We start from the raw sequence: 72089 nt of genomic DNA, 5'->3' as shown, positions 1-72089 counted from the left end.
CTGGCTGTGGATATGGCCTTGAGGTTGCCTCCGAGCTTTGCAGGTGCAAGGTTGTTTTTCTTGCCCTGGTCCCTTTATCTTCTGTTGTTGAGTCTGTTTGGCTTTGAGCCGTTGGGTACGGTTTGTGTGCACATACTCCCTATCTTTCCCACGCTCCCCACGGTAGTTAAACAGTAGTATTAATAGAGGTAATAGTAATGATAGTAGCAGTAGATGTTATGGAGGTAGTGGCATTAAATGTAACAGGTATAATGTTAATGGTAGTTATAGCAGAGGTAGCAGTATTAGTAGACGTAGTAATAATAGAGTGGCTGATGTAACAGAGGTAGTAGTAATAGAAGCAGTAATAATAATTGTAATTCATAGGTACTGTACAATGTGTTTATGAAAGAACCAAAGAGTCAAAAGGCACATTTCCTGCTCACGAGGAGTTTATACTCTGGGAGGTGGGGCAGTTATTAACATACTAACAAGAAAGTAGACTACCTGGGTTGTCTGCCTCCTAGCAGAATTCCTACCCCTTCCTCTTCCTGGAATGACCAAAGTTCAGGGAGGATGTATCCAGTAAGTAGTGGAAGGGGTGACTGTGGGCAAGTGACTTATCTTCACTGTGCCTCAGTTCCCTCATCTGTAAAAAGGGGATTAAGACTGTGAGCCCCACATGAGACAACCTGATCACCTTGTATCCTCCCCAGCGCATAGAACAGGCTTTGCACATAGTAAGCACTTAACAAATGCCATTAGTATTATTATTACTATTATTTGGACTGTGTCCAACCTAATTAGCTTGTATTTACTCCGGAGGTAGTACAGTGGCTGGCACATAGTAAGTGCTTAACAAATAGCATTTAAAAAGGCCCTGAATATAGAGGCAACTCCAACCTGCTCATGTGATTCCTCCTCCACACCTTAAAAATCAACCCAGAGAGGGTCTAGCGGTACTTACTAAGTGCCAGGAACTGTACTAAATGCTGGGGTAGATATACGAAAATTGGGTTGGACATAGTCCCTGTTTACATGGGGCTCACAGTCTTAATGCCCATTTTACAGATGAGGAAAGTGAGGCATAGAGAAGTTAAATGACTCGACCAAGTACACACAGTAGACAGGTGGAGGAGTGGTATTAGTTCTGACTCCCAAATTCGTGTTATATCCACTACATCATGCTGCTTCCTGGTAGACACACAAAGATGAGGGCAGTAAAGGAATGTCAGGAATTCTTTAGCACATCAGAAGCAGGAAGGATCAAAACTGTGCAAGTGTACATGGGAGCCGGAATGGTTCCCCCTGATCTTCCAATTCTCTACCATTCTTCTCATTTTCCTATTGTCCTTTAACTCACACAGGCTGGAAAACATCTCTCCCCTATGAAAGGCCAATAGCATGGCGGGGATGGAATTCGTCCTCCTGGGATTCTTAGGAGTCTGGGAGCTGCAGCGGGTCCATGCCATTCTGTTCTTCCTGGTCTACCCGGCCGTCCTGATGGAGAATCTCCTCATCGTCACCGTCACCACTCTTGACTGGCGCCTCCACACCCCCATGTACTTCTTCTTCAGGCACCTGTCCAACCTCGACCTCTGCTACATCTAGGTCACTGTCCCCAAATCCATCCTCAACTCTCTGACTGACAGCAGCTACATCTCGTTTCTGGGCTGCGCTTTCCAAGTGTTTGCATTCATACTGTGTTCCTATGCAGAGACACCCCTGCTGACAGCGATGTTCTTTGACCATTTCGTGGCCATCTGCTGCCCCCTGTACTATGAGGTTATCGTGGACGATGGGACCTGTGTAAAATGGCGACCACCTCGTGTCTCTTTGGCAAGAAGAGCGCCATGACACATACTGCTGCCACCTTATCCATCCCCATCTGGTGATCTAACGTCCTGCCTCGTTTTTTTTTTGTGATATCCCCCAGCTCATCAGACTCCTGGGACCCTATGGAAATCTTCAGGAATTGGTGGCTAAAACTTCCTCTGTCGGCCTCATCTTCGGTTATTTCTTTGCCATCACGTCACGTATGTGTGCATCTCTGGGCCATACTGAAGATGTCGGCCACTGAGGGCCGGGCCAAAGCCTTCTCCACCGGCCTGCCCTACCTCGCCATTGTGACTTGATTCATAGTGAACAGCCCCTTTCCCCACCTCAGGCCTGTGGCCCTGGACCTGCTGATGTTCATGTTATACACCGAGCTGCCTGCCACCTGGAACCCTCTCATCTACAGTCTGAGGAAACAGGACATGAAGGCCACCCTGAGGAGAATGATAATGGCTAAATGCCTCTAAAATGGCGGTAGAACCTCCTTCTCCATGATGTCATGGACATTTTTAGCCAGGAGATGTTGAGTCCCCGCTCCTTGGCATCAGTCACACGAGAATCGCTGGTGTCCATGGAGTCTCCAACAGAGAAAAATGGATGGGATGGCACAGTTGCTCAGGCCTCAAGATCAAGGATCACCATGCCTGAATGGATTATAACGCTAACCTCTGCTCAGTGCACACTTGCCCTCTTTGTCCCTGCAGTCTTATTTCCTCTGGGGTATGGAGTACATTGAGTGCTTGGGTGGTCAGGGGTGAAGTACATTATATAGGGCCAGCATACATTATTTTACCCATCAATTCATGGTCAGAGTGGCCAGAACTTTGTATCATTGCAAAGTCTTTGGGTCGTGATTGAGCAACCTCAGTAGCCACTGCTGGCTGCTATGTTAGCCAACTATTTTGGCTGTGTGCCCCTTAAGAACTTTCATTCGCACCATGGCTCCGAAGCAAACACATACAAATTCTTACACTCCACGATTTTTCCTATCCTTAATCTATTTTAATGCCTGTCTCCATCTGAAGCAGCATGGCTTAGTGGATAGAGCACAGGCCTGGGAGTCAAAAGGTCATAGGTTCTAATCATGGCTCTGCCACATGTCTGCTTTGTGACTTTGGGGAAGTCACTTCACTTCTCTGGGCCTCAGTTACCTCATCTGTAAAATGGGGTTTAAAAATGCGAGCCCTACATGGGACAGGGACTGTGTCCAACCTGACTGACTAACTTGTATCTACGCCAGTGCTTGGAACAGTGCTTGGCACGTAGTAAATGCTTAGCAAGTAGGCTCCTTGTGGTCAGGGGTCATGTCTATCAATTCCGTTGTACTGTACTCTCCCAAGTGCTTAGTGCAGTTCTCTACACCCAGTAAGGCTTCAATAAATATCATCAATTTTTCCATTAATTGTATCCATCGACTTCTGTATTGTACTTTCCTGACTGCTTACTGCAGTGCTTAGCATATAGTAAACTTTCAATAAATGCCATTAGTTGATTGATTGATTGGGTCTCCCAACTCCTTTGTATCATACTTTTGCAACTGCTTATTACAGTCCCCAGTGCACATCAGTCTATCAAACAGTTAATGATATTAATGGAACATTTACTGTGTGCAGAGTACTGCCTTACGCTCTTGGAAGAGTACAAGACTCAAACGTTGGTAGACACAATAGGCTCAAACGTTGGTAGACACAATCCCTGCTTACCAGATGCTCAATAAAGACTATGTTCAGAAGCAGTGTTGCCTAGTGGAAAGAACACAGTCCTGAGAGTCAGAGAACTTTGGTTCTAATCCTGGCTCTGCCAATTGTTTGCCGCGTGACCTTGGGCTAGTCAACGACTCTCTGTGCCTCAGTTACCTCATCTGTACAGTGGGAATTAAGACTGAGCCCTATGTGGGGCATGTGCTCTGTCAAACCTTGAGTTTACCCCAGGACTTAGAACAGTGCCTGGCACATAGTGAGTGCTTAACGAGTGCCATTAAAAAAATCACTGTTACCCCTTTTACTTAGACTGTAAGCCCAAAGTGGGAAAGGGACTGTGTCCTTCCTGATCAACATATGTTGACCTTGGTGCTTAACCTTGGTGCTTAAAACAGTGATTTACACATAGTGAACACTTAAAAATGCAATCACAATAGTTCTTACTTTGTGCCAAGCACTGTTCTAAGCACTGGGGTAATCAGGTTGGTCATAGTCCCTGTACCACGTGGGGCTCACAGTCTTAAAATCTCCATTTTACAGATGAGTTTAAAGAGGCACAGAGAAGTTAAGTGACTTGCCTAAGGTCACAAAGCAGACATGTGGCATAGCCGGGATTAGGATCCACGTTCTTTGACTCATTCATTCATTCAATCGTACTTATTGAGCGCTTACTGTGTGCAGAGCACTGTACTAAGCGCTTGGGAAGTACAAGTTGGCAACATATAGAGACGGTCCCTACCCAACAGTGGGCTCACAGTCTAGAAGGGGGAGACAGAGAACAAAACAAAAGCTATTAACAAAAATAAAATAAATAGAATAAATATGTACAAATAAAATAGAGTGATAAATATGTACAAATAAAATAGAGTAATAAATATATACAAACATATATACATACATACAGGTGCGTGGGGAGGGGAAGGAGGTAAGGCGGGGGGAATGGGGAGGGGGAGGAGAGGGGGAGGAAGGAGGGCGCTCAGTCTGGGAAGGCCTCCTGGAGGAGGTGAGCTCTCAGTAGGGCTTTGAAGGGAGGAAGAGAGCTAGCTTGGCGGATACGCGGAGGGAGGACATTCCAGGCCAGGGGGATGACGTGGGCCGGGGGTCCATGGCGGGACAGGCGAGAACGAGGCACGGTGAGGAGATAAGCGGCAGAGGAGCTGAGGGTGTGGGCTGGGCTGTAGAAGGAAGGAAGGGAGGTGGGGTAGGAGGGGGCGAGGTGATGGAGAGCACTGAATCCGGGGGTGAGGAGTTTTTTCCTGATGTGAGGAGTTTTTGCCTGATGTGAGGAATTTTTGACTCCCAGGCCCGTGCTCTTTCTACTAGACCATGCTATGACCATTGATGTAAATAGTGGAATAGATTATTGGATTATTATTAGTGGAACAGTGGAATAGATTATTCCACTGAAACTGCTCTCTTTAAGATCCTGACTGGCCAGACATTCTATGGGAGTGACTCCACGCTGCTCACAAGATTCCACCCAACACGTTGAAAACCATCATCATCATTGCTGTTTATTGCTATCTGTGGGCAGAGCACTGGGCTAAGTGCGTGGGAGAGTACGATACAACAGAGTTGGTAGACACATTCCCAGCCCATGAGCTACAGTCTAGATCTGGGGAAATGGGTATTAATCTGTCAACAGTATTTACTGAGCGCTTACTATGTGCAGAGCAATGTATTAAACGCTTGGGAGAGTGTATTGCACAGAGTTGTTAGACAAATTTATTGCCCACAACGAGTTTAACATTCTCCAGAGGAAGGATAAACATTAAAATAAATAAATTAGAGATATACACACAAGGACAGTGGGACTGAAAGTGGGGTGAATAAAGGACGCAAATCAAATCCAAGTGTGAAGGTGGGAAGAGTGAAGTGGGAGAAGAGGAACTGAGGACAATTTAGTGACATGCACTTTGCAGGCTGGGGTGACCTATCTGCGGATGAGTTCGTGTTGAGTCACTTTGTGTGGTATACAGACAAACGATTGTATCGTAGTGCAGGTGTCCCAGGATTGAGGAGACACAGAGGCTTAGTGTAGCCAGCTTTGCAACAAGTCCAGTCAGGAAGCTGAGGGTCTGAGACTTGTTTCTGCCCCGTTGACCTGTAACCATGTGAAAATTAATCTAGCAGTGATATTTACTGAACACTTACTGTGTGCAGAACACTTTCTTGGGAGAGTACAATAGAACAGAGTTGGTAGGCATGTTTCCTGCCCACAATGAACATACACTCTCACCCATCTTCAAAACCCTCTTATATAGACCAATGATATTTATTAAACACTTTCTGTGTGCAGACCACTCAACTAAACACTTTGGAGAGTCCAATACACAGAGTTCGTAGACACATTTTCGGCCCCAACGAGCTTACAGTCTAGAGTCAGTTGGTCAGTCATATTTATTGAGCGCTTACTGTGTGCCCAGCACTGTAGGAAGCACTTGGGAGAGTACACTATAACAATAATACTTCCCAAGCGCTTAGTACAGTGCTCTGCACACAGTAAGTGCTCAATAAATAAGATTGAATGAAAGAATAAACAGACACATTCCCTGCCCATGACGACGTTACAATCTAGAGGGGAAGACAGAAAGTAATGTAAATAAAAAATTACACAAATGTACATAAGTGCCATGGGGCTGGGAAGAGGGATGAATAAAGGGAGCAAGACATGGTGATGCAGAAGGGAGTGGGAGAAGAGGAAAGGAGGGCTTAATCAGGTAAGGCCTCTTGGAATAGATGTACCTTTAATAAGGCTTTGAATGTGGGCAGAGGTGGGGAAAGAGATCATCATCATCATCAATCGTATTTATTGAGCGCTTACTATGTGCAGAGCACCGTACTAAGCGCTTGGGAAGTACAAATTGGCAACATATAGAGACAGTCCCTACTCAACAGTGGGCTCACAGTCTAAAAGGGGGAGACAGAGAACAAAACCAAACATACTAACAAAATAAAATAGAATAGATATGTACAAGTAAAATAAATAAATAAATAAATAGAGTAATAAATATATGTAAACATATATACATATATACAGGTGCTGTGGGGACGGGAAGGAGGTAAGATGGGGGATGGAGAGGGGGACGAGGGGGAGAGGAAGGAAGGGGCTCAGTCTGGGAAGGCCTCCTGGAGGAGGTGAGCTCTCAGTAGGGCCTTGAAGGGAGGAAGAGAGCTAGCTTGGCGGATGGGAAGAGGGAGGGCATTCCAGGCCCAGGGGATGACGTGGGCCGGGGGTCGATGGCGGGACAGGCGAGAACGAGGTAAGGTGAGGAGATTAGCGGCGGAGGAGCAAAGGGTGCGGGCTGGGCTGTAGAAGGAGAGAAGGGAGGTGAGGTAGGAGGGGGCAAGGTGATGCAGAGCCTTGAAGCCCAGGGTGAGGAGTTTCTGCCTGATGCGCAGATTGATTGGTAGCCACTGGATAACATCTAAAGAGATGTTAGGTATGAGGGGGGAGGAGATTCTAGGCCAGGGGCCAGATGTAGGCGAGAGGTTGGTGGCAAGATGGATGAGACTGAGGTACTGTGAGAAGGTGGGCATTAAAGGAGTGAAGTGTGCAGGTTGAATTGTAGTATGAGAGTAGTGACGTGAGGTAGGAGGGGACAAAGTGATTGAGTGCATTAAAGCTAATAGTAAGGAGTTTCTGTTGATGAGGAGGTGGGTGATCAACCATTGGAGTTCCTTGAAGAGAGAGAAAACATGGTCTGAATATTTTTGTAGAAAAATGATGCAGGCAGCAGAGTGAAGTATGGACTGGAGTTGGGAGAGACAGGAGACATGTACATTCATATAAATGAATAATTCATAATATATCATATATATGTATATATAATATCATTTATATATAAATATCTTATGAATTATATAATTCATATGCTATATGAATTATATATAGATATATATATATATTTAGATATATAGATATATATAATTGCTGTGAGGTTGAAGGTGGGTGAATAACAATTGTCCAAAAGTCAATGACTCAAGTTCAGAGACTAAGCAGAAGGGAGAGGGAGTAGAGGAAACAAGGGTTTAATCAGGGAATACCTCTTGGAATAGATGTGACCTCAATAATGCTTTGAGGGTGGGGAGAGAGGTAGTCTGGTATATATAAGTGTGTGGTCGAGGGGACAGAAGTTCCAGGACAGAGGCAGGATGTGGGCAAGAGTTTGGCCATAAGATACGCGAAATTGGGGTTCAGTGAGTCGGATGGCATTAGAGGAGTGAGGTGTGTAGGCTGAGCTGTTGTAGGAGATCAGTGTGGTGAAGGGAGGAGGGAATGAGATGACTGAATGTTTTAAAGCCAGTAGGAAGGATCTGTTTCCTCTGCCGGTGGATGGACAGCCAATGGAAGTTCTTAAGGACTGAACTCTTTTGTAGAAAAATGAATTGAAGTTTGGACTGAAATGGGGAGAGACAGAGAGGAATGACTGCACCAAGATCTCATTTGGGATTGTCCAGGCCTTTCCACGGGGTCGTGCAGTGAACCATCCCAATGGAGGTGGGAGAATGGTGCAGAGACGACGAAGGGACCAGCTGGGCTCTGGGACCCACTGGTCCCCGCCCTCCACCAAGGCCCGAAATGATTATTATTCAGGAGCCTGCATTGGCAGCAACATCACCTCTGGGGGTGTTCTATGGCTTGTGGGTGCCCCGGGAAGTAAGAGAAATGGGGAGAGATTCTGTGCGATCAGGAGAAAACCTCCCATACTCTTGATGGACCAGCAGGCAGAAAGAGGAGGGCCGTGAAGAAGCCAGCTGCCCCAGACCCTTCCAGTTGAGTGTGGAAGTGGATGGAAGTGTTGTGAGCTCTCAGGAATGGTCATGATATTATAATAAGGATAATAATAATGATAACAATAATTGTGGTATTTGTTAAACTCTTACTAGGTGCCTGGCACCATACTTAGTGCTGGGTTGGATTCAAGCAAATAAGGTTGAACTCAATCCCTGTCCCAAGTAGGGCTCAGAGTCTTAGTCCCCATTTTACAGATGAGGGAATTGAGGTACAGAGAAGTAAAGTGACTAGCCCAAGTTCACCCAGTGCTCTGCACACAGTAAGTGCTCAATAAATACGATTGAATGAATGAAGTAGCAGAGCCAGTATTATAATCCAGGTACTTTAAAACAAGCCTGTGTTCTATCCACTAGGCCATGCTGCTTCTCTCGTCCAGCCCATTCCCATATTGAGTCTCAGCCCTTCACTCTGCTCTCACCCCGTCTCCCTAACTCTGGCAGGAAGGCTTGAACCACCGATCTCCAAAACATGAAGTCCGCAAAGACCAGAGAGTGTCGGGATGACCTAATGGAAAGAGACTGGGCCTGGGAGTCAGAGGACCTAGGCTCTAATTCTGGCTCTGCCACTTGTCTTCTGTGTGGCCTTGGGGAAGTCACTTCACCTCTCTGTGCCTCAGTTTCTTTATCTGTAAAATGGTGGATTTAATCCTCCTCCCTCTTACAAGATTGAGAGCTCCATGTAGACAGGGACTAAGTCCAACCTGATTGTCTTTTATCTACCTTAGTCCTTAGTACAGTAGTTGAAGCATCAATCAATCATTCAGCCATATTAATTGAGCACTTACTATGTGCAGAGCACTGTACTAAGCGCATGGGGCAGTACAATACAACAGAATTAGCAGAAACGTTCCCTGCTCACAATGGGTTTACACTCTAGGGATGAGCTTACAGTCTAATAGTGTTTGACACGTACGACAATTATTATAATTATTATAATCATTCTTTCAGGTTGGGTATAATCTGAAGTTCTAAGAACTCGGGGTTGAGAAAGGGCAGCCCCCATTCACTTTTTTATGGTATTTTCATTGATTCATTCAATCATATTTATTGAGCACTTACTGTGTGCAGAGCACTGTAGTAAGCTCTTGGGAAATACAAATTGTCAACATATAGGGACGGTCCCTACCCAACAATGGGCTGACAGTCTGGATGGGGGAGACAGACAACAAAACAAAATGATTAGACAGGCGTCAATGCCATCGGAATAAATGGTATTATAGCTATACACACATCATTAATAAACTAGAGCAATAAATATGTACAAAAAATAGAGTAATAAATATGTACAAATATATAGAAGTGCTGTGGGGAAGGAGAATGGGGTAGGGCAGAGGGAGGGAGGGGAGCCATGTGGAGGAGAGGAGGAGTAGCAGAGGAAAAAGATCAGTCTGGGAAAGCCTTCTGGAGGAGGTGAGTTCTCAGTAGGACTTTGAAGGGAGGAAGAGTTTGGTGGATGTATTGAGGGAGGGCATTCCAGGTCAGAGGTAGGACGTGAGTCAGGAGTCGACGGAGGGACAGGCAAGAACGAGGCATAGTGAAGAGGTTAGTGGCAGAGGAGCGGAGTGCATGGGCTGGGCTGTAGAAGGAGAGAAGGGAGGTGAGGTGGGAGGGAGCGAGGTGAGGGAAGCCTTGAAGTCGAGACTGAGGAGTTTTTGCTTCATGCGAAGGTTGATAGGCAACCACTGGAGATTTTTGAGGAGGGGGGGTGACATGCCCAGAGCGTTTCTGTACAAAAATAATCCGGGCAGCAGAGTGAAGTTTAGACTGAAGCTGGGAGAGACAGGAGGATGGGAGAGTAGAAAGGAGGCTGATGCAGCAATCCAGTCGGGATAGGATGAGAGACTGAACCAGCAAGGTAGTGGTTTGGATGGATGTATATGTTAAGCACTTATTATATACCAGGCACTTTCCTAAATACTGAGGGTGATACAAGCTAATCGGATTGGGCACAGTCCATGTCCCTCATGAGGCTCACAGTCTTACCCCCATTTTATAGATGAGGCAACTGAAGCACAGGTAATTTAAACGACTTGTCCAAGGTCATGTAGCAGAAAATTGGTGGAGCAGGATTAGAACCCAAGTCCTTCTAGGGAAAGAAGGACTGGGGTTGCTGAGCTCAGATAAGGGAAGGCTGAGAGGGTCATGGAGTCAGGGAAAGTCTAGGAGACAAGGAATGGGGATTAGCAGGAGATGAGGGGAGGGAAGATGGAAAAATTCCTGAGCTATGAGGATGAGGGAATAATAACGATGTGTATTAAGTTTACAAAATAATCGTATTGGACACAGTTCCAGTCACACATGGGGTTCACAGTCTGAGAGAGGGAGAACAGAAATGTTCTCCCTATTTTATGGAAGAGGAAACTGAGGCCCAGAGAAGGTAAGTGACTTTCCCAAGGTCACAAAGGTCACCAAACACATAGAGAGAGGAGCAGGAGCTGTAATCCTAGCTGTGGGGCTTCTAGTCCTAGGCTCTTTCCCCTGGGCAGGCATGAGGGGTAGTTTTATATCTAGATAAGACACCTGAAGGAGACAGATATCCGGGGGCTAGGGAACTAAAGGTCAGAAATGGGAGGAGCGTTCTGCTGCAATTCTTGGAAACGTGTCTTGTTAGATGTGAATGAATTCATAGCAAGGAGATAGCAAAATACTTTGAGACATTTCTCCCTCATCTTTTTATATGGTGTTTTTAAGTGCTTACTATGAGCCAGGTACTGTACTATGTGCTGGGGAAGATACAAGCCACTCAGATTGGACACAGTCCATGGCCCACATTCATTCATTCAGTCATATTTATTCAGAGCGTACTGTATGTAAAGCATTGTACTAAGTGCTTGGGAGAGTACAATATAACAAAAAACACACATTCCCTGCCCACAGCGAGCTTGGGGCTCATAGACCTAATCTCCATTTTACATGTGAGGTAACTGAGGCACAGCGGCCTTGCTGCTCCCGGAAGGATCCTCTCTTCAGAGCGCCGCCATAGACGCCCGGGACTCCGTTCCCGAGAGGCCCGCCCGCCCGCCATCACAGCGCGCGGCCTTGCTGCTCCCGGAAGGAGCCTCTCCTCAGAGCGCCGCCATAGACACCCGGGACTCCGCTCCCGAGAGGCCCGCCCGCCCGCCCGCCATCACACCGCGTGGCCCCCGCTGCTCCCGGAAGGCTCCCCTCCTCAGAGCGCCCCCATAGACACCCCCTGCCACCCCCCACCCTTAATCAGTGCCCCTCATCCCCCCCTTCCCGGTACGGTCCTGACTTACTCTCCCCCCCGCCCCCCACCCCGGGAAAAAGGCCCTTGTTAGCACCATGTTACATTAATGACAACCTCATTCGCATCTACTCAGCCCTCCCATGCTAGTTGGCTGTTCGCTCCTCTCCCCAGGTATCTCTGCTCCCTGACCCCCCTTAACAGGCCCACCCTACTCCAGCACATAATAGTTTGTATCTGCTCTCTGTGACATCATTATCTGCCAATTTTATTATTGTCATAGCATATTGATTGTTTAACTACACCCTGTGATGCCATCGACTACTTATATCATTGCTACTGTTTTATTGCTTCTGCATCTCAATTGTTAACCTCCCGCTGTACTGTCACTCGCCCTGCTGACCTCACCATGAACTTTCAATTCCCTTGCTCCCAACTGACATTCCCATTCCTCACCTTCCCCTTCCCCTCTCCCACCCAGCTTTTCCCCTCCCTCTCCCCCACCAAGACCACTCCCCCTCACTCCTTACCAAGGATCCCTCTGTATCAGCGCCAGTCCTCCACTCCTCACTCACTGCCCCCTCCCTCCCCTTCTCCCCGCCCCCAACCCATCCCAGTTCTCCTTTCCCATCGCCACCCCTCTTCCCACTCTCCCCGCCCAGGCCCCCGCCAACTCATCCCAATCCAAACCCTCCCCACCCCTCGCACCCTTCCCTCTCCCTCCCCTCCCTCGACAGCTGCTGCCAGGTGCGGCCTCTGGAACCCCCGCTCCGTTTTAAGTAAGATCCCCTTCATCCTGGACCTATTCCTTTCCAGCTCTCTACTCCTCCTCGCCCTAACTGAAACATGGCTGTCTCCAGACGACACGGTCTCTTCTGAAGCTCTCTCCAGTGGCGGCCTCTTCTTCTCCCACTCCCCCAGACTCACCGGAAAAGGAGGAGGTGTTGGTTTCCTTCTCGCCCCCCAATGTCGCTTTCGCACTATCCCTCCTCCCCCTTCCCTTTCCTTCCCTTCCTTTGAAGCCCACATTATTCGCCTTTACCGCCCCCTCCAGATTCTTGTAGCTGTCATCTACCGCCCTCCCGGCCCCACTTCCAAATTCTTTAACGACTTTGACCCCTTCCTCACCTTCCTTCTTTCCTTCTCCATGCCCACTCTGATCCTCGGAGACTTCAACATCCACATGGATTTCCCTGATGACTCCTCTGCCGCCTGCCTCCTATCTCTCATCGACGCTGCCAACCTCTTCCTCCACCCCACCTCACCCACTCACCAACTTGGTCATACCCTTGACCTCATCATCTCCTATCGCTGCACTGAGTCCACCCTCACCAACTCTGAAATCCCTCTTTCTGATCATAATCTTCTCACCTGCCTCCTCACTCACAATCCTTTCCCCCTGTAAATCCATATTACTCACTCACAGAGATCTCCGCTCTCTTGACCCCCTCCATCTTTCGGAGATCCTCAAACCCCACCTCGCCGCCCTCTCCTCTCTACCCAGTCTTGATAATCAGATTACTGCTCTCAACCCTACTCTTTCTACTCAGCTAGACTCACTCGCTCCCCTTTCCCTTCGCCGCCTTCGTACCACTAACCCACAGCCCTGGATCACTGCCACTGTCCGCCTCCTTCGTTCTTATGCTCGAGCTGCCGAACACTGCTGGCGAAAGTCCAAACACCATGCCAACCTCGTTCACTTCAAGTTTATCCTTTCCTGCCTTAACTCAACCCTCTCTTCTGCCAGAGAAAACTATTTCTCCTCCTTTATGGATACCCATGCCCATCACCGCCGCCAGCTCTTCCATACATTCAACTCCCTTCTCAGGCCCCCGGTTCCTCCCCCTCCTCCTTCTCCCTCCCCCAACGATCTGGCTTCCTACTTCATTAACAAAATTAAATCTATCAGGTCCGACCTCCCCGAAGTCACTTCCCCCCCTTCTCCAACCCCCCGGCTCTCAACACTCTCTGCTACTCTCCCATCCTTCCCAGCAGTATCCTCAGAGGAGATCTCCTCCCTCCTCTCAAGTGCTACTCCGGCCACCTGTGCTTCTGACCCCATTCCCTCTCATCTCATGAAATCTCTCCCTCCATCCCTTCTCCCCTCCTTAACTTCCATCCCCAACTGCTCACTCTCCACTGGTTCCTTCCCCTCTGCCTTCAAACATACCCATATCTCTCCCATCCTAAAAAAAACCCTCTCTTGACCCCACCTCACCTTCTTGTTATCGCCCCATATCCCTCCTACCATTCCATTCCAAACTGCTTGAACGAGTTGTCTACACGTGCTGCCTAGAATACCTCAACAGCAACTCTCTCCTCGACCCCCTCCAGTCTGGCTTCCGTCCCCTACATTACACCGAAACTGCCCTCTCAAAGGTCACCAATGACCTCCTGCTTGCCAAATCCAACGGCTCATACTCTGTCCTAATCCTCCTCGACCTCTCAGCTGCCTTCGACACTGTGGACCACCCCCTTCTCCTCAACACGCTATCTGACCTTGGCTTCACAGACTCCGTCCTCTCCTGGTTCTCCTCTTATCTCTCCGGTCGTTCTTTCTCAGTCTCTTTTGCAGGCTCCTCCTCCCCCTCCCATTCTCCTACTGTGGGGGTTCCCCAAGGTTCAGTGCTTGGTCCCCTTCTGTTCTCAATCTATACGCACTCCCTTGGTGACCTCATTCGTTCCCACGGCTTCAACTATCATCTCTACGCTGATGACACCCAGATCTACATCTCTGCCCCTGCTCTCTCCCCCTCTCTCCAGGCTCGCATCTCCTCCTGCCTTCAGGACATCTCCATCTGGATGTCTGCCCGCCACCTCAAACTCAACATGTCGAAGACTGAACTCCTCGTCTTCCCTCCCAAACCTTGTCCTCTCCCTGACTTTCCCATCTCTGTTGACGGCACTACCATCCTTCCCGTCTCAGAAACCCGCAACCTTGGTGTCATCCTCGACTCCGTTCTCTCATTCACCCCTCACATCTAAGCCGTCACCAAAACCTGCCGGTCTCAGCTCTGCAACATTGCCAGGATCCGCCCTTTTCTCTCTATCCATACCGCTACCCTGCTCATTCAAACTCTCATCCTATCCCGTCTGGACTACTACATCAGTCTTCTCTCTGATCTCCCATCCTCGTGTCTCTCCCCACTTCAATCCATACTTCATGCTGCTGCCCGGATTGACTTTGTCCAGAAACGCTCTGGGTATGTTACTCCCCTCCTCAAAAATCTCCAGTGGCTACCAATCAATCTGCGCATCAGGTAGAAACTCCTCACCCTGGGCTTCAAGGCTCTCTATCACCTCGCCCCCTCCTACCGCACCTCCCTTCTCTCCTTCTACAGCCCAGCCCGCACCCTCCGCTCCTCTGCTGTTAATCTCCTCACTGTACCTCGTTCTCGCCTGTCCCATCATCGACCCCCGGCCCACGTCATCCCCCGGGCCTGGAATGCCCTCCCTCTGCCCATCCGCCAAGCTAGCTCTCTTCCTCCCTTCAAGGTCCTACTGAGAGCTCACCTCCTCCAGGAGGCCTTCCCAGACTGAGCCCCCTTTTTACTCTCCCCATCCCCATCTCCCCGCCCTACCTCCTTTCCCTCTCCACAACACCTGTATATATGTTTGTACAGATTTATTACTCTATTTAACTTGTACATGTTTACTATTCTATTTATTTTGTTAATGATGTGCACCTACCTTTACTTCTATTTATTCTGATGACTTGACACGTGTCCACATGGTTTGTTTTGTTGTTTGTCTCCCCCTTCTAGACTGTGAGCCCGTTGTTTGGTAGGGACCTTCTCTATATGTTGCCAACTTATACTTCCCAAGCGCTTAGTACTGTGCTCTGCACACAGTAAGCGCTCAATAAATGCGATTGAATGAATGAATGAGTAGAGAGGGGAGGCAGAACTTCTTCAGATTCACAGGACCCGGTTTCAAATCCCAGCTCTGCCACTTGTTTGTTGTGTGAACTTTGGCAAGTTCCTTTACTTCTGTGTGCCTCAGTTTCCTCATCTACAAAATGGAGATTCAATAACTTTTAATAATAATAAAATAATGATGGCATTTGTTAAGTGTTTACCATGTGCCCAGTACTGTTCTAAGCACTGGAGTAGATACAGAGTAATTAGGTTGTTCCACGTGGGGCTCACAATTTTATTCTCCATTTTTCAGTTGAAGTAAATGAGGCACAGAGAAGTTAAGTGCCTTGCCCAAGGTCACACAGCAGACAAGAGGAAGTGCTGGGATTAAAACCCACGTCCTCTGACTCATAGGCCCGCGCTCTTTCCACTGATACATGTTTCCTTCTCTCTCTTACTCAGACTGTGAGTCACATATGGAACCTGAGTATTTTGAATCTACCCCAGTACTTAATGCAGTGCTTGGCACACAAGAAGCACCTAACAAATATCACAATTATTATTATTATTCACCTCCACGGTCTGGAGAGCTTGCATCTCCAAGGCCATGCCAATACAGCCTGTGGCCCTCACCAACCTCTCACTCACACCACCTCTCATCTTTCTGAGCAAAACCTCCTCCTCGTAGACCTTTGACCTTGGCAGCAAGGCCTCTCCAGCCAGCATTCATCATTCATTCATTCAATAGTATTTATTGAGCGCTTACTGTGTGCAGAGTACTGTACTAAGCACTTGGAAAGTACAATTCAGCAACAAAACAGTTCCTACCCAACAACGGGCTCGCAGTCTAGAAGGGGAGACAGACAACAAAACAAAACAAAACAAGTAGACAGGCATTCAGCACCAACTCCAGCCCCGGTCCAGATACCCAAATTGTTTAGTTTGTGCCTGGCACAAACTAAACACTGGATTAGATACAAGATAAACAGGTTAGATACAGTCTCTATCCCACTCGAAGCTCACAGTCTAAGTCAGACAGAGGAGGATTCATTCCCCATATTGCAGATGAGGAAACCTAGGTACTGAGAAATTAGGTGAATTCCCAAGGTCACTTAGCAGATAGGTGGCAGAGATGAGACCAGAAACCAGGTTCTCTGACTCCCAGGACCGTGCTCTTTCCTTAGGCTATGCTGCTTAATGACATCCAAGATAAAGCACCGGAGAAGGTAGGACAGGATAGGGCCATCCCCTGGGATCTGATTTGGGGACTGAAATTCATCCTGGAACGGGCTAAGTGGGGTTTTTCCAGAAACAGGTAGAGGCAGGTGTAGGGTCACAGGCTCTCTGAAGTGCCTTGAGGGGTTCTCAGCCCCCCTCAAATCACCAAACAGCACCCTGGGACAGTAGACATTTGCTTGAATGATGGATATTCAAAGTGTTCCCTTGGTTTGACCCAGCACTCTCTGTTCTGAGTTGGAGAGCAGGGCAGAGCACGGTTTCTGTATGTATGTGAGGGGCAAAGGGACTGTGACAATGGTTATTCATCGATTCATGTTCTGTACTTACCAGTAGACCTACAGTGTCGTGGTCGTCTGGGCTGCGCTAATCTGGGTTGGCCTCCTTTCCTCTACAGCTCTAGAACTCTCACCGCTGGGAGTGGTCATCCTCCACATAGCCCTCAGGCTCAGCCTGCCTGGTGCTCAGGAGGATCTGAGGGACAAGAAAAAGGTGGCTGGCGGTGAGACTGATGACAGATCTGTTGGTCCCTGAGAATATCTGGTTTCAGGGCAGTGAGGCAAGGGCCTCTGGAAAAGAGACTTTATTCTTCCCTCCCACCCTGGGGAACAGGGACCTATGGATGTCCGGTTAGGAAGGGAAGAGCTGAGGCTGCCAATGAGTATCCTCAGGGAGTCTGGTGAGTTTACCTCCATGGAGACGTTTAAAAATGGTATTAACCGAGGGCTGTAGGGAGAGGCTCCTAAAGCAGAAATAGCCCTGGGATAAATTTTTGATAATAGGTCCACTGGGGAAGGTACCACCAATTAACAAAGCAGCTTAGAGGCATGGCCTTCTCTGTTATTTTCATAGTAGTCCCAACTGTGCACGTAAAACACACCCGAGCTGTTTGATTGTGAATTATGCCTGTGCATGTGTACGATGAAATAAAGGTTGGGGTCAAATAATAGTTATAACTGCAGCAACAGTAGTAACAGTAGCCATAGTATTTGTTCATTCATTCATTCAATTGTATTTATTGATCACTTATTGTATGCAAAGCACTGTACTAAGCGCTTGGGAGAGCACAATATAACAATAGACACATTTCCTGTCCACAATGAGTAATTGCATTAATTAAGTATCCACTGGGTACAATATGCTTTTCCAAGTGTTTGGGGGACTACAATACAACAGACTGCACAGACTCGTTCTCTACCCACAGTGAGCATACAGTCTAGTAGTAGTAACGTCGTTTAATGAGTGCCGTCTGTATTCAACACGGCATATTTACAGATCGATCAGGCTGGATACAATCCCTGTCCCACATGACACTCACAGTCTGTAGGTAGGAGGGAGAAGGGGTACTGAATTCCCATTTTTCCATTGAGGAAACTGAAGCCCAAAGAATTTAAGTCACTAGCCCAAGGTCACACAACAGGCAAGTGCTGGAGGTGGATTTAAAATTCAGGTCCTTCTGACTTCCAGGTCCGTGATCTATTCACTAGAACACTCCGCTTCTCTGTGGAAGCAGCTTCCCACTGACAACAGTTTTTTTTAAAAAAAACCGTTCAGGCCATCTTTCCCCTTCCCTCAAGAACTTCCAATGTTTGCCCATCCACATTCGCAGCAAACAGAAACTCCCCACCATTGGCTTTAAAGCACTCAATCACCTTGCCCCTTTGTACCTCACTTCTCTGTTCTCATACTACAACCCAGCCCACACGCTTTGCTTCTCAAATGCCAACCTTCTCACTGTACCTCAAACTCATCTTTCTCACTGCTGACGTCTGGCCCACGTCCTGCCACTGGCCTGGAATGCCTTTCCCTCTTTGTATCAGACAATTACTCTCCCCACTTTCAATGCCTTAATGAAGGCACATCTCCTCCAAGAAGCCTTCCCTGACTAAGCCTTCTTTTCCTTTTCTTCAACTCCCTTCTGCATCACCTTGACCTGCTCCCTTTATTCACCCCCACAACCTAGCCCCACAACAGTTCTGTACATATCTGTAATTTATTAGTTTATATTAATGTTGGTATCCCGCTCTAGACTGTAAGCTATTTGTGGGAAGGAAATATGTCTGTTGTATTGTTATACTGTACCCTCCGAAGCGCTTATTACAGTGCTTTACACGTAGTAAGTGCTCAATAAATACGATTGACTGACTGACATGCGACCAATAATGTCACTCCGAAATAGGGAAGATTGGTTTCAATTTCAACGTGTTGATTATTCTTGTATTCGAGATATTTTTTTCCTCTCTGTCTTAGCGTTTGTGGATAGTTGTATATTCAAATTTTTCATCCAGTGGCATTTACTTATTTTATTTTGTTGGTATGTTTGGTTCTGTTCTCTGTCTCCCCCTTTTAGACTGTGAGCCCACTCTTGGGTAGGGACTGTCTCTATGTGATGCCAATTTGTACTTCCCAAGCGCTTAGTACAGTGCTCTGCACATAGTAAGCGCTCAATAAATACGATTGATTGATTGATTGATTGATTATTGAGCACCTACTGAGTGTCTATTGAGTACTTTGTGTTAAAAGAGTACCAGGAGAATACAAAATGTACTGTCCTGTCATCAAGGAGTGTAGAATTCAATGAATCAAATCAATTAGATTGATATCATTGATTTGATTCATGGATGTGTAATCAATTGTTTATTATGATTCCACTATCAGTATCTATCATCTGTTAGCGCTTCTTGTAGGCAGAGACTTTGTCTCATCCTTCTGTTGTACTTTCCTGACCACAGTGTTTTACGCTCAAAGGGAACTCAAGGGAACCTTTATTACTACTATTACTATACTACTACTGTTATTACTACTGCTACTGCTATTACTAAACTACTCCTACTGCTACTATTACTGTTACAGAGTAACAGTACTACTATTATTACTACTACTTACTACAAATATTACTTTACCACTACTGCTATTACTGCTACTAGTAGTGCTAGTACCACTACTACTATGCTACTACCACCATTACTATAACTGGTATTACTGTTATTACTATGACTACTACTACTATCACTACTACTATTACTATTACTACTAGTATTACTACTAATTCCTTAGAGAAACAGCATAGCCTAGTATACAGAGCACAGGACTAGGTGTCAGAAATAACGTGAGCTTGAATTCTACACACTAGTCTGGTGTGTGACCTTGGGCAAGCCACTTCACTTCTCTGTGCCTCAGTTACCTTGTCCATAAAATGGGAATTAAGGCTGTGAGCCTGATGTGGGACGGGGACTGTGTCGAATCTGATTTGTTTGTATCTACCCCAGCACTTGGTAGAGTGCCTGACACATAGTAAACGCTTAACAAATACCATAATTCTTATTATTACTATGATTATTACTGCTATTACTATGACTATTACTTTCACTACTGCTACTATTTTCTACTATGAATACTACTGTTACCACTACTACTACTGCTACTAGTTGAATAGGGCTGGCCTCCACCTGCTCTTTTATTCCTCAAAGGATAATGGGTCTAAGCAAATGCTCCAAAACTGCTCTGCTATGAAATTTCCAACATTCCACTGACTCTCTCCACTCCTGTCCCTGGTTTGAGAGGCTGGACATCGATTTTCTTGACAGCTGTCCAGTCCTACTCAATATGTTCCAAACCCATTGGTACATTGCTTCTCAATAGGTGCTCAGAAAACACCATAGGTGGATGGATTCATTGACTAGAGCGTTGTTCTGGTTTTGTTGTAGTGCTAAACAGAGTGATTTCCCCCTGAATAGCTGCTCAGTGAATACGATTGACTTGCTGATTCACTGATTGAGAGGCGAAGGGGATTAGCAGTGCCTGGAAAACTGTTATGCAATTAGTGTTAAGTGGATGGGTAGGGACAACGCTCTGCATTTTTAAAGTTCATGGTATTAGAACGAAACTTTTATGAGACACTAGGACCCTCCTCAGGGTTACATTCATGTCCCGGTTTCTCAGGCTGTAGATTAGGGGGTTCAGGGTGTGGGGAACCACCGTGTAGAATGCCAACACCAGCAGGTCCAGCGTCGAAGGGGAGACCGAGGGGGTGTTAGGTAGGCAAAGGCACCTGTAGTGATAAAAAGAGTGAAAACGTCCAGGTGGAGCAGGAAGGTGGAAAAGGCTTTGGACCGCCCATCTGACGACGGCATCCTCAGCACAGTCAGGAAGATGTGAATGTAAGAAATGACTACGAATCCATAGGAGAAGAAACCGGAGGAGGCCCTCATGGCAATGCTTATCTCTTCTGCCGTGTGTTTCTCAGAATAAGATATCTTCAGTAGGGGGTGGATGTCACAGAAAAACTGCTGGGCCTCATGAGATTCACAGCAAGGCAGAAGGGATATACTAGTGAAGAACAAAACTCCAAGCAGCCCCACGCTGAGCCATGAGGTGACCACCTTCTTTACACAGACCCCTCTCTCCATGACGACCTTGTAGCGCAGGGGGCGGCAGATGGGTATGTAGCAGTCGTAGGACATCACCGTGAGGACAAATATCTCTGAAACAGCAAAGAGAATCACTAGCAAAACCTGGCAGACACAGCCCAGGAAGCATATGGATGTGTTTTTGGACACAGAATTAAGATGGACCTGGGGATGGTGACGGAGTTGAGGCAGAGGTCGCGGATGGACAGGTTCCTGAGGAAGAGGTACATGGGGGTGTGGAGGAGCCTGTAGAGGGTGGTTACAGTGCCAACGATGGGATTTCCCATCAGGGCTTCCAGGTAGACCAGGAGGAACAGCCTGGAGTGGACCAGCTGCAGCTCCCGGACCTCAGAAAACCCCAGGAGGGAGAATCCGGCCACTGAGGTGTGATTGTTCATCTTCAGGAGCCTTCCATGTTACCTGCTTAGGGAGGAAGAAGAAAGATGCTCAAGATCTGCTAATGAGTATACTGCTTTTCAGAATACCCTATTCAAACGTTTGGGGCCACTTGCCATTTGTACAGTACCTCATGAGAAAAGTGGCTGAAACACTGAAAAACTGATAATGAAGGATGATGGAGGATAGGGGATGATGGATTTCAGAGGACGATGGATATTGGAGGTGAAGGAGAAGGATGGAGGACGTCAGACGATGATGGGGAATAATGGAGGATCACAATATGATAGAATGAAAGTTAACAGATGATGATAGAAGATGAAGGTTGATAGAAGACGATGAAGAATAATCGAAGATGACAGAGGATGTTGGAGAATAATGGGGGATGACAGAGGACGATGCAGAATAATGGAGGATGACAGAAGACAGTAGAGAATGATGGAGGATGACAGGATAACAGATGATGATGGACGATGGAGGTTGATGGAGGATGATGGAAAATAAGGTAGAGTGAAGCAGAACAATGGAGAATGATGACAGATTCTAACTTGGACTGTTAGCCCCATGTGGGACAGGGACTGAGTCCAACCTGATTAACAGTGGGGATCATGAACTGATACTGGGTAACAGTTCCTCTCCTATGCGGTTAATGAACTAGGTCCCTTTAAATAACTGCCAGGCAGTTCTGACTAACTGAGCCTAGAACACCGGGCCCCAGTTCAAGAATACTCCTTACTCGGGTCTAGTATCTATCCCTCTCTGGATTAAACAGTTGTAAGAAAAAGGCAAAACAACTGCAGTTTTTTTTCCCAGGTTCATTAAGATGTTATGTCGTAGTAGATTTTATGAAAGCCTTTGGCATCATCAGTACATCTGGGCACTGAAAATTACTTAATACATCTTCAAAAGGTCGTTCAGATTCTGAGATTAAGGCAGAGACAGGGAAGCTGTGCAAGGCTCTGGGAGTCAGAAGGTCATGGATTCTAATCTTGGCTCTGCCATCTGCCTGCTGTGTTACCTTGGGCAGGTCACTTCACTTTTCTGTGCCTCAGGTATCTCATCTGTAAAATGGGGAAAAATAGGTGTAAACTCTGAGTCCCAAGTGGGACAGGAACTGTGTCCAACCCGATTTAGTTATATACACCTCAGCGCTTAGCACAGTGCCGGGAATATAGGTAAGTGTTTAACAAATATCCTAATTATTACGGTTATTATTATTATTATCCATTTCCCCACCACCAGTGGAGTGAGGCGGGGGCTTGTATGGGCCTGGTGCTGTTGAAGTGATGTCACTCAACCTTGCTGAAAAATGCAACGAGACACGGACGCAGGTGGTAGAACACCCTTTCACTCCTCTAGGTAGTTCTCGGGACTCAATTGACTTGGATCCTCAATCAAAATCCTAGAGACAGTTTTTCAGGATTGCTGATTGTAGATGGTTGTCAATAAATATCATAGATGTATTGATCATTTCTGCAAACACTTTTTTGGTGTGTGTCATATGGGCATCCTGATATTATCATTCAATCGTATATACTGAGTTCTTACTGTATGCAGAGCACTATACTAAGCACTTGGGAAGTACAATTTAGCAACAAAGAGAGAAAATCCCTGGCCACACCGGGCTCACATTCTAGAAATGGATTAAATACATATATTACCTAATATTTCTTCAACATTAATGGTGTATCTTGAGCGCTTTCTGTGTGCAGGACGTTGTACTAGGTTCCTGGGAGAGTACAATAGAACTGAGTTAGTGGAAACGTTCCCTGCCGACAGCGAGTTTACATTCTAGTGGAAGTGATGAATATTAATGTAAATATGTTACGAAAATGAATATAAGTTCCGTTCCTTATTTTGATTGTGCTCTGCACGTAGGCTCCTCTTCAACCCAACTATAAGTGACTGAGGGAATCCGATACAGGTAGGTAGATTCTGCTATAGCCTAAAAGGCAGTCCAGTAGGCAATCCATCAATCAATAGTATTTATTGAGCACTTACTGGGTGCAGAGCACTGTACTAAACTTTGGGGGGAGTAAAGTAGAACAGAATTGGACGATACATTTCCTGCCAGCAGAGAGTTTTGAGGCTAGTCTAGGCTCAGCTTCATTGTCCTTTGTCCTTCTCTTGGGATCTGGGCAGCTTGGTCTTGACTGGTGTCAACTAGATGTTTTCACTCCACGTCTTCTAACTCCTAACTCTCTCCTTCGGGCAGTTAGTGTCCTTTCCACAATGGCGGGTTTTCCACATACATCCCACGCCTGGCCTCACATCTCACACCCATCTTTCCAGTTCCATCTTCTCTGCATTCCTTGCTTTTTATCTGACCCCTCTTTACAACCCGGCCTTTCATTCTTTATCTTCCATCCTGGCCTGGGATTGGGAAGCAGCGTGGCCTAGTGGAAAGCCTGGGAGTCAGGGGACCTGGGTTCTAATCTCAGCTCCACTACCTACCCTTTTTTGGATGGTATTTATTAAGAGGTTACTAGGTACCAGGCATTATGCTAAGTACTGGGTTACAAGCTAATCAGGTTGGACACAGTCCCTGTCCCACATGAGGGTCACAGTCTTAATCCCCATTTTACAGATGAGGTAACAGGCACAGAGAAATGAAATGACTTGCTCCAGGTCAAAAAGCATATAAGTGGTGGAGCTTGAATTAGGACCCAGGTACTTTGAGGTCCGTGATCTATCCACTGGGCCATGCTGCTTCCTACGCATGTACATATCCTTATATTCTGCTACTTTCCCTATCTGTAATTCATTTGAATCTCTCTTTTTCACACTAGATTTTAAGCCTCTGAGGGCAGGTATTGTATCTGCCTACTAGAGACGCAGCGTGGCTTAATGGGAAGAGTCCGGGCTTGTGGGTTCTAATCCCAGCTCCATCGCTTATCAGCTGTGTAACGTTGGGCAGGTCACTTCACTTCTCTGTGCCTCAGTACCCTCATCTGTAAAATGGGGATTGAGGCTGTGAGCCCCATGTGGGACAACCTGATTACCTTGTATCTACCCCAGCGCTTAGAATAGTGCTCGGCACATAGTAAGCACTTAACAAATACCACCATCATCATCATCACTCTGTTGTATTGGATTCTCCCAAGCACTTAGTACAGCGCTCTGCACTCAGTGAGTTGTAAGCTCTGTGTGGGCACAGATCCTATCAACTCAATTGTGTTAGTACAGTGTTCTGCACCCGGTGAGTGCTCAATAACTACAATGGATGGATTGAGCTATTGACTTTGACTCATCGGAGCGATCCAGGGTTGGGAATACTGAGTTCTTCCTCATCATCTCCTCATGCAGGTTTGTGGCCATGACGAGAAATAGTCTGGCATAAAACCAGTGCTCCGGGCTTCTCGGAAACAGCAGTTGCTGGTCTGGCCGAGATTGGGGGAGGCGGTTCCCCCGGGTGGACCAGAGCGGGCTCGTCCGGAGAGACTCGTTAGCTGGAAGACTCAGGAATCCCAGAGCTGACGTTATCCCCGAGGTTTAGCAGGGCTCAGACTGTATCACTAATTTTACCTCCCTCACCCCTGAGAATGCCCATGGTCACAAATTCATTCAATTGTCTTCGTTTAGTGCTTGCTGTGTGGAAAGCACTGTAGTAAGCGATTGGGAGCATACACTACAACAATAAGCAGACGTAGCCACCACTCACAATGCATTTATAATGCGGAGAAATTCCGATAACGAACTAAACTCTGGCAAACTGACTAGCTATGGGATTCTCCTCTGAGCTCTCACTCTTCCCACCTTCACAGTCTTATGCAAATCTCCTCCAAGAGGCCTTTTCTGATTAAGCCCTCATTTCCTCTTCTCCCACTCCCTTCCACGTCACTGTGGTACTTGGATTTGCACCCTTTATTCACCCTACCCTGAGCCCCACAGCACTTATGTCAATATCAATAATTTAATTATTTATATTAACGTCTGTCTCCCCCACTAGATTGTAAGCTCATTGAGGGCAGGGAAAATGTTTACCAACTCTGCTGTATATACTCTCCCAAGGGCTCAGTGCAGTGCTCTACACACAGTAAGTGTTTAGTAAATACAGTTGATTGACTGACTCATTCATTCAATTGCATTTATTGAGTGATTATATGTGCAGATTACTGTACTGTACTAAGTGCTTGATTGACCATTCATCTAGTTTTCTACTGGAAAGCCTGGTTTCTAACTGCTCTGGCTCTGGCTCTGGGCCCAGGATCCATGAGTGACCCCGTTGCTCACCCTCGCAGTTTCTGTGCCCCTTTGTCTAATAGCACCAATACCCCATTGTCCAGTTGGGTACCATGCCTATTGGGTTTCCTAGTCCTCTTTTACAATTCTATTTCCCTTACAGTCCTCCTTTCCTCTTCTCCGACTCCCTTCTGCGTCATCCTGCCTTGCTCCCTTTATTCATCCCTTCGTCTCAGCCCCAAAATGCTTACATCCATATCTGTCATTTATTTATGTCTATTAATATCTGTCTACCCCTCGAGACCGTAAGGTTGCTGTGATCATGGAATGTGTTCATTATATTACTATATTGTACTCTCCCAAGCACTTAGTATATTGCTCTGCACATAGAAAGCACTCAGTTAATACGATTAACTGACTATCTGACTGATTATTAAAGGCCACCTCATTTTCACGCCATCTCAGTCCCACTCAAGGACTGATCTTGGTCTGGTCTCAGTTCTGCTAATACACTGTGTGGGCCTAATGGAAAGAGCACGGGGTTGGGAGTCAGAGGGGGACCTGGGTTCTAATCCCTGCTCCGCCATGTACCTGCTGTGTAACCTTGGGCAAGTCACTTCACTTCTCTGGGCCTCAGTTACCTGATCTATGTAATGGAGATTAAGACTGTCAGCCCCGTGTGGAACATGGATTGGATACAACCCAATCGTCTCGTATCTACCCTAGCGCCTAGTACAGTGCATATAACGGGAACGTATCCACCAATTCTGTTTTATTGTACTCTCCCAACAATTTAATACAGGGCTCTTCACACAGTAAAAACTTGATTGATTGATGATAATCACTTTACAAATGCTACAAACCAATAGCCAACCTCCATGGCCACCACCCCTTGTAGACGGCTGGCATTATGATCCATTCGGGCATGGTGGTCTTGGAACCTGAGGTCTCAGCAACTGGCTGTCCATATTTCTCTATGGAAGACTCCATGGTCACCAGTGGTTCCCATGTGAACGACACCAAGGGGTGGGAACCCAGAATCCCCAGGCTAGAAGGGCCTCTGACCTCAGCGAGAAGTGGTTCTACCGTCGTTTTAGAGGCATTTCCCCGCTATCACCCTCCTCAGGGTGGTCTTCATGACTTTGTTCCTCAGGCTGTAGATGAGGGGGTTCAGGGGGCAGCATCACGACATAGAACACGGACACGAGCAGTTCCAGGGCAGAGGGGGAGTCAGACACGGTAAGCAAAGGTTCTGTTCAGTATGAATATCTCACGACGACGAGGTGAGGCAGGCAGGTGGAGAAGGGTTTGGCCAGGCCCTCGGCAGCCGGCATCCTTAGCACAGCCTGGAAGATGTGAAAGTACAAGAAGATAATGAAAATGAAGGATATGAAAGCCAAGCTAAACCAGTGGCCATGCTGACATCGATGACAGCGTGCGTTTCAGAGCAGGAGATCTTCAGTAAAGAAGGTATGTCTCAGAAAACCTTCTGGATCAGGTTAGAGCCACAGAAGCTCAGTATCAACGTCCCAGATGTGTACAACGCCCCGAACAGGCCCAGGCTGAGCCAGAAGGCGGCCGCCATCTTCCCACAGGCCCCTCGGTCCACGATGAATTTGTAGCGCGGGGGGCTGCAGATGGCAGCTTAGCTGTCGTAGGACATCGCCATGAGGAGGGACAACTCCGAGAGAGCAAATGAAGAGTGGTGGTCTGTCAGACATGAAGGGAGAAGCTTTTCTAGGCCAGAGGCAGGGGTTGGCAGTGAGACAGACAAGATCGAGGCACAAATTGTACTACTTGAATCAGTAAATCAATGGTATTTATTAAGTGCTTACTGTGTGCAGAACACGATACTAAGCGCGTAGGAGAGGACATTACAATAGAGGTGGTAACTATGTTCTCTGTCTACCCCTATCTATCCTGATCTACTAGGAGGGTATATTTTTAGTACAGTGCTTGGCACACAGTAAGCATTCAATAAATATGGCAGAGGGCAAGGGTTCTAATTCCGGTTCTGCAATTTGACTACTGTGAGATTTTGGGCAGGCCACTTAATTTCTTCATGCCTCAGTTACCTCATCTGTCATATTGGGATTAAGACTGTGAGCCCTGTGTGGGACACTGAACTGTGTCGAATCTGAGTTAGTTAGTCCAACCTAGTGCTTAGGGCAGAGCCTGGCACATAGTAAGCACTTAACAAATATCATTGAAAAATGAAAGACTTAATAAATACAATTAATTGAATATCTAGGTGCCAAATGTTTCAGATTGCACATATTTCTGTCCTCCAAAGGATCTACGCTTAATAGAGTGCTTTGCACAGAGTAAGCACTCAATAAATACCGCTAATGCATTTGTGGATAGAGTCAATGCTGGTCTTCCACTTTTGGACAGACTATAGAAGCATTCCATTCTATGGGAAAAATTTCCACCTCAGGACCCTCCCCAGAGAAGCCTTCATGTTCCGGTTGCTCAGGCTGAAGATGAGAGGGATCAGGGTGGGGGGCATGACGGCATAGAACACGGACTGCAGCAGGTCGAACACCAAGGAAGAGTGTGAGGGCGGCTTGAGATAGCCAAACATGTCTGTGAAGAGGAAGATGCTGACGACGACGAGATGGGGCAGTCAGGTGGAGAAGGCTTTGGCCCGGCCCTCGGCAGCCAGCATCCTTATCCCGGTCCGGAAGATGCACACGTATTAGAAGACGATGGAGACGAAACAACCGAGTCCCAGAAACACGCTGCAGCCCAGAACGGCGATCTCATCACTGTAGCATTTGGAACAGGAGAGCCGGATGAGGGAAGGGATGTCGCAAGAGAACTACAAAGCCCTACTGAGAGCTCACCTCCTCCAGAAGGCCTTCCCAGACTGAGCCCCCTCCTTCCTCTCCTCCTCCTCCCCTTCCACACCCCCACCTTACCTCCTTCCCTTCGTCACAGCACCTGTATATATGTATGTTTGTACGTATTTATTACTCTATTTATGCATTTGTTTTATTTGTACATATTTATTCTATTTATTTCATTTTGTTAATATGTTTTGTTTTGAGTACAGTGCTCTGCACACAGTAAGCACTCAATAAATTCGATTGAATGAATGAATGAATGAATGGGAGGCGTTGGTGTCACAGAAGAGGAGGGAGAAAGTCACGGCGTTGTGCATGCCTCCGTTCAGCCCTCCGCTGATCAAGGAGGTGAAGGCCATCTTCCCACAGGCCCCTAGGTCCATGATGACCTCGCAGCGCAGGGTGCGGCAGATAGCGGCCTAACGTTCATAGGACACTACCTCCCGGTGGTGTCAGGGCCACTTCGACACCCCTAAGGGTGATTACATGAAGACATCGGAGATGCAACCCGAGACAGAAATTTCTCTGTGGTCAGTCAGGGAGTTGTGGTTGGATTTGGGGACGGTGATGGAGATGTAGCAGAGGTCGATGAGGGCCAGTTTCCTGAGGAAGGGGTACATGGGTGTGTGGAGGCGCCATTCGAGGGTGGTGATGGCAATGATGAGGAGATTCCCCGTCAGGGCCGCCACGTAGACCAGGAGGAACAGCGCAGCCTGTACAGCTGCAGCTCCCAGACCTCCGAGAATCCCAGCAGGAGGAATTCCCTCACTGTCATGAGGTTGGTCATTTCTTCCTTTTGAGGAAATAGGGTCCTGCGGGTTAGATGGAGGTGAAAATATTGAGTTATCAAAGCAGAGTGGTCTACTGGCTAGAGCACGAGCCTGGGAGTCAGAAGACCTGGGCGCTAATCCCGGTTATGCCATGTGTCTTTTGTGTGACCTTGGGCAAGTCGTTTCACTTGCTGGACCCCAGTTGCCTCAACTGTAAAATGAGGATTAACTCCTACTCTTTCCTCCTTTGCATTTTCTCCTCTTCTCCCCTATACCCAGGGCGTGGCAGCTACAAATGAAAGATATTCAATTAATACTATTGATTGATTGATGGATTAACTATTGAGAAATGCTATCCTGGAAGGGAAATATTTGAGAAAAATCCCAGAAACTTTACTTTTTATCCAAAACGAGGAAAGCTGCAACTACAGCTGAACCCAAGCTCCTCCAGTTTTCAGTGCCACTACATACGATAATAATAATAAGAATAATAATGGTATTTGTTAAGCGCTTACTATGTACCAAGCACTGGGGTAGATACAAGTAATCACGTTGTCCCACTTGGGGCTCACAGTCTTAATCCCCATTTTACAGATGAGGTAACTGAGGCACAGAGAAGTTAAGTGACTTGTCCAAAGTCACACAGCTGATAAGTGGCAGAATCGGGATTAGAACCCGCGACCTCTGACTCCCAAGCCCACACTCTTTCCACTAAACCACGCTGCTTCTCACAATCAGTTAGTCAATCGATCGATGCTTTTATTGGCTATTTTCAGAGCACTGTACTAAATGTTTGGGAGATTATGATACAACACAATTGGCAGAAATGGTCCCTGCCCACAATGAGTTTACAGGCTAGAGGGGGAGACAGACATTAATATGAATAAATAAATATGATACAAGGCACCATATCACAAGCCACGGCAGGATGGAGGGCAGGTTAAGACTTCATTCATTCATTCATTCAATCATATTTATTGGGGGGTGGAGCAGAGGGAGGGAGTCGGAGCGATGGGGAGGGGAGGTGGAGTAGAGGAAAAGGGGGCTCAGTCAGGGAAGGCCTCCTGGAAGAGTTGAGCTCTCAGTATGGCTTTAAAGAGGAGAAGAGAACTAGTTTGGTGGATGTGAGGAGAGGGGGCATTCCAGGACTGAGGTAGGACGTGGACCAGAAGTGACGGTGGGACAGGCGAGAATGAGACACCGTGAGGAGGTTAGTGGCGTCAGAGGAGCAGAGTATGTGGGCTGGGCTGGAGAAGGAGAGAAGGGAGGTGAGGTAGGAAGGGGCAAGGGGATGGAGAGCTTTGAAGCCAAGCTGATGGAGAGCTTCTTAGGGCAGGGTTCCTGCAGCCTCCAAGGGACCCTCAAACTAACAAGCCTGGGAGATGCAGTATGGCCTAGTGGAAAGAGCATGAGCCTGGAGGTCAGAGGAGCTGGATTCTAGTCCTGTTTCTTCCAACTGTTTGCTGTGTGACCTTGGACAAGTCATTTCACTTCTCTTTGCCTCAGTTCTCCTCTTCTCCCCCTTACTTAGACTGTAAGCCCCATGCAGGACAGGATTTAATGAACTTGTAATCTACTGCACTCTTAGAAGGGTAATAATAGAACAGTGGAACAGTACAGAATGTACAGCAGAGCAATAGAACAGTAATTAGAATAATAATAGTAATATTATACCATAGTAAGAACATAGTAATTATGATAATGATACAGTAGGCACTAAACAAATACCATTTAACAAATAGAAGCAGCATGGTTTAGTGGATAGAGCCCGGGCTTGGAAGTCAGGGTTCATGGATTCTAATCCTGGCTCCATCACTTGTCAACTGTGTGAGTTTGGGCAAGTCACTTCACTTATCTGTGCCTCAGTTCCCTCGACTGTAAAATGGAGATGACGACTGTGAGTCCCACGTGGGATAACCTGATTAACAGTGCTTGGAACATAGTGAGAACTTACAGATACGATCATCATTTTTAAAAAAGCCTCTCCATTCTCGGTCCCTGTTTCAGACCAGAACATTCATTCATTCAATCGTATTTATTGAGCCCTTACTGTGTGCAGAGCACAGTAGTAAGGGCGAAATACAAATCGGCAACACATACAGTCCCTACTCAAGAAAGGGCTCAGAGTCTAGAAGAGGGAGACAGACAACAAAACAAAACAAGTAGAAAGGTGTCGATACCATTAGAATAAATGTAATAATATCTATATACACATCATTAATACAATGAATAGATTAATAAATATGTACAACTATACACAGGTGCTGCGGGAAGGGGAAGGGGGTAGGGCATGGGGGGGCGATGGGGAGGGGAGGAAGAGGAGGAGAGGAAAAGGGGGAGCTCAGTCAGAGAAGGCCTCCTGGCGGAGGTGAGCTCTCAGTAGGGTTTAGAAGGGAGGAAGAGAGGTATTTTGGTAGATGTCTGAAGTGGGGGCATTCCAGGTCAGAGGCAGGACATGCGCCAGGGGTCGACGGCAGGACAGGCGAGAAAGAGGCCCACCGAGGAGGTTAATGGCAGAGGCGTGGAGTGTGCAGGCCGTGTTATTGAAGGAGAGAATGGAGGTAAGGTAGGAACGGGCGAGATGATGGAGAGCTTTGAAGCCTATAGTGAGGAGCTTTTGCTTCATGCGAAAGTTGATAGACAATCAATGGGGATATTTGAGGAGGGGAGTAATATGCCCAGAGCGTTTCTGTACAAAGATAATCCGGGCAGCAGAGTGAAGAATAGACTGAAGTGAGAAAACACAGGAGAATGGGAGAGCAGAAAGGAGGTCGAGGCAGTAATCCAGTCGGGATAGGATGAGAGATTGAACCAAGAAGGTAGCAGTTTAGATGGAGAGGAAAGGGCAGATCTTAGCGATGTTGTGAAGGTGAGACTGGTAGGTTTTGGTAACAAATTGAATGTATGGGGTGAATGAGAGAGCGGAGTCAAGGATGACACCAAGGTTGCGGGCTGTGAGAATCCCGGTAGTGGTAGTGCCATCCATAGTGACGTGACAGTCAGGGAGAGGACAGGGTTTGGGAGGGAAGATAAGGAGCTCATTCACAGACATGTTGAGCTTTAGGTGGCAGGTGGACATCCAGGTGGAAATGTCTTGAAGGCAGGAGGAGATACGAGCTTGAAGGCCTTATATAGAGTAGGGAAAGGTCGGGACTCAATCGCCTGGCAATTCCTTCATTGGGAGCAGCTGGGTAGTGGACCACCATTGGAGGGGACTGTGCCGGTGAGCGGCTCATTCTTTGCAGAACAAACACCGTACCCCCCTGGCAGAGTGCGTGGGATATGGAGGGGGGCATCCTCGGCAGGGGGTGGCATGAAAAACCCAGTGGGGAACGACCGAAAAGGAATCTCGGGTACTCCAAGGGACCCAGGGAATGGGAGAGCTAGGGTACGGCCTAGCTGATTATTTAAAAAGAAGGAAAAATAAACCGAACTAAAAGTTTCCCGATCCAACATTCTGTCTCCATGCCACGGGAATTAAATCAAATTTCTTTCGGTTTGGACAGTGAGGAAAGTACGAGACTGGAACTGGGACCCTGCCGATTTTGAACTGTCTGCCCCAAGAGGTGGACCCTGGGAAGAGTGCCCTAAAACCCTCAGGTTAATAAAATTGAAAAAAACCCACGATGGCCCCCAAAAGAATACAGGGCTAAAAAAACATGCCTTAGAAACCTCAGAACCCCAAAGGAACTGATATGAAAAAGTAATTGGCGTTTTGATTTCCTCTTAAATTTATTTAAGAGGAAATCAAAAAGCCAATGGATCATCTGACTATTAATATCCATGGTGTCCCGCGGAGGGAGGTGGTTCCTTTAGAGGAGGGACAAAGGGAATTGCCCGCCAGAAAGATTTTCCGTGATTTGGGGATTTTTTTGCATGACCCATCCTCCTCTCATGGAACATTGGGGTGGACACAGGGCTATCCGGGCAACCCAACCGAGTCTATTCTATTTTCCAGAGTGATCCCCACCCATCTTCTAGGAACGTAAAGTACCTCTGGACATCCAGAATATTGATATCCTTTATCGTCCCATCGGGAACTCCAAATTACCAGCCAAAAATCAATTTGGCACCAATGGGGAACGAAAAACGATTTAGGCCCCTACACGGTTATTTAAGCTTAACCTATGACCCTGTGGCCCCCAATCGCACTCTCGGTCATGTGTGGGCATCGGGAAAACCCTCGACCGACGGCCACCCCTCCCCTTGGAGCCCAAAGCACTTATTAGGTTATCTAAGGGCACCAGATATCTGAAGCCACTTAAAAATCGCTTTTGCGATCGTGGGCACAAATCAACAGATTTGTTCTGCCATGAGCACCAACAAAGCGCTTGCTCTTGCTGGTTTCACATGGGGAGAGTGATTTTCGTTTTAAAGATAGGGAGGTTTTGGGATTTTGAATTAAAAGCTTTATGCAGTTGTTCCTTTTTTTATGAGGAGGACTAGACAGAAAAAAGGGAAAGGAAGCACCAGGAAAAAAATGTCTGTAAACTACTCACTTGCAGGAGTTTTGTGGAGTAACAGCCACATCTCCCAAAGTTTTGTGTCAGGGATTACTCTAAACAGAAAGACAAAATAATTAGTGAAGCATCTTGTCACAGTGTAAAGAGCGCGGGCTTTGTAGTCACAGGTCATGAGTTCAAATCCCGCCTCCACCAATTACCGGCTTTGTGACTTTGGACACGTCACTTCACTTCTCTGTGCCTCGGTTCCCTCATCGGTAAAGAGGGGATTAAGGCTGTGAGCCCAGCGTTGGATAATCCGATTACCTTGTGACCTCTGCCGCGCTCAGACCAGTGCTTTGCACATAAGAAGTCCTTAATAAATAATACTACATTACATGGATTTATTGTTCCAATGGAACTCGTGCAGCCATACCGTAAATGGGGCAGGGTGGTCATTCTGACCTCTCAAAGCAAGCTCGAGACGGCCCCCTCCGCACAGAGAAACTACACCTACAGATATCTGCCCACGACGCGACTCAGGATCAACAACACAAACTCAGAGATAAAGCCCCTACTCCAGAGAGCAGCAAAAAGGTCAAAATTAGACCCTAACCTCACTCACTATGACCCGGCAATATAGAGAAGAGGGCAGGCACAGGTAAGATACTGAAACGGCAGCTCCCGGGAGAAGGCCAAACCTCCGGGGGCCTTATATAGAGTAAGGAAAAGTAGGGACTCAATCGTCTGGCAATTCCTTTATTGGGAGCAACTGAGTAGTGGGCAACCATTGGAGGGAAGTGTTCCGGTGAGCGGCTCATTCTTTGCAGAAAAAACACCGTACCCTCTTGGCAGAGTGCGTGGGATATGGAGGGGGGGCTTTCTCGGCAGGTGGTGGCATGAAAAACCCAGTGGGAAAGGACCTAAAAGGAATCTCCGGTACTCCAAGGGACCCAGGTAATGGGAGAGCTAAGGTACGGCCTAGCTGATTATTTAAAAAGAAGGAAAAATAAACCGAACAAAAAGTTTCCCGATCCAACATTTTGTCTCCATGAGGCGGGAATTAAATCAAATTTCTTTCGGTTTGGACAGTGAGGACAGTACGAGACTGGAACTGGGACCCTGCCGATTTTGAATTGTCTACCCCAAGACGTGGACCCTGGGAAGAGTGCCCTAAATCCCTCAGGGAAATAAAATTGAAAAAAAACCACGATGGCCCCCAAAAGAATACAGGGCTTTAAAACATGCCTTAGAAACCTTAGAACCCCAAAGGAACCGATATGAAAAAGCAATTGGCGCTTTGATTTCCTCTTAAATTTATTCAATTTAAGAGGAAATCAAAAAGCCAATACATCATCTGACTATTAATATCCATGGTGTCCGCGAAGGGAGGTGGTTCCTTTCGAAGAAGGACAAAGGGAATTGCCCTCCCGAAAGATTTTTCGTGATTTGGGGATTTTTTTGCATGACCTGTCCTCCTTCCTTGCAGCATTGGGGTGGACACAGGGCTAGCCGGGCAACCCAACCGAGTCTGTTCTATTTTCCAGAGTGATCTCCATCGATTTTCTAGGAAAGCAAAGTACCTCTGGACATCCAGGATATTGATATCCTTTATCCTCCCTTCGGCAAGTCCAAAGTACCAGCCAAAAATCAATTTGGGCACCGCTGGGGTCCGAAAACCGGTTTAGGCCCCGACACGTTTATTTAAGGTTAACCTATGACCCTGTGGCCCCCAATCGCACTCTCGGGCATGTGTGGGCATCGAGAATACCCTCGACCGACGGCCACTCCTCCCCTTGGAACCCAAAGCACTCATTAGGTTATCTACGGGCACGAGATATGTGAAGCAACCTAAAAATCGGTATTGTGATCGTGGGCACAAATCAACAGATTTGTTCTGGCATGAGCACCAACAAAGCGCTTGCTCTTGCTGTCTTCACATGGGGAGAGTGATTTTGGTTTTAAAAATAGGGAGGTTTTGGGGTTTTGGATCAAAAGCCTTCTGCAGTTGTTTCGTTTTTTATGAGGAGTACTAGATAGAGAAAAAGGGAAAGGAAGCACCAGGAAAAAAATGTCTGTAAACTACTCACTTGCAGGGGTTTTCTGGAGGAACAGCCACGTCTCCCAAGGCTTTGGGTCAGGAATTAATCTAAATAGAAAGACAAAAGTAATTAGAGAAGCAGCTTGTCACAGTGTAAAGAGCGCGGGCTTTGGAGTCACAGGTCATGAGTTCAAATCCCGCCTCCACCAATTACCGGCTTTGTGACTTTGGACACGTCACTTCACTTCTCTGTTCCTCGGTTCCCTCATCGCTAAAGTGGGGATTAAGGCTGTGAGCCCCGCGTTGGACAATCCGATTACCTTGTAACCTCTGCCGCGCTCCGAACAGTGCTTTGCACATAAGAAGTCCTTAATAAATAATACTACATTATGTGGAATTATTATTCTAATGGACCTCGTGCAGCCATAACGTAAATGGGGCAGGTGGGTCATTCTGACCTCTCGGACCAAACTCGAGACGGCCCCCTCCGCACAGAGAAACTACACCTACAGGCATCTGCCCATGACCCGACTCAGGATCAACAAGACAAACGCAGACAGAGCCAAAGCCCCTACCCCCAGAGAGCAGTGAAAAGGTCAGACTTAGCCCCCTAACAACACTCACCATGACCCGGCAATATAGAGAAAAGGGCAGGCACTAGTAAGATACTGAAACGCCAGCAACCGGGAGAAGGCCAAACCTCCGGGGGCCGTATATAGAGTAGGGAAAGGTCGGGACTCAATCACCTGGCAATCCCTTCATTGGGAGCGGCTGAGTACTAGGCCACCATTGGAGTGGACTGTGCCGGTGAGTGGCTCATTCTTTACAGAACAAAAACCGTACCCTACTGGCAGAGTGCGTGCGATGTGGAGGGGGGCTTCCACGGCAGGGGGTGGCATGAAAAACGCAGTGGGGAAGGACCGAAAATGAATCTCGGGTACTCCAATAGACCCAGGGAATGGGAGAGCTAGGGTAATGTCTAGCTGATTATTTAAAAACAAGGAAAAATAAACCGAACTAAAAGTTTCCCGATCCAACATTCTGTCTCCATGAGGCGGGAATTAAATCAAATTTCTTTCGGTTTGGACAGTGAGGACAGTACGAGATTGGAACTGGGACCCTGCTGATTTTGAACTGTCTACGCCAAGAGGTGGACCCTGGGAAGAGTGCCCTAAATCCCCCAGGGAAATAAAATTGAAAAAAAACCCGCGATGTCCCCCAAAAGAATACAGGGCTTTAAAACATGCCTTAGAAACCTCAGAACCAAAAAAGGAACCCATATGAAAAAGTAATTGGCGTTTTGATTTCCTCTTAAATTTATTTAATTTAAGAGGAAATCAAAGAGCCAATGCATCATCTGTCTATTAATATCCATGGTGTCCCGGGAAGTGAGGTGGTTCCTTTAGAGGAAGGACAATGGGAATTGCCCGCCCGAAAAATTTTTGGTGATTTGGGGATTTTTTTGCATGACCCATCCTCCTTCCTTGCAGAATTGGGGTGGACACAGGGCTAGTCGGGCCACCCAACCGAGTCAGTTCCATTTTCCAGAGTGATCTCCATCGATTTTCTAGATAAACAAAGTATCTCCGGACATCCAGAATATTGATATACTTTATCCTCCCATCGGGAAATCTAGATTACAAGCCAGACATCAATTTTGGCACCGCTGGGGACCGAAAAACGGTTTACGCCCCCGCACGGTTATTTAAGGTTAACCTATGACCCTGTGGCCCCCAATCGCACTCTCGGGCATGTGTGGGCATCGGGAATACCCACGACAGACGGCCACTCCTCCTCTTGGAGCCCAAAGCACTCATTAGGTTATCTACGGGAACCAGATATCTGAAGCCAACTAAAAATCGGTTTTGCGATAGTGGGCACAAATCAACAGATTTGTTCTGCCATGAGCACCCAAAAAGCGCTTGCTGTTGCCAGCTTCACATGGGGAGAGTGATTTACTTTTTAAATATAGGGAGGTTTTGGATTAAAAGCCTACTGCAGTTGTTCCTTTTTTTATGAGGAGGACTAGATAGAGAAAAAGGGAAAGGAAGCACCAGGAAAAAAACAGTCTGTAAACTACTCACTTGCAGGGGTTTTCTGGAGGAACAGCCACGTCTCCCAAGGCTCTGGATCAGGGATTAATCTAAATAGAAAGACAAAAATAATTACAGAAGCAGCTTGTCACATTGTATAGAGCGCGGGATTTGGAGTCACAGGTCATGAGTTCAAATCCCGCCTCCACCAATTACCGGCTTTGTGACTTTGGACACGTCACTTCACTACTCTGTGCCTCGGTTCCCTCATCGGTAAAGTGGGGATTAAGGCTGGGAGCTCCGCCTTGGACAATCCGATTACTTTGTAACCTCTGCCGCGCCCACAACAGTGCTTTGCACATCAAAAGTCCTTAATAAATAATACTACCTTACATGGAATTATTATTCCAATGGAACTCGTTTAGTCATACCGTACATGGGGCAGGTGGGTCAGTCAGAACTCTCGGACCAAACTCGAGACGGCCCCCTCCGCACAGAGAAACTACACCTACAGGCGTCTGCCCACGACCCGACTCAGGATCAACAACACAAACTCAGACAGAGCCGAAGCCCCCACCCCCAGAGAGCACTGAAAAGGTCAGAATTAGCCCCCTAACCACATTCACCATGACCCGGCAATATAGAGAAGAGGGCAGGCACTGGTAAATTACTGAAACGACAGCAACTGGGAGAAGGCCAAACCTCCCAATACCCTCGACAGACGACCACTCCTCCCCTAGGAACCCAAAGCACTCATTAGGTTATCTACGTGCACAAGACATCTGAAGCAACCTAAAAATCGGTTTTGCGATGGAGGGCACAAATCAACAGATTTGTTCTGCCATGAGAACCAACAAAGCGCTTGCTCTTGCTGGCTAAACTTTGGGAGAGTGATTGTGGCATTAAAAATAGGGAGGTTTTGGAGTTTTGGATTAAAAGCCTTCTACAGTTGTTCCTTTTTTTATGAGGAGGACTAGATAGAGAAAAAGCGAAAGGAAGCACCAGGAAAAAAAGTCTGTAAACTACTCACTTGCTGGGATTTTGTGGAGTCACAGGTCATGGGTTCAAATGCCGCCTCCACCCATTACCGGCTGTGTGACTTTGGACACGTCACTTCACTTCTCTGTGCCTCGGTTCCCTCATCTTTAAAGTGGGTATTAAGACCGTGAGCCCCGCGTTGGACAGCATAATTACCTTCTAACCTCTGCCGCGCTCAGAACAGTGATTTACCCATAAGTCCTTAATAAATAATACTATATTAGATGGAATTATTATTCCAATGTAACTCGTGCAGCCATACCGTAACTGGAGCAGGTGGGTCATTCTGACCTCTCGGACCAAACTCGTGACGGCCCCCTCCGCACAGAGAAAATATACCTACAGGCATCTGCCGACGACCCGACACAGGATCAACAACACAATCTCATACAGAGCCAAAGCCCCTACCCCCAGAGAGCAGTGAAAAGGTCAAAATTAGCACCCTAACCTCACTCACCATGGCCCAGCAATATAGAGAAGAGGGCAGGCACTCTTAAGATACTGAAACGGCAGCAACCGGGAGAAAGCCGACGCTCCAGGGGCCTTATATAGAGTAGGGAATGGGCGGGACTCAATAGCCTGGCAATCCCTTCATTGGGAGCAGCTGAGTAGTGGGTGAACATTCGAGGGGACTGTGCTCGTGAGCGGCTCACCCTTTGCAGAACAAACACCGTACCCGCTTGGCAGAGTGCGTGGGATGTGGAGGGGGGCTTACTCGGCAGGGGGTGGCATGAAAAACCCAGTGGGGAAGGACCGAAAAAGCATCTCGGGTACTCCAAGGGACCCAGGGGATGAGAGAGCTAGGGTACGGCCTATCTGATTATTTAAATAGAAGGAATAATAAAACGACCTAGAAGTTTCCCGATCCAACATTCGGTCCCCAAGAGGCGAGCATTAAATCAAATTTCTTTCGATTTTGACTGTGAGGACCCAACGGGACTGGAACTGGGACCCTGCCGAACGTAAACTCTCCAAACCAAGAGGTGGACCCCGAGGAGTGTGCCCTAAATTCCAAAGGGAAATAAAATTGAAAAAAAATCACGATGGCCCCCAAAATAATAGAGGGGTTTTAAACATGCCTTAGAAACCTGAGGACCACAACAGGAACCGAAATGAAAAAGTAATTGGCGTTTTGATTTCCTCTTAAATTTATTTAATTGAAGAGGAAATCAAAAAGCCAATGCATCATCTGAATATTGATATGCATGTTGTCCCGGTAAGGGAGATGGTTCCTTTATACGATGGCCAAAGGGAATTGCCGGCCCGAAAAAGTTTCGTGTTTCGAGGAATTTTTCTTTAATGGCCCATCCACCTTCCTTCCAGCATTGGGGTGGACATATGGCTATCAGGGCAGCCCAACCGAGTCTGTTCCATTTTCCAGAGTGATCTCCATCGATGTTCAAGGAAATCAAAGTACCTCTGGACATCCAGAATATTGATATCCTTTATCCTCCCATCAGGAAATCCAAATTACCAGCCAAAAATCAATTTCGGCACCGCTGGGTACTGGAATACTCTTTAGGCCCCTGCACGGTTATTTAAGGTTTACTTGGGACCCTGTGGTCCCCAGTCGCACTTTTGGCCATGTGTGGACATCGATAACTCCCTCGACCCCCTCCCCCTCCTCCCCTTGGTTCCCTAAAACACTCATTAGGGTATCCACGAGCACCAGAAATCCGTTTGGACCCTCTGCCCACCACAAAATCTGTAGTGCCATCCTGGGCACAAAACAAACAGATTTGGTCTGCCAGGAGCACTAACAAACCGTATGCTCTTGCAGGATTCATTTGGGGAGATTGATTTCTGTTTTAAAAATAGGGAGGTTGTGGGATATTTGTTTAAAAGCCTTGTTCAGTTGTTCCTTTTTTTATGAGGATGACTAGATGCGGGAAAAGGGAGAGAAAGCACCAGGAAAAAACAAATTCTGTAAGCTACTCACTTGCAGAAGTTTTGTTGAGGAACAGCCACGTCTCCCAAGGCTCTGGGTCAGTGTTGAATCTAAAAAGAAAGACAAAAAAATAAGAATTAGAGAAGCAGCGTGGCTCAGTGGAAAGAACACAGGGTTTGGAGTCAGAGGTCCTGGGTTCAAATCCCGCCTCCACCAATTACCGGCCGTGTGACTTTGGGCACGTCACTTCACTTCACTGTGCCTCGGTTCCCTGGTCGGTAAAGTGGGGATTAAGGCTGTGAGCCCCCGAGGGACAAGCTGATTACCTTGTAACCTCTGCAGCGCTGAGAACAGTGCTTTGCACGTAGTAAGTGCTTAAGAAATGCTAGTATAATAGATTGAATTATTATTCCTATGAAACTGGTGCAGCCATACCGTAGCTGAGGTAGGTGGGTCATCCTGTCCTCTGGAACCAAACCCGAGACGGCCCCCCCGGCACAGAGACGCTACCCCTACAAGGATCTGCCCAGGGCCCTGCTCAGGCTCAAGAACACAAACTCTGACCGAGCCAAAGCCCCTAACCACAGAGAGCAGTGAAAATGTCAGAATAAGCCCCCTACCCTCACTCACCATGACCCCCGAACCCAGAGAGGAGGGCAGGAACTGGGAAGGTACTGAAGAGGCAACAGCTGAGAGGGCAGGCACTGGGAAGGTACTGAAGTGGCAGCAGCTGAGAGAAGGCCAAGGCTATGGGGGCCGTATACAGAGTTGGGCAGGGGCGGGGCTCGGCTCAACGGCCGGGCAATCCCTTGATTGGGAGCAGCTGAGCAGTGGGCGACCATTGAAGGGGACTGTGCCCGGGAGCCGCTCATCCTTTGCAGAACAAACACCATTCCTACTTGGCAGAGTGCGGAGGAGGCGGAGGGGGGCTTCCTCGGAAGCCGGTGGCACGGAAAACCCAGTAGGGAAGGACGTAAAAGGAATCTCGGGTGCTCCAAGGGACCCGGGGGATGGGAGAGCTAGGGTATGGCCTAGCTGATTATTTTAAAAGAAGGAAAAAAAACAAACTAAACGTTTTCCGATCCAACATTCTGTCCCCAAGAGGCGGGAATCATATTAAATTTCTTACGATTTGGACAGTGAGGACCCAACGGGACTGGAACTGGGATCCTGAGTATCTTCAACTGTCTACCCCAAAAGGTGGACGCCTGGAAGAATGCCATAAATGTCACAGGCAAATAAAATTGAATAAAACCCGGGATGGCCCCCAAAGGTATAGAAGGGTTTAAAACATGCCTTAGCAACCTCAGAACCAGAACAGCACCCGAAATGAAAAAGTACTTGCCTTTTTGATTTCCTCAAATATAAATAATTTAATTCATTAAATTAATTCATCTTATTAATTAAAATTAATCAATTGAAGAGTAATTTAAAAAAGCCAATGCATCATCTGACTATTAATATCCATGGTCACCCGGGAAGGCAAGGGGTTACTTTAGAGGATGGACAAAGGGAATTGGCGGCCCGAAAATTTTTTCGTGTTTTAGGGATTTTTTTAATGCCCCATCAACTTTCCTTCCAGCGTTGTGGTGGACACATGGCTAGTCGGGCAGCCCAACCGACTTTCTTCCATTTTCCAGAGTGATGTCCATCGATTTTCAACCACATCAAAGTGCCTCTGGACAGCTAGGATATTGATCTCCTTTATCGTCCCGTACTGAATTCCACCTTACCAGCCAAAAATAAATTTGGGCCCCGCTGGGGACCGAAAGCCTGTTTAGGCACCCCCACGGTTATGTGAGGTTTACCTTTGAACCTGTGGCGCAGAGATGTACTTTTGGGCATGTGTGGGCATCGAAAATACCCTCGACAGACGCCCCCTCCTCCCTGTGGTGCCCAAAGCACTCAGTAGGCTATCTACTTGCACCAGAAATCCGTTTGGACCCTGTGCCCTCCAGAAAATCTGTAGTGCCTTCCTGGGCATAAAATAAACAGATTTGGTCTGTCGGGAGTACTAACAAACCGTTTGCTCTTGCAGGGTTAATTTGGGGAGATTGATTTACGTTTTCAAAATAGGGAGGTTGTGGGGTATTTGTTTAAAAGCCTTGCACAGTTGTTCCGTTTTATATGAGGAGGACAAGATGCGGGAAAAGGGAGAGAAAGCACCAGGAAAAAAATATTCTGTAAGCTACTCACTTGCAGAGGTTTTGTTGAGGAATAGCCATGTCTCCCAAGGCTCTACGTTATATAGAGTAGGGAAAGGTCGGGAATCAATCGCCTGGCAATTCCTTCATTGGGAGCAGCTGAGTAGTGGGCCACCATTGGAGGGGACTGTGCCGGTGAGCGGCTCATTCTTTGCAGAACAAACACCGTACCCTCTTGGCATAATGCGTGGGATGTGGAGGAGGGCTTCCTCGGCAAGGGGTTGCATGAAAAACCCAGTGGGGAAGGACCGAAAATGAATCTCGGGTACTCCAAGGAACCAGGGAATGGGAGAGCTAAGGTACGGCCTAGCTGATTATTTCAAAAGAAGGAAAAATAAACCGAACTAAAAGTTTCCCGATCCAACATTTTGTCTCCATGAGGCGGGAATTAAATCAAATTTCCTTCGGTTTGGACAGTGAGGACAATACTAGACTGGAACTGGGAACCTGCCGATTTTGAACTGTCTACCCCAAGAGGTGGACCCTGGGAAGTGTGCCCTAAATCCCCCAGGGAAATAAAATTGAAAAAAAAACCACGATGGCCCCCAAAAGAATACAGGGCTTTAAAACATGCCTTAGAAACCTCAGAACCACAAAAGGAACCGATATGAAAAAGTAATTGGCGTTTTGATTTCCTCTTAAATTTACTTAATTTAAGAGGAAATCAAAAAGGCAATGCATCATCTGGCTGTTAATATCCATGGTGTCCCGGGAAGCGAGGTGGTTCCTTTAGAGGAAGGACAAAGGGAATTGCCCGCCCGAAAGATTTTTCGTGATTTGGGGATTTTTTTGCACGACTCATCCTTCTTCCTTGCAGCACTGGGGTGGACACAGGGCTAGCCGGGCAACCCAACCGAGTCTGTTCCATTTTCCAGAGTGATCTTCATCGATTTTCTAGGAAAGCAAAGTACCTCTGGACATCCAGAATATTGATATCCTTTATCCTCCCATCGGGAAATCCAAAGTACCAGCCAAAAATCAATTTGGGCACCGCAGGGGCCGGAAAACCGGTTTAAGCCCCCACACGGTTATTTAAGGTTAACCTATGACCCCGTGGCCTCCAATCGAACTCTCGGGCATGTGTGGGCATCGGGAATACCCTCGACCGACGGCCACTCCTCCCCTTGGAGCCCAAAGCACTCATTAGGTTATCTACGGGCACGAGATATGTGAAGCCACCTAAAAATCGGTTTTGCGATCGTGGGCAGAAATCAACATATTTGTTCGGGCATGAGCACCAACAAAGCGCTTGCTCTTGCTGGCTTCACATGGGGAGAGTGATTTTCGTTTTAAAAATAGGGAGGTTTTGGGGTTTTGGATCAAAAGCCTCCTGCAGTTGTTCCTTTTTTTATTAGGAGGACTAGATAGAGAAAAAGGGAAAGGAAGCACCAGGAATAAAATGTCTGTAAACTACTCACTTGCAGGGGTTTTGTGGAAGAACAGCCACGTCTCCCAAGGCTTTGGGTCTGGAATTATTCTAAATAGAAAGACAAAAGTAATTAGAGAAGCAGCTTGTCATAGTGTAAAGAGCGCGGGCTTTGGAGTCACAGGTCATGAGTTCAAATCCCGCCTCCACCAAGTACCGGCTTTGTGACTTTGGACATGTCACTTCACTTCTCTGTGCCTCGGTTCCCTCATCGGTAAAGTGGGGATGAGGCTGTGAGCCCCGAGTTGCACAATCCGATTACCTTGTAACCTCTGCCGCGCTCAGAACAGTGCTTCGCACATAAGAAGTCCTTAATAAATATACTACATTACATGGAATTATTATTCCAATGGAACTCGTGCAGCCATACCGTAAATGGGGCAGGTGGGTCATTCTGACCTCTCGGACCAAACTCGATACGGCCCCCTCCGCACAGAGAAACTACACCTACAGGCCTCTGCCCATGACCCGACTCAGGATCAACAAGACAAACTCAGACAGAGCCAAAGCCCCTACCCCCAGAGAGCAGTGAAAAGGTCAGAATTAGCCCCCTATCCACACTCACCATGACCCGGCAATATAGAGAAGAGGGCAGGCACTGGTAAGATTCTGAAACGGCAGCAACTGGGAGAAGGCCAAACCTCCGGGGGCCTTAGAGTAGGGAAAGGTCGGGACTCAATCGCCTGGCAATCCCTTCATCGGGAGCAGCTGAGTAGTGGGCCGCCATTGGAGTGGACTGTGCCTGTGAGCGGCTCAGTCTTTGCAGAACAAACACCGTACCCGCTTGGCAGAGTGCGTGGGAAGTGGAGGGGGGCTTCCTCGGCAGGGGGTGGCATTTAAAACCCAGTGGGGAAGGACCTAAGGGGAATCTCGGGTACTCCAAGGGACCCAGGGAATGGGAGAGCTAGGGTACGGCCTAGCTGATTATTTAAAAAAAAGGAAAAATAAACCGAACAAAAACTTTCCCGATCCAACATTTGTCTCCATGAGGCGGGAATTAAATCAAATTTTTTCCGTTTTGGACAGTGAGGACAGTACGAGACTGGAACTGGGACCCTGCCGATTTTGAACTGTCTACCCCAAGAGGTGGACCCTGGGAAGAGTGCCCTAAATCCCCCAGGGAAATAAAATTGAAAAAAAACCACGATGGCCCCCATAAGAATACAGGGCTTTAAAACATGCCTTAGAAACCTCAGAACCACGAAAGAAACCGATATGAAAAAGTAATTGGCGTTTTGATTTCCTCTTACATTTATTTAAATTAAGAGGAAATCAAAAAGACAATGCATCATTTGACTATTAATATCCATGATGTCCCTGGAAGGGAGGTGGTACCTTTAGAGGAAGGCCAAAGGGAATTGCCCACCCGAAAACTTTTTGGTGATTTGGGGATTTTTTTGCATGACCCATCCTCCTTCCTTGCAGCATTGGGGTGGACACAGGGCTAGCCGGGCAACCCAACCGAGTCTGTTCCATTTTCCAGAGTGATCTCCATCGATTTTCTAGGAAAGCAAAGTACCTCTGGACATCCAGAATATTGATATCCTTTATCCTCCCATTGGGAAATCCAAATTACCAGCCAAACATCTATTTGGGCACCGCTGGGGACCGAAAACCGGTTTAGGCCCTCACACGGTTATTTAAGGTTAACCTATGACCCTGTGGCCCCAAAGCACACTCTCGGGCATGTGTGGGCATCGGCAATAACCTCAACCGACGGCCACTCCTCCCCTTGGAGCCCAAAGCACTCATTAGGTGAACTACAGGCACCAGCTATCTGGATCCACCCAAAAATCGGTTTTGCGATAGTGGGCTCCTTTTTTAAAGAAAATAAAGGTTTCTTTATTTCTTTGTAATTTTTAAGTGCTTGCTTTGTGCCATTATATATATAGATAACTATATCTATAGATAGCTACATCTATATCTATCTATCTCTATCTATATATATTCCTTAGCCATATAGTTCATGATTGGAGCTGCAGAGGACTGAGCAGTGAGCTGGATACTTGGGTGCTATCTTCAATTGTTCTATATCGTGCATTAAATTTAACAGTTTTTAAGATGAAAAGAGCAAGGATAATAATTAATTATGATTATAATAATAAAAACAGTATTTGTTAAGTGCTTACTTTGTGCCTGGCACTGTACTAAGTTCTGGGGTAGATACAGAATGATCAGGTTGGACACAGTCCCTGTCCCACACTGTTAATAGCCATTTTACGGAAAAGGTAATTACGTACAGAAAAGTGAAGTGACCTGCCCTCGGTCACACGGCAGACAAAGGGCAGAGCCTTGATTAGATCCCAGGTCCTCTGACTCCCAGAAACGTGCATCTGCCTCTGGCTATCTTACTTAGGTTGGGTGTGATAATTCCCATGACATTCTTTAGAGGAATAATAATCTAATGGTGTGAGATAAAATCCAGATTTTCCACACCCGAAATATGGAAAATTATAGAAGTTTCTGGGAGAAAGCCAACCTATCCTTCCTCTTTTTACATCCTTTTTGTGTTTCTGTGTCTGGCCAGAATACCATTCACTTTCAGAATACCTTTCACTTCCCAGACTGAGCCCCCTCTTTCCTCTCCCCCTCCTCCCCCCTCCATCCTCCCCGCCTTACCTCCTTCCCTTCCCCACAGCACCTGTATATATGTATATATGTTTGTGCGTATTTATTGCCCTATTCATTTATTTTACTTGTACATATCTATTCTATTTATTTTATTTTGTTTATATGTTTTGTTTTGTTCTCTGCCTCCCCCTTCTAGACTGTGAGCCCACTGTTGGGTAGGGACCGTCTCTATATGTTGTCAACTTTTACTTCCCAAGCGCTTAGTACAGTGCTCTGCACACAGTAAGCGTTCAATAAATACGATTGATTTATTGATTGATTGATTGATTGATTCCCCGATTAAGCCCTCTTTTCCCCTACTCCTTCTCCTTTCTGTGTCACCTAGGCATTTATATCTGTATCCTTTAAATGCTTGATATTCGCCCCACCCTCTGCTCCACAACACTTATGTCTATAGTCATAATTTATTCCTTCATATGAATGTCTCTCCCACCTCTAGACTGTAAGCTTGTTGTAGGAAGGCAACATGCCCACCAATGATGTTGTATTGGAGTCCCCTAAGTGCTCAGTACGCTACTCTGTACCCAGGAAGCACTCAATAAATGCCATTGATTGATTAATTAATAATAATAATAATAATAATAATGACATTTATTACGCGCTTACTATGTGCAAAGCACTGTACTAGGAGCTGGGGAGGTTACAAGGTGATCAGGTTGTCCCACGGGGGGCTCACAGTCTTAACCGCCATTTTACAGATGAGAGAACTGAGGCACAGAGAAGTTAAGTGACTTGCCCAAGGTCACACAGCTGACAATTGGCGAAGCCGGGATTTGAACCCGTGGCCTCTGACTCCAAAGTCTGTGCTCTTTCCACTGAGCCACGCTGCTTCTCTGTAATTGATTACTAAGTAGTAGTAGAGGAGAAGCAGCATGACCTAGTGGACAGTGCACACTACTGGAAGTCCAGAGACCTGATTTCAAATAACCACTCTGATCCTGGCCTGCTGTATATTCTCAGATACGGGACTTAGTCAGTCAGCCAGTCAGTTGTATTCATTAAGCGCTTATTGTTTGCTGAGCACCATACATAGAGTTTGGGAGAGTAAAATGCAACAATCTAACACACACATCCCAACCCATGATCAATCCATCAGTGGTATTAATTGAGTGCTTACGATGTACAGAACAATGTTCTAAGTGCTTGGGAGTGTACAATACAAGAGAATTAGCAGAAACATCCTTTGCCCACAATGGGCTTACAATCTGGAGGGGGGGGGAGAGAAGACATTGATATGAATGTCATTTGAAATATATAATTGAAAGATGTGTACATGGTGCTGTGGTGTTGAGGATGGGGCGAATATCAATTCTCTAGAGGTTCTAGATCTAAGTGTATAGACAATGCAGAAGGGAGAACAAGTTGGGGAAAAGAAGGCTTAACGGGAGAAGATGCGTTGGTGGGTAGGGCCCGGGGGAACCTCTCTGAAGTTCAGCTTCCTTATCTTTAAAGTGGGAATTCAATAGCAGAACTCTCTCCTACATGGACAGTGGGAGAGTCGGTGAGACTGGGGATCAGAGAGGTGCTAGCATAAGACGTGTTTGTTTGGCTAGCGGAAGCAGCTGTGTGGTCCCTATCTCATCTGTCTTCACCTAGTTAGGGGTTGGTTGATAATCCACTAATGAATTGCGTCCTCAGGTTGGCACCTGCCAGTCAGAAGACGTGATCCTACGCGAAGAGAGAGGGGTCATGTCTGGTGGCTAGGAGGTGCCCGAAACACAGAACGCTGCATTCTGGATCCTCAGGGGTGAGTCTGTCTGTGTCCCCACCCATCTGGAAGACAGAGAGGAAGGGCAGGGGAGTGACAGGGGATGGGAAACACAGCGTCGCTGAGGGAGAGGCAGGGGGTCAATTCATAATCCGCCCTCTCTCTAGGTAGAGTGGTGGTTTATTGGGCCATCTCTAAGACTGCTCCTGATGAAGATTTCATATCTCAAAATAAACTAATCGTTTGTGGATACCTGTGCCCCACTATACCTACCTTAGTGCTTAGCACAGTGTCTGGCACAGTGCAAGCACATACTAGAACTCACAGATATTGTTTTCATTATTAAAACAATGATGGCTCGGTCCCATGGTTTAGTCCGTTTTCTAATCTATCAAGTTTACTGAACCTTTACTGTGTGCAGAGCCCTGTACTAAGCACTTAGGGGAGCCCAGTATAACAGAGTTGGTAGATACCTACCCTGCCCACGAGGAGCTTTCAGTCTAGAGGGTGATGCAGACATTAATATGAATAAATAATTGACGGCTAGGGACATAAGTGTTGTGGGGCTGAGGAAGGGGGAATGAAGGGTGCAAAGTTGACACAGACGGGAGTAGGAGAAGAGGACATGAGGGCTTAGTCCGAGAAGGCCTCTTGGAGGAGATGTTCCATGGGTAAGGTTTTGAAAGTAGGGAGGCTAATTGTCGGATGTAAAGAAGGAGGGCATTGCAGACTAGAAATAGGATGTGGGAGAGCAATCGGGGGCCAAACAGAGGAGCTCGAGGTGCAGTGAGCAGGTTGGCATTAGAGGAACAAAGTTTGCTGGCTGGGCTGGAGTAAGAATGTACCACTTGTGTCTGGAGGGATGGACTGAACTACTAAGGTTGAGCTGGGAGTGGGAAGAAGGTGGGAGTTCGAGGTGGAATGTACCACGGGGGACAGGGTCTGGAGTTCGAGGTGGAATGTGCTACTTGGGGAGGGAGAGGACGTTTCAGGGAGAGTGAGCCAAAACGGCAGGTGTGTAGTTCCACGGGAGTTGTGGGGGTGACAGGGTATAAATGTAGAGCCAGGGTGAACCACTGCGGGCCGAGGGAAATGGATTTCCAGGGTACACAAACCACTAGTTGGGGGGGTGAGAGGAGCAGGGGAGGGAGGGAGGGATGGCATTCCAGTGGGCGTGAACTGCTGGGGAGAGAGGGATGGACTTGGAGAGGGAACAAACCCCTCTAGGAGAGGGGTGGAGTGAATCTCCAAAAGGAGTGATCCATTTGTAGAAGGGGGGAGAGGATTTACAAGGACAGTGAACCTTAGGGGGAGGGGAATGAAGTGCTGGGGGAAGTGTACCTCAAGGGGAGGAGGATGGAGCTCCAGAAGGAGCTGATGTGGAGGTAGGGAATCCCTGGGGAAATGAATCACCCAAGGGTGAGGGCTGATGGAGTCTCCTGGGGAGTGGAAATTCTCTCTCACCTCTCTCTGCCTCCTAGATCTACACACTGCAGCCCAGACTTCACTCTGCTGCCCTGATCAGCTTTCTTAAAAAAATTCCATATACGTCTCCCCATTCCTCAAGACACTCCAGTGCTTGCACGTCCCCCTCTGCATTGGAGAGAAACCCGTGACCATTCTCATTAAAGCCATCTGACACCTCGTCACCTCTTAACTCACCTCACACTTCTCCTGCTACAGCCCAGCCCGCACACCTCCCTCCTCTAATGTGTCAACCTACTCACTGTTCCTCCATCTCGTCTAACTCACAACTGACCCCTCACCCACGTCCTGCCTCCGGCCTGAAACTCCCGCCAGCTCCACATGCACAGCCTTAGTAAGGTCACATCTCCTCCAAGAGACCTTCCCTGATTTGCCCTGGCTCCCTCCCCCTTCTGCATCTTCTAAGCACTTGGATCTGTGACGTTTGGAGATTTGATATGCACCCCACCTCTACCCCCACAGCACGTATGTACATATATTTAAATTATTTATTACAAATAACTTATTTATTCATGTTAATGTCTGTCTCCTCCTCTAGACTGTAAACTCATTACAGGAGGGGATTTTCCCCTTCACATTTTCCTCGGTGAAGTTGGCGGCCTGAATTCCCCGAATCTGAGAGTAGGACGGGTTGGTATTGGAGACTGCCCTAGGCTGATGGATCTGAGGCTTTGCTTTTCAGTCCTGCCATCCACGAGGCAGCTCGTGATTGCCTGGCCCGGGTGTTTCTTAGAGTTTCCATCTCATGCCAAGCTACCCGTTTCTCCTTACATAGCCTAATGATACCTGCTGTCCTGACATTCCTCTCCGAGTATTTTCCGCTTCCTTCCTTTCACCGTGCCCTTGGTCCTTGCCGATTTGGAGCAGCCTTACCCGTGAATGCCAACTGATTCATGATTTCTTCCATTCACAGGATGATCCAGCTCACTTGGACGGGCTTCCCTTGCCTCAGCTTCTCAAAAGCGACCGTCATCACCGGAGGTGGCTCTAGAAGACTTGGAGCAAATCATTCAAGAGCTCAATGCCAAAGATGAATCATGCCGGACCTTTCCTGCCAGTGTACTGGAGTATCTCTCTGGAGGACCCTACCCGCCAAACACGGGGAAGCCGGTCCAATGAGATATTTCTGGTATGATTTCGGGAGAATCAACTGCCACCTCAGGAGTGGATCGGGGTCAGGGCACTTCTGGCCAGAGAGCACCTGAGCTAGTGTGGAGCTCAGGAGCCACTAAGTACCTTTGTGCGTGGCCATCGGGGCCACGGTCTTCCCGGCTTGGTATCACCATGCTTCACCTTCTCCCAGAGCTCATGACTACTCCGGGATCCGTCTGGAGCTTTCGTTACATATCATCATCCGTGAACCTGGCGGGCTGAATTCCTAAAGTGCTTCTCCGAGAACGGGGAGAGAGACTGCAATGAGCTGGTAGCTCTGACTCTTTGCCTTTCAGCCCTGCTATCCATAGGTCAGGCCACGATTGCCTGGCCTGGGTGTTTCTAAGGTGGTCCCTCTCCATCGTATGCAGTTACTTGATTTTCCCTACAATCCCACGCTTAGAACGTAGTTTGGCATCCAGTAAGCACTTAACGAATACCATTATTATTCCAACCTGCTGCTACGTCCTGGTTTGACCGTCCTTCTCCCCATCTGGTTTGTTTCCTTCCGTTCACGCTGCCCAGGGACCTTGGATACCTGCAGATTCTGGACAGTCTTGCCCGCACATGCCAAATGACTAATGGTTCCCCCAATTCCAGAGCGCTCCAGTTCCCTTGGACCAACTTCTCCCGCCCCAGCTCTGCAACAGATACCGTCGCCACCGGCAGAGGCCCAAGAAGAGTTGGAGCAAAGCATTGAAGAGCTCATCGCTAAAGATGAAGCCAGCTGGGCCCTCCTCCCTGGTGTACTAGATTATCTCTCTGAAGGACCCTATCCGCCATGCAACGTTAGGAAGGCTCAATTAGGTAAATCCAGGTTCTGAGTAATCCGCCTCCAAAGCCGCAAGCTGGAGATCGGGCTCAAGTGACCTCTGGCTGGAGAACGCTTGGGTCCCTCGGGAGCTGGGAAGCCGCTGGTCCCTGGGTGCACTACAAGGACAGGATTCCTTGACTGCTGATCTGAGGACGGATGGGTTGGCACGGTGACTGCATTGGTTTGATATATCTGACTCTTTGCCTTTCAGAACTGCCGTCTGCCAGGCCCTGCCCCGAAGGTCCTATGCCAATTCCTCCAGCACCCAATGCAGGCATGGACAGCTACCCCAGCGAGGAGATCCGGGGATCCCGAGATCCCGTTCGTTGCCCGTTCGTTCCAGCTGCGATGAGGACGCCACCCAGGCTGCCAAGGGCCGCTGTGTCCAGGTCTCTCCGCTGGCTGCAGGTAAGTCCTCCGCCTTTCTTTTTTCCTCCCTCACATCCTTTCGTTTCTGCTTCTTCCCAGAGTCCTATCCTGCCAACCCACTTCTGGCCGTAAAGCCAACCCCTTTCTCCTTGACCTGTCTGAGGGACCTCCAGAATGCCTCTTCGACACTCCCCTCCTATATCCGCTCCTATTGGGAACGTGCCATGTCTTGAATGGGTATGGAGTTCGAGGCAGGGAACACCTGTCTCTCTCCCGCCACCCCGCCTAATTAAGTGTGTTTGTTTATCTTCAGGTGGCAAGAGCCTCGTGACCCCCTCGTCCAAGAAGACTGGCTCCACCCCGTCCATCAGCAGCCCAGTGCCATTCCAGGTGAGTACTTTCTCCATGTGGTTGCCCCTAGGTTTGGCGGATTGGCACGGTAGCTGAATTTCCGGAGATCACGTAACCTCACCGGAAAAGAGGGGTTAGGATTAAAATGAGGGGAGGGCTGTAGAGTCCCGCGAGATGCCCATAGCACTTAAGAAGAATAACCCTTTTTTTAAAAAGCAGTCGCCGGAACGTCATCTGGGCTACGTTTTCCCGTACCGATACCGGGTAACCGTTTCTTTTCCTCCGGAAAGGGTTTTGGGTGAAATCTTGTCAAAGGAACTTTCTGCCCCTTGGTTCTTTCAGGAGCGTCTAAATGTACTTCCGTAGGGGACCTAGTTAGTATTGAAAGAAGAAGCGTTTGTTTTCTCTTTGGTAGTGAGAACATCTTCTGCCCTCTCTTCCTACAGGTTCTGCCGGACGGTGAAGCCATCACCGTGAATGAGCTGGAGATGGCCTTCCAGAGATTCTTTGGCTCCCAGCAGTCAGGGCTGGAGGTCCCGAAACTGAACTGGATGGATGGCTCCGTCCTGATGTCAGACCGGGAGACCAATTACAGCCTCTCCTCCCTCGCAGCGCAGGCCAGAGCCAGGTCCAATCCACTGACCGACAGTGAGGACTTCTGCCTCAAGCCTGTGGTCTCCTCTCCCCGACCGATCTCCAGACACAAGCTGCGGCTCCCGCGGATACCCCGAAGAGCCTCGATCCGACCGAGGGCTCGTCGCCGCCTGTGCTGGGACTCCTGAAGACTCGGTCACGTCCCTCAGTTGCCCCCAGCGGGTGGTCCGGCATGGTTAGGCCTTGGCAGCATTACAGCATAATACCCTTACCCCCTCCAACGTCACCTCAAATATCTCCTTCTACAGCCCAGCCCGCACACTCCACTCCTCTGCTGCTAATCTCACTGTGCCTCGTTGTCGTCTGTCTCACCGTCTGCCCTGGCCCACGTCCTGCTTCGGGCCTGGAATGCCCTCCCTCCTCACATCCGCCAAATTAGCAGGCTTCCTCCCATCCGCACCCCCGCCTTCATAGCCCTACTGGAAGCTCAACTCCTCCAAGAGGTCTTCCAGACTAACCCCCGATTTCCTCTGCTCTGCCTCACCTCCCCAGCGTCCAGGCTCCCTCCGTTTTAGCCCCCAAACTGCACCATGGCACATGTGCTTATATGGTACTATATATCTTTCTATTTACCTTATTAACGATAGTCCATATGTCACCATAATTCTACTCATTTCGGTTGATGTTATTGATGCCTGCTTAGTTGCTTTCTTTTGCCGTTTCCCTCCTCCCCGCGCCTCCTCCCCCCGGCCTTCTAGACCCTTAGCACGTTGCCGCGTAGGGATGTTTTGCATTTCTTGCCGAATTGTACTTCCAAGCACTCAGTACAGTATTCTTCACACGGGAAGCGCTCAGTAAATACGATTGAAGGAATGAATGACTGAACGGTGCGGGGCCAAGCCACGGCAACCCACTGGAGAGGCACTTTTCCAGAAAACAGAACAAGTCCGGGCTCAACACACGGCCGTCCACCTTCGGGCTCATTTTCGCGGAACTGTTATTTCTCAAAGGTTTTTCGTTGGCCCCCCGCTCCACCGAACAATGTGGCATTTCCTGTTCTATAATTACTCTTCTCTTTTCTTCCCCTTTGGCGCAGTGGTTGTATTACCTCTCGACGCACAGAATGAAAACGCGGGTGTACCGGGGTGGATCATCGAGATTGATGTTTTGAAAAAATCATGAAACAGGGAATTGGAACAGGGAGATGAAATCTCAGAGGAACAAGATAGTTCTTATCGACTCGAGTCTTTTCTAAACACCAGGAAGGCATGTTTGTGAGGTTTAGAGATTGTGGGTCGCACGGGTCTGGAACTGATGGGAGTGCGGGAGTAGAGAGAGACAAGGTCATGAGTTCCAGCGAGGCCCCTGGCCCACATGGAGCTCACAGTCCTAAGTTGGAAGGAGTCCGTCTTGTTTTCGACTTTCCCTTTCAAGCACTTCCCTCCTGTAGGCGCTCAGGACCAATCCCTCATAACGATGCCACCTGGTCTCTCTGAATCTTCGCTTTAGTACCTGGTTTCACACCTCCCTCTTCTCCCGCTTCTGGAAATCCGCAGAGTTCACGCTTCCTCGCATCGGTCTCCGGCCGCCCAGGGCGTGGGGCGATTTCATGGCAGGCGGGGGAAACGCTGATCCGAGGAATCTGCGGTGACATCGTATTTAAAGGTCGCAGTCTCCCTCGCTCGTCCTTTCCTGGTCCAGACGTCACCTCAGCGGAGGGGATAGGACTTTGCCGGCCGACTGCCTCGCCGTTCGCTAGGATCTCGCTCCCTCCCGGCTGCAGGATGCCTGGCCCCGCTAGCCCCCTACCCAGGTCTGCACCGAGCGGTGAGAAGGAGGATCGGCCCCTTGGAAGCAGGGAGACGACGGGACGGGGGTCCCCAGACCGAAGGCTCTCCGGCATGGCCTCACTGGACAGACCCTCTCAGGAGGGCATGGGTTCGCTGGGTGGAGTCCTCTCTACTGGGATCCAGAAGAAACGGAAACTGGGCCCAGGGTCATCCCCCGGACTAGAGAGGGATCGGGCTCTTTCGTTGTCCGTTCGTCCCAGCTGCGATGAGGACGCCACCCAGGCTGCCAAGCGCCGCTGTGTCCAGATTTCTCCGCTGGCTGCAGGTAAGTCCTCCGCCTTTCTCTTTTCCTCCCTCACATCCTTTCGTTTCCCGCTTCTTCCCAGAGTCCTGTCCGGACAAACCACGTCTGGCCGAAAAGCCGACCCCTTTCTCCTTGACCTGTCTGCGTGACCTCCAGAATACCTCTCCGACACTCCCCTCCTTTATCTGCTCCTATTGGGAACCTGCCATGTCTTGAATGGGTATGGGGTTCGAGGCGGGGAACTCCTCTCTCTCTCTCCCGCCACCCCGCCTCATTAAGTGTGTTTGTTTACCTTCAGGTGGCAAGAGCCTCGTGACCCCCTCGTCCAAGAAGACTGGCTCCACCCCGTCCATCAGCAGCCCAGTGCCATTCCAGGTGAGTACTTTCTCCATGGGGTTGCCCCTCGGTTTGGCGGATTGGCACGGTAGCTGAAATTCCGGAGGTCACGTGACCTCGCCGGAACAGAGGGGTTAGGATTAAAAGGTGGGGGCGGGGAGGGCTGTAGAGTCCCGCGAGATGCCCCTAGCGCTTAAGAAGAATAATACTTTTGGTTTAAAGCAGTCGCTGGAACGTCATCTGGGCTACGTTTTCCCGCACCGATACCAGGTAACCGTATCTTTTCCTCCGGAAAGGGTTTTGGGTGAAATCTTGTCAGAGGAACTTTCTGCCCCTTGGTTCTTTCAGGAGCGTCTAAATGTACTTCCGTAGGGGACCTGGTTAGTATTGAAAGAAGAAGCGTTTGCTTTCTCTTTGGAAGTGACAACATCTTCTGCCCGCTCTTCCTACAGGTTCTGCCGGACGGTGAAGCCATCACCGTGAATGAGCTGGAGATGGCCTTCCAGAGATTCTTTGGCTCCCAGCAGTCAGGGCTGGAGGTCCCGACACTGAACTGGATGGATGGCTCCGTCCTGAAGTCAGACCGGGAAACCAATTACAGCCTCTCCTCCCTCGCAGCGCAGGCCAGAGCCAGGTCCAACCCACTGACCGACAGTGAGGACTTCTGCCTCAAGCCTGTGGTCTCCTCTCCCCGACCCACCTCCAGCCACAAGCTGCGGCTCCCGCATATTCCCCGAAGAGCCACGGTCCGACCGAGGGCTCGTCGCCGCCTGCGCTGGGACTCCTGAAGACTCTCTTCCGTCCTTCAGTTGCCCCCAGCGGGTGGTCCGGCCTGGTGAGGCGTTGGGATTTCAACCTTCACTGTTGGTCTCTGAGGGGCGCGGAGCTAGTCCCCCACTCAGAGCGCTACGTCCTTATTCGCCCTCAATCCCAACCACCCACCTCCACCCTCTCAGTCTTGGGGTATTTTGAGACCTGGATCCTTATATCCAAAAGACCAGTAATGGCTTTCCTTCCCTTCGTAAATGGGCAAGGATACGCCCAGCCTATACACAGAGGGTGGTGGGAGTCACGTACCAGGACCGTACTGGTTGTTCTCCCGGGTAGAGCCCACCATCCCCAACAGTCCTGTGTCCGCTTGGCCTTGCGAGATGAGTGAGCATTTTCAGCTGAACCGGAATGAGGGCAAACAGCGTCACTGGCCAGCGACCGCTCGAGGACAAGAGAATCAGGGGAGGGGGAGTGGGGGTGGAGACGTCGAGAGAGTTGCTGGCCAGGTCAGGCGCTGCACCGAGGTCTCCGCCTGTCAGGGCAGCGGTCAGGCAACACAGCAGGAACAGACCTCGAGCCTCTATCCCCTTCCACTTCTGCACTCACGTGGGAACCCTGATCCCAGTCCCAATTCAACCCCTTCTCCCCCGCCCCAGCTGCTTTGAATTCCAACAGTGAGCAGAATTCCACCCTGTCCTCCTCGGGGGCTAGCTTCCTCTCCCTCTCCCCAGAGATCACCCAGATGGGCGCGGGGAATATGACCTGGCCCCCGGGCACGTTGGAGTCCTGTGTGAAGTTCGCCTCGGCCCGTCTCTTCTCTTCAGCCCTCAAGATCTGGACCCCGGCAACATGGTAAACGAGAGAGCAAGATAGAGCATTCCGGCACGGACCCCAGGAGCAGCAGGCCTAGGTGGCCATGAGTACTGGTTGGGTGACAATACTAATGAATATGCCCAGCACGCAATGGAAGGGCACGTCCCACCTCAAACTTTTTTGGAAACCAATTCCATCCCTTTCTCCCATTCCTCCTCTCTTTCTGTAGCCTCACATTGATACCTGGGGCCTTCCAAATCCTCAGAGAGGTGCCTCACGGCCCCGAAGCTACCCGATTCCTATCGAATCTCAATTCCGCTGCTCTCATGCTCCACCCCACATCACCCACTCGCTAATGTGCACGCACACTACTGTTACAAGGGCTGAAAGAGAGAAGCACTGATATCATACTGAACCCAATGACGATGCAGGAAGAGTGGAACGACCCACGGACAAATCACCTTGGATTGCTAAAACGAGAGATCGGACGTCTAGGCTTTCCCTACCTCTCTCTCTTTTCAGCATCTCTGAGTCTCTAGACACCCGTGCCTTTCCCCTCATCTGCTACAAACTCCGTACTTTTCCCTTCTCCAGGAGCCATGACACAGTACGAACAGTGTCGCAATTAATATCAACGCCCAGGAAGGCGTCATGCCAGGGGACGTCCCCCTGCTGGGGAGTCGGAGAGCAACCGACAACACTCACAAGGGGAACGCAACCCGATAAAGGTACGTAGGGCACCTTTACAGCATAATTGTCTTGCCCCTTCCAACGTCACCTCAAATATCTCCTTCTACCGTCCAGCCAGCACACTCCGCTCCTCTGCAGCTAACCTCCCCACTGTGCCTCACTGTCGCCTGTCTGGCCGTTAGCCCTGGCCCACGTCATGCTTCTGGCCTGGAATGCCCTCCCTCCTCACATCCGCCAAACTAACACACTTCCTCCCCCCCACCCCCGCCTTCATAGCCCACCTCCTCCAAGAGGCCTTCCAGACTAACCCCCCATTTTCTCTAGTCTTCCTCACCTCCCTAACGCCCCGACTCCCTCTGTTCTAGCCCCTAACCTCCACCACAGCATATGTGCGCTATATGTACCTATGTATCTTTCTATTTACTTTATTAACGATGTTCATATATAGCCATAATTCTATTCATTTAGATTGATGTTATTGATGCCTGCCTAGTTGCTTTCTTTTGTCGTCTCCCTCCTCCCCGTGACTCCTCCCCCCACCCCCGCCCGGGCTTCTGGACTCTTAGCACGTTGCCGCCTAGGGAGTTTTTGCATTCCTTGCCGAATTGTACTTCCAAGCACTCAGTACAGTATTCTTCACACAGGAAGCGCTTAAATACGATTAAATACGATTGAATAAATGAATGACTGAACGATGCCGGGCCAAGCCACGGCAACCCATTGGAGAGGCACCTTTCCAGAAAACAGAACAAGATCCGGGCTCTACACCCGGAAAAGAGAAGTACTGAAATCATACTGAACCGACTGACGATGCAGGAAGAGCGAAACGACCCGCCGACATTGCACCTTGGATTGCTGAAACGAGAGATTGGACGGCTAGGCTTTCCCTAACTCCCTCGCTTTTCAGCCTCTCTGAGTCTCTACACACCCATGCCTTTCCCTTCATTTGCTACTGACTGAGTACTTTTCTCTTCTCCAGGAGCCAGGACACAGGACGAAAAGTGTCACAATCACTATCAACGTCCCAAGAGGCTTCATGCCATTCATTCATTCAATCGTATTTATTGAGCGCTTACTGTGTGCAGAGCACTGTACTTTGCGCTTGGGAACTACAAGTTGGCAACATATAGAGACGGTCCCTATCCAACAGTGGGCTCACAGTCTAGAAGGGGGAGACAGAGAACAAGACAAAACATATTAACAAAATGAAATAAATATAATAAATATGTACAAATAAAATAAATAAATGGAGTAATAAATACGTACAAACATATATACATACATGCAGGTGCTGTGGGAAGGGGAAGGAGGTAAGGCAGTGGGGATGGGGAGGGAGAGGAGGGAGGGAGGGGATTCAGTCTGGTTAGGCCTCCTGGTAGAGCTGAGCTCTCAGTAGTGCTTTGAAGGGAAGAAGAGAGCTAGCTTATCGGATATGCGGAGGGAGGGCATTCCAGGCCACGGGGATGAGGTGGGCCGGTTGTCGACGGCGGAACAGGGGAGAACGTGGCACGGTGAGGATATCGGCGGCAGAGGAGCAGTGAGTGCGGACTGGGCTGCAGAAGGAGAAAAGAGAGGTAAGGTTGGAGGGGGCGAGGTGATGGAGAGCCTTGAACCTGAGGGTGAGGAGTTTTTGCCTGATGAGTAGGTTGATTAGTAGCCCCTGGAGATTTTTGAGGAGTGGAGTAATATGCCCAGAGTGTTGCTGGACAAACACAATCCGGGCAGCGGCATGAAGTATGGATTGAAGTGGGGAGAGACAGGACGATGGGAGATCGGAGAGGAGGCTGACACAGTAATCCAGACGGGATAGGATAAGAGCTTGAACGAGCAGGCTAGCTGTTTGAATGGAGACGAAAGGGAGGATCTTGGCAGTGTTGCGGAGGTGAGACCGGCAGGTTTTGCTGACGGCTTGGATGTGAGGGGGGGAACGAGAGAGCCGAGTCGAGGATGACACCAAGGCTGAGGATCTGTGAGACGGAAAGGATGGCAGTACCGTCAACAGTGATGGGAAAGTCAGGGAGAGGGCAGGGTTTGGGAGAGAGGACAAGGAGTTCAGTCTTGGACAAGTTGAATTTTAGCTGGCGGGCAGACATCCAGATGGAGATGTCCTGAAGGCAGGAGGAGATGCGAGCCTGGAGGGAGGGGGAGAGAGCAGGGGCAGAGATGTAGATTTGGGTGTCATCAGCGTCGAGATGATTATTGAAGCCGTGGGAGTGAATGAGGTCACAAAGGGAGTGAATGTAGATCGATAACCGATGGGGACCAAGAACTGAACCTTGAGGAACCCCTAATGTAAGGAGATGGGAGGAGGAGGAGGAGCCAGCAAAAGAGACGGAGAATGAACGGCCGGAGAGATAAGAGGAGAACCTGGAGAGGACAGTGTCTGTGAAGCTAAGGTTGGTTTGCGTTTTGAGGAGAAGGTGGTTGTTCACAGTGTCGAAGGGAGCAGAGAGGTAGAGGAGGATTAGGATAGAGTATGAGCCGTTGGATTTGGCAAGCAGGAGGTCATTAGTGACCACTGAGAGGGCGGTTTTCGTGGAATGTAGGGGAAGAAAGCCAGATTGGAGGGGGTCGCAAAGAGAGTTTTCGTTGAGGAATTCGAGGCAGCGCGTGTAGACGACTCGTTCAAGCAGTTTGGCAAGGAATGGTAGGAGGGAGGTAGGGGGATAACTATAAGGTGAGGTGTGGTCAAGAGAGGAGGATTTTTTTCGGATGGGAGAGACGTGGGCATGTTTGAAGGCAGAAGGGAAGGAACCAGTGGAGAGTGAGCGGTTGAAGAGGGAATTTACGGAGGCGAGAAGGGACGGAAAGAGAAATGTCATAAGATGAGAGGGAATGGGGCCAGAAGCAGGGGTCTTCCCCCGATGGGGAGTCCGAGGGCAGCCGAGAACACTCACAAGGGGCACGCAACCCGGTAGAGGTACTTGGGGCATCTTTGCAACATAGTTGCCTTGCCCCGTCCTTTGTCACCTCAAATATCTCCTACTACAGCCCAGCCCGCACACTCTGCTCCTCTGCTGCTAACCTCCTCACTGTGCCTTGTTGTCGTGTGTTTCGCCCTCGGCCCTGACCCACGTCCTGCTTCTGGCCTGGAATGTCCTCCCTTCTCACATCCGCCAAACTAGCACTCTTCCTCCCACCCCCACCCCCGCCTTCATAGCCCTACTGGAAGTTCACCTCTTCCAAGAGGCCTTCCAGACTAACCCCCCATTTCCTCTACTCTTCCTCACCTCCCCAACGTCTCGACTCCCTCCGCTCTAACCCCCAACCTGCACCACAGCATATGTGCGCTATATGTACTTATGTATCTTTCTATTTACTTTATTAACGATCTTCATATATAGCCATAATTCTATTCATTTAGATTGATGTTATTGATGCCTGCCTAGTTGTTTTCTTTTGTCGATTGTCTCCTCCCCGCTGTCCCCAAGCCCTTCTCTATTCTTAGTGCGTTGCTGCGTAGGGATTTTGTTCATTCACTCGGAGACCAAAGGCTGAAGTTGGATAGATGACAGAATCCCAGGTAATCAAGAAAACAGGGGAGGGAGGGAGGGAGGGAGGGAGGAAGGAAGGAAGGAAGGAAGGAAGCAAGCAAGGAAGGAAGGAAGGAAGGAAGGAAGGAAGGAAGGAAGGAAGGAAAGGAGGGAGGGAGGGAGGCAGGAAGGAAGGAAGGAAGGAAGGGAGGAAGGAAGGAAGGAAGGAAGGAAGGAAGGAAGGAAGGAAGGAAGGAAGGAAAGGAGGAAGAAGTTATAATATGCGAAAAACAATAAATGAAAGAGAAAGAAGGAATGAATGAAAGGAAGAAAGAAATTAAGAATCAATCAGTCCTATTTATTGCGTGCTTACTGTGTGCAGGACACTGTACTAAGCGCCTGGTGACAAGAACATAACAACATAGACAAATATCCTATTCAGGATGAGCTTACAGTCTATGTAATGATATGAATGAATCATACAGGGAACCTTCCACCACACCCCTACTAGGATTTCCACCCAGAGATATATCACATGAGTGATACAGGTGATCGCGCTATTGAATGGGAATCCAACCAGCAGATAGAACCTAGTTGCCATGTTTAGCATGATTCTCAGCACCTGAGTGGGATCGAAATCTAGGGGGTCCTACCCGAGAAAGGACTCATCAAAACAGAACCTAGTTCCCGAAAACTAGTCATAAATAAATGGCACCTTCTATCACAATTCAACCCCCTGTCTAGACGCAAGTGCCATATTAACCCCTCCCTCACCTGCGTTAGTTCAACCTTCTGCTCTGCCCCCAAACAACTTCTCCATCCTTGCTGACACTGATCATGTCCAAAACAGAACACCTCCCCTTCCCACTCAAAACTAGCTCTCTCCTGTCTGCCAGTCCTTCCTACCACTGTCGATAAAGCTATCATTCTCTCTGTATGACAACTCCATAGCGATGGCAAGAGCTTTTGCTCTGCTGCCTCAATCAACCCACATATTGAGTCTCTCGCCAGATCCTGAAGATGTATCTCCCTGACATCGCTAAAATCTGCTCGTTCCTCTGCAGGCCAACTGCTAAAATGCTCATCGAAGACTTATCATAGGTTTCACCTTCATTACTGCAGCAAACGTCTAATGCTCTCCCAACACGACTACAGTTTCAACACCCATTGGAATCAACTGCTTGGTTCCAGGTTGTTCCAAGACTCAGGGCACTGCACATCCTGGCCCGATCGACTTCATTACCGGCAGGAATCACATTCAGGTGACTCTTCCATAAGGTGCCTGATCAGGAGAGCTCGTATCTGAACATACGGGGACAGTGTGAACTTAAGGGTCCGAGGTCCACAGGATAACACTCATGTTGTATGTTCACCATTTACTATCTATTCACCCTGATGTCCTCTTCCATGCACTTAACTACTATATCCCATGCTCAGCACTAATACAATCATTTTCCATGCAACTTCATTCTAAACGTCAGGGACTCGTCCTCAGAAATCTGGATTTCACACCTGAGATAGCTAGGGGAGAATGGGAGTTGGTGGCCTCGTTGTTGGCTAGGGACGGTCTCTCTATGTTGCCGGTTCATACTTCCCAATAGCTTAGTCCAGTCCTCTGCACATAGTAAGCGCTCAATAAATGCGATTGAATGAATGAATGAATAAATGAATAATAATAATAATAATAATAATGGCATTTGTTAAGTGCTTACTATGTGGAAAGCATTGTTCTAAGCACTGGATGATCTGCGCATGCAGGCAAACAAATCTAAAATGCATACAGAAAGGCCGCGAGCCGGAAGTCTGAGGACATGGGTTCTAATTCCCCCTCCACTACATGTCGATTCTGTGACATGTGACCATTTTGGTTTTCCCACAAGTTGACCAAATCGACAAGTCCATTTAGTGTCGACTTGGGTAAAGGTGTTCCCCTTCGCTGTGTTCTGACAACTCTTCTGTCAAATGGATTTAAGACATGAAATGTGTCCTATTTAAGCAGTTTAAATTTAATTTAAATTTAATCAGTTTAATCAGAAAAGGAAAATGTAATTGTCTTGAATTCTTTAATTTGCTTAATTTGTCATATTTAGCTTAAATTTCCCCTGATCTACCAGATGTCAGTGAGTATATAGAAAGGTTATTATAGGTCAGGAGACTCGAGCTGAAATTATCCATAGATCACTACATCCTTTTATTCTTTCTGCAGAAATTGCAGAAAGGAAGGCTCTCTCTACCAGAGAGCATGACCTGAATGGCCGACGCAAGGGAACGCACCCAGACCCACGTTTCCACCTAGAGCAATGTTTCCTGAGTGATATCGTATGCTGTGGACCGCTCTAATAAGGGTGCCCCATCCGGAAGGCAGTTACATCCAAGGGGCTGTATTTAGCGGCCGCGTTTGGCCTAATTCGCAGCATCTGCGCAGGGTCCAAACCTTGGACCTCTTCTTCGAGAAGGTGCTCATCCCACCAGAGTCTAATATCTGCAAACCTTTTTACGAAGGGGACATTTTGTCACTAATCAATCCCCTCGTCTATGCAGACGGGCCATCACAACTTCGTTCTCACCTATTTTACCTCTACCCTCTCTTCCGCCCGAAAGGTATACCTTTTCGTCGTGGCTGACATTTACTGACCCTTAACATGTCCAAATCAGAACATATCCTTGTTCCACTCAACTGCTACCGTCCCCTGACTTTCTGTATTTCCCACCACTGTAGGAAATGCCATCATCCTCCGTGTCTCACAGCCCTGTACCCTCGAATCATCTGACTAATTCCACCCAACTATGGATTTTCTCACCGGATCCTGGACGGCATAATTTCATGACACCGCTAAACCGACTCTTTCCTCTCTAGCTGATCCAAGGAGTTATTACTACTCCACTATTGCAGGTCAGCCCTTCCTGGAGGCATTTGGCCTGATCCATACAGTCATGATCCTCAGATGGACCGAGGTCGAGTCACTAGAGTTTGTGTCGATAGCCCGTTGACCTGACACCTGTCAGAAGATAGCCACGGGACTGTTACTGTCTCAGATCCTAGGAACTATTCAGAGACACTGAATTGCCACGAAGGGACAACCAGCACCAGGGACTTCCCTGGTGTCAAGCGTCTGCTACGAGACAATAGGAGGACATTTTCATGACTCACAAAAGAGCCCAGGTGGAGTCCCGCTAGCTCCAGTTCTCAGGGAGGTGGACATCCTGGCCCTAGTGTCTCCTTCCCTGACTGGAACCACACCCTAGCAACGCAGTCTAAAGGTGCCTGGTCAGGAGAGCTCATATCTGGAAAGCAGGGGGCGATGTGAATTTAGAGGTCCTGGAGCCACACGATAACATTGCCGTAGACAGTGAGTATCGCAGCAGCATTCCACATCCACCGATTATCCAATGTCAGCAGCAGGGTAAATACATGACCCCGCCTCCCCCGAGGCCCATAGTAATGACATCCAGGTTCCTGACAGGAGAATTCTGGGACCATTCACCCTGCAAGACAGAGCACTTGGCTCCTAAGTGGCTCCATACCAAGTAACCAGTTTCCCTGGCTCAAGCCATTTAGCTATTCCTAAGTGTGCTGTAAAGGAACCCTTAACCACACAGTTGTAGTGATCGTCCTACCATCTACTACAATCCTCCTTGCCTTGAGCTATTATGAAGACTCCGATTATTCTTTACTACCCTTTTCTAATTTAATCCCTTGTTCTTTATGACCCATTTCTTATTTAATCCCTTGTAACTCCTACAGCCGACGAAGATGAAGTTTTGTGACTCTCGGTCTCCAGCATCAGAAGGATCCTCCAGATTGTTCTTGTAGTTTGGCATCGATCACTCTTTGCACTCTTTTTGACATGACAAGAACATATCTATCAACTGTGTTGACATGTACACTGTCCTATGCCTCATACTGTGCTCTGCACAGAATAAGCGCTCAGTAGATATTATTGATGATGATGATGATGGAGGCCTTGAGTCGACCCTAGCAACATGTGCATTAGAAAGAGAGGGAAACGCGGTTGCCACGACCAGGAGACGGAAGACAGCCTCTGATGGAGCGGTCCTTACTCTCTTCAAGCAGGACAATACTAATCGAACTAAGATTATTCACGGTAAACCAGGACAGTGGTGAGGCTCAAGGAATCATGGAGGGGATTAGAGATGGAGGGGAAGAGAAAAAGCAGGTGTCATTTTCGTTGAACAGGGACTCATTAAGAAGCGAGAACAAACCATAAGGCAGATAGGTGAGAAGAATACATGAGGAGTAAGATAAAAGGGAAGAGAGAAAGAAAAAAATTAAGAGAAAGAGTGAAAGAAAGAAAGTAAGAAAATAACCCCCCTTTGAAAAGACAGTCCTGTTGCAAACGGAAACGATGACTAATTGCTCACCCGGGAGTGAACGACCCGCGCTCGAGTGTGAACCAGGGTGAGGGAGAGCTTCCCACAGGCCCACGCCCCACTTTCTCGCTCTCTCTATGTCTCTATAAATATGGCCGCGAGACCTCAGCATTCCATTTGGTGGATTCTTTCGACAGAGTTACCAGCTGCCGAAGAGTGTCCAGTCGTCGACGGTTTTAGTAACGGACCCGGAGCGGGTAGGTAGGTGGAGCGTAACGTGATTGGGAATGCGGGGGAATGGCAGGACTGGATTTGGGAATAGGAGGGTTCGTCCAGGACCGGGCAGGGGTAATTTCCCAACAGGAGGGTTGGGAGTGAATCTTTAAGGCTGCTGAGCCTCTGATCTAAGGCAGACGCGGAGCTTTTGTCGAGGGCAGACATGTGTGGTCTGGCTTTCCCTCCCTTTGCAAACATATCTCTACTAACTGCTCTTCTCTTTCCACCCGTAGGTTCCTGCTTGGAAAACCCTACTCTCTCCCGCCCCCGTGCAGGTCTAATACAGGCAGAGAGAGAGCCGAGCGGAGGTTGGCTTCAGGATGACTATGAATGGTGATCAATTCGTAAGCGCTCTTGGCAGTTCCCAGGAAGTTCCGGATTTTGAGTCCATCCTCTTCGATCTGGAGGAATTGCAAAGGACCGAGGCAGAAGAGGAGAAGATGCTTCCAACTTTTTCAGGTACGATTTTCAGCACCGAAGGATTCTGACCCCGTGGGCTAAGGGAAAGGATACGGTACAAGAGGGGAACAATGAAGAAGCCTGAGCGGAGCGGGATGAGGAAACCGCCAGCGTGAAGGAGGTCGGGGGATGGGGGATCTCAGTGTCCCACGGAAGGCGGTGTAGTCGATCCTGGAAACGAAGGGGGCCTAGAGGAGTGGGACTAGGCCAGGAATTTCCTTTCTATGCAGGGCTTCGGAACAGTGGTGCTCCCTCCGATTTGGGGGGATCTCCTAGGACTTCTCAGCTTTGGAAAGCAACTTCGTCATTCACTGCTCTTTCTCTCTCTTTCCATCACAGAACCCCTCACTTTGCCAAGCTTGTACTCCTGTTTCAAGACGAGGGGCGGCAAGAAGAAGACTCCCGAGGCTGACTTGCACAGAGAGGCAAAGCGAAGGCGGCTAGGCGGAGACGAGGAGGAGCCAGTTGCTACCCCATACCCGGAACCGCTCGGGGAAACTCAGGACCTGTTGGAGTATGTCAAACGGTTTGCACTGTCCCTGGCCGAGGAAGACAGCCCAAGTACAGGTAAGTGCTTCGACTGTTTCGGAGGGGCCAGCGTTTGTCCTATTCCAAACTCTCCTATGCATACCGCCACAGGGGCCATGTGGGCAAGACCTTCGAACCCCCAGGTATGTTGCAGGGAAAAGGGCCGCTGGGTGTTTCTGAGATGTCCCCTCCTCCATGCCTTGGAGATTTCCTTGTTTATCCTACGTAGCCTGCTGCTACCTGCTACCCTGACCGTCCCCTCTGCCTGGTTCCTCTTTCCTTCAAACTGTCCTTGGAGCTTGCGAATTCGGAGCAACCATGCCATCATATGCCAAATGATTCACATTTTTTTCCAATTTCGCAGAAACTTCCAGCTCACCTGGCCCGGCTTCTCCCTCCCCAACTCTGCATCAGAGACCACAGTCACCAAGAGCGGCACTAGAGGAGGTGGAGCGAATCATTCAAGAGCTCAGGGCTAAAGATGAATCGTGCCGGGCCGTCCGTACCGATGTACTGGATTATATCTCTGGGAGCCCTGACACAACAAGGAAGGCGGACCAGGCCCCATCAGGTAAGGGTAATTTCGAAGGAATCCACCGCCTCCACAGGCTTGGACTGGGATCAGGGTACCTATGGCTGGAGAGCACCTGGGCCACCGTGGAGCTCAGGAGTCGCTGGGTACTTTTGGGGGTGGCCATGGGGATCCCGGGCTGTTCCCGGTGGGGACCCCCAAGGCACACGTAGTCCAAGAGTGAGGGGTCCTACTCTCGGTGTGGGTCTAGATTTTCCCCTTCACATTTTCCTCGGTGACGTTGGCGGCCTGAATTCCCCTATTCTGAGAGTAGGATGGGTTGGTATTGGAGACTGCCCTAGGCTGATAGATCTGAGGCTTTGCCTATGAGACCTGCCATCCACGAGGCAGCTCGTGATTGCCTGGCCCGGGTGTTTCTTAGAGTTCCCATCTCATGCCAAGCTACTCGTTTCTCCTTACATAGCCTAACCTGCTGCCCTGACATTCCACTCCGAGTATTTTCCGCTTCCTTCCATTCACCCTGCCCTTGGTCCTTGCCAATTTGGAGCAGCCTTACCCGTGCATGCCAACTAATTCATGACTGCTTCCATCCACAGGACGTTGCAGCTCACTTGGACGGGCTTCTCTGGCCCCAGCTTCTCAACAGAGACCGTCATCACCGGAGGTGGTTCTAGAAGACTTGGAGCAAATCATTCAAGAGCTCAGTGCCAAAGATGAATCATGCCGGACCTTTCCTGCCAGTGTACTGGAGTATCTCTCTGGAGGACCCTACCCGCCAAACACGGGGAAGCCGGTCCAATCAGGTACGTCTGATATGATTTCGGGAGAATCAACTGCCACCTCAGGCGTGGATCGGGGTCAGGGCACTTCTGGCCGGAGAGCACCTGAGCTAGTGTGGAGACCAGGAGCCACTAGGTACATTTGTGCGTGGCCATCGGGGCCCCGGTCTATCCCGGTTTGGTACCACCACGCCTCACCTTCTCCCAGAGCCCATGACTACTCCGGGGTTCGTCTGGAGTTTTCGTTACACATCATCTTCCGTGAACCTGGCAGGCTGAGTTCCTAAAGTGCTTCTCCGGGAACGGGGAGAGAGACTGCAATGAGCTGATAGCTCTGACTCTTTGCCTTTCAGCCCTGCCATCCATGGGTCAGGCCATGATTGCCTGGCCTGGGTGTTTCTAAGGTGGTCCCTCTCCATCGTATGCAGTTACTTAATTTTCCCTACTATCCAGCGCTCACAACATTGCTTGGCATCTAGTATGCGCTTAACGAATACCATTATTATTCCAACCTGCTACTACTTCCTGGTCTGACGGTCCTTCTCCCCATCTGGTTTGTTTCCTTCCGTTCACGCTGTCCTGGGATCTTGGATACCTGCAGATTCTGGACAGTCTTGCCCGACCATGCCAGCTGACTAATGGTTTCTCCAATTCCAGGGCGTTCCAGTTCTCTTGGACCGACTTCTCCCGCCCCAGCTCTGCAACAGATACCGTCATCACAGGCAGAGGCACAAGAAGAGTTGGAACAAATCATTGAAGAGCTCATTGCTAAAGATGAATCCAGCTGGGCCCTCCCTCCTGATGCATTAGATTATCTCTCTGAAGGACCCTATCCGCCATGCAACGTTGGGCAGGCTCATGCAGGTAAGTCCAGGTTCGGGGTAATCCGTTGCCACAGCCGCAAGCTGGAGACCGGGCTCAGGTAACCTCTGGCTGGAGAGCGCCTGGGTCCCTGTGGAGCTGGGAAGCCGCTGATCCCTGGGTGCACTTTCGAGGGACTGGATTCCTTGGCTGCTGATCTGAGGACGGATGGGTTGCCATGGTGACTGCATTGGTTTAATACATCTGACTCTTTGCCTTTCAGCACTGCCATCTGCCAGGCCCTGCCCCGAAGCTCTTATGCCAATTCCTCCAGCACCCAATGCAGGCATGGACAGCTACACCAGCGAGGAAATCCCGGGAACCAACTACACCGTCCCGACCACCAAATTGTCACAGGGGAAGAAGAGTCATCCTGACAGATTCAGCGAGCATCAACTCAAAGTGTTGTGGGCACGGTTTGAAGTCACGCCATATCTGACGGCGGAACAAGTGCAATCCCTGTCTTTTCAGCTGGGGCTGACAACGCTGCAGGTATACTATGTCTTCTCTCAGTCTCACATCTTTCAGCATCCCTGCACACTCACTTCCAGAACCCCGGTAGCCCGACCTGAGGCAGTGGGCGTTTATCATGGGTACCGAGGTAGAAGTCCCTGGTGATGTCTCTATTTCACGGCTTCTTCCTTCCGCTCTTTCTTGACAAGCCTCCATATTTGCCTCTGAATTACGACTCCTTTCCCTCGCTGGCTTCACCGAGAAGTTGGTTCCTCCTCAACCCTGTCTGGATTCGTGTGGGTGTATTTGCTCTTCTATGTGTGGGGGTTTGTCCGTGTGCTAGGGAGTGGGTGTGTGGGAGGGGTCTCTTTCGCTTCTCTGACTTATTTTCTGCCCCATGCTTTAGGTTAGAAACTGGTTCCGGAATCACAGGAAGAAATACAAGCTGTGGATTGCCCCTAGACTTCAGACGTCCGTAGGTATCTCTGGGGGGAAGTGCAGAGCACACTACAGCGACGAATAAATCCAAGCGATAGCAGCAGATTCTCATACAATCATATGGCCTCCTCGGATTTCCAGGTTGTGGAAGATTTTCATGTAGCGTACTCGGGATGCTCCGCTCCTTCTGAAAAATGTCCTCATCGTCTCCCTTGAACCAACAGCTCTCCACGTACATGTAGCCTCCATGCCAACACTCTGTAACTATTTTCCCTTTTTGTTTACAGGAACGACGCCCTTCCCTTCAGCCCTGGAATACCAAGTCTGGAGCCGGAAGGATGTGGGTACATTTCCAACCCCGCTGATGAGCAGTATCGTTTCCGGAAGCATCACCCTGTCATCCTTACTCAGTCAGTCCTGGAAGATGCACTTACAACGGGATCTCAGCCCAAAGACCTGCAAGAATGTGTTTTCCAACCCTGACGTGATACCTCATCTCATCGTACATATTTTTAGCCTATTCAAATAAAGTTGACCTGTGTCCCTATTTCTTGTGTCCATTCTTGAAAGCTCCTCTCTTCCGGTATCTGTGGGGTTGTTATAGCTGTGGGAATATTGTTTTACACTTGCTCGTGTTAAGGTTGGCTGCCTCCTTGCCAGAAACAGGGTGGGAGAAAAGTTAATCGAGGAAGGTTCTCCCGAGGAGATAGGTTTTCGAGGGTGATATGCAGTTGTGTTAGGATAATGGTGCTATCTAGCATGTTGATCTATGACTGCAGATAAGTCCCAAACTTCACAATAGGCTTTTTCACCCGGGGAAGTTCCTAATGTGCCGTGGGAGCACCTTGAGGGCATGTGCATGAACTGTGCAAGCTCTGTCGACTGAAGCCAGGCAGAATAGTCACTGACAGTCGGGTCTTCAGTTCCTCTAAATAGGAAAAGAACATCTGAACCAAGAATGCCCACGTGACACCAGGAATGTCATGAACTCAAGGAATCACCACGTGTTGGCAGAGAGGGAAAAAGGGAGGTGTCATTTTTGTCGAACCGGAACAGTCAGGTGCAGTTGAGATGCAGCATGACCTAGTGGATAGACCACGGCCCTGAGAGTCAGAGGACGTGGGGTCTAATCCAGGATCTTCCAACTTTCTGCTGTGTGAACTTGGGGAAGTCATTTCACTTCTCTGTGCCTCGGTTGCCTCCCGCAAAATGGAGATGGAGACTGTGAAGTCCACATGGAACAGGGACTGCGTCCAACCAGATTTACTGAGCATTTTGGGGAGGACAACACAACAATATAACCTACACCTCCGTCGGGTAAGGTGTTATCTTCCCGACTGGGATGAAAAATGATTTATCCACCTCCGAGAATTCAGCCCTGCACTACCGATGGAAAAAATGCCAAATGGAGGAACAGGCAGGGCGGTGAATTCACACCTTATGGGAGATTCTCGAGTCGCGGGAAAACGCCTCCCAGGACTAGCTATAATCCTGAACCTACCTCCATTCCAGCCATTTCTCTTTTCTGCCATTTGAGCAGACCGCGAGAGGCAAAATTTCTACCTCATTGGAAGACTTTCCAGATCGCATCCCGAGGACATCCAGGGAATGATCAGCATTACACAGACGAGTCCAGCCCCACCGTACACTATCTATCACTCCCCAGAGGGTCAGGCGCCCTCCCGCAGCCAGGCGATCCAAACCCTGAAGCCACAGCTTCTAATCAAGGACCACATTGACCAGAGCCACAGGGAAGAGAGAAGCGTAGATGGAGGATACAGGCCATTTGAGCATCCATCTCCCAGCACCTGTAGCTGGAAAAAACGTTCCAGCATAAAGGGCTACAGGAGCGGCACGACCAGCCA

At 48.6% G+C, this 72089-nt stretch overlaps 1 protein-coding gene and 1 pseudogene across 1 annotated transcript; both read left to right on the top strand.

Moving 5' to 3' along the window:
• The first annotated feature begins 28758 nt into the window (after window positions 1–28758).
• LOC119921791 lies at window positions 28759–53577 on the top strand (annotated as a pseudogene).
• Window positions 53578–55290: 1713 nt separating this feature from the next.
• LOC119921790 lies at window positions 55291–56607 on the top strand. Its single transcript, XM_038741831.1, has 3 exons — window positions 55291–55504; window positions 55782–55858; window positions 56272–56607. Exons 1-3 carry the CDS (start codon window positions 55291–55293, stop codon window positions 56605–56607), a joined length of 627 nt encoding a protein of 208 aa, XP_038597759.1.
• The last annotated feature ends 15482 nt before the right edge of the window (window positions 56608–72089 follow it).

The sequence above is a fragment of the Tachyglossus aculeatus genome, unplaced genomic scaffold, assembly GCF_015852505.1.
Source record: "Tachyglossus aculeatus isolate mTacAcu1 unplaced genomic scaffold, mTacAcu1.pri SUPER_30, whole genome shotgun sequence".
In the NCBI taxonomy this organism is placed as follows: domain Eukaryota; kingdom Metazoa; phylum Chordata; class Mammalia; order Monotremata; family Tachyglossidae; genus Tachyglossus; species Tachyglossus aculeatus.
The sequence above is the reverse complement of the archived record's forward strand: the minus strand, read 5'-3'. Positions and strand labels throughout refer to the sequence as shown.

What these genes read in the sequence shown, in the direction of transcription:
- LOC119921790 (XM_038741831.1), top strand. Translation starts at nt 55,291, where the DNA reads ATGGCCTCACTGGACAGACCCTCTCAGGAGGGCATGGGTTCGCTGGGT. An exon ending in GATTTCTCCGCTGGCTGCAG is followed by an intron (nt 55,505 to 55,781) that starts GTAAGTCCTCCG and finishes GTTTACCTTCAG; the next exon opens with GTGGCAAGAGCCTCGTGACC. An exon ending in GCAGCCCAGTGCCATTCCAG is followed by an intron (nt 55,859 to 56,271) that starts GTGAGTACTTTC and finishes CTCTTCCTACAG; the next exon opens with GTTCTGCCGGACGGTGAAGC.